The following is a 72089-nucleotide window of genomic DNA, read 5'->3' on the forward strand; positions in this document are numbered from 1 at the left end:
TTGCTATAATTTTTACTATTCTACATTCATCACTTTTTAATTATTTGCTACAACGTTTACTATTTTCTTCTCAAACTAAAGTAGCTTACACCTTCAACACATTTTACTATAACCCAAACAAAAATAATATACTCCTCGACACAAACTATTGTAATTCAATTATAATAATCCAAACTATAATCACGAGCTCCTCGAACAAAACGTCAACCAAATATAAAATCTAAAATTTTGCTATATTTTGTAAATATTTTCAGAATTTTTGTCCTTAATGATAATTTTCTAACAAAAATTATAAACTATGATATACAATTAAAAATTTAAGGTTAAAAAATTAAATTTTTAAACTTATCAATGTTTTCCGTCTCCCCTCCCATCTCTCTCTTTCTCCAAGAAGAGCATCCAAAGACCCAAATGTCAAATATTCAATCCTTAACTTGGATGGATATTCCCAATGGGACCAACATTTACGACAAGATGTTGGCAACTTTTTGGTGAAGAAGACGGTATGGTGCATTTTAATAAATGGATTGCTTGAGACTCTGTTTGGTAACTATTTCAATTTTTTGTTTTTTTAAATTATATTTTTAAACTTTTGTTTATTAAAAACAAAAAATCATATATGTTTGATAACTTATTTTATTTTTTGTTTTTTTATTTTTATAAAACATAATGTATTTTTTTTAAAGCTTCTTTTTTTTCATTTTTAATTTTTTTTAGTAATCTTGAAAACAAGTTTCTTGTTTAAAGAACAAAAAAGTGAAATAGTTAGGAACACACTTGTTTTTTAAATTTGAATTTTTAAAAACAAAAAATAAAAATCCAATAGGTTACCAAGGATGACCTCAAAAGTTGGGTAGAAGCAAAATTTTGGTTTGTCCCATTTGTGAACTCTCAAAGAGGTATTTTTCTTTTCCAAAGGAAAATCCAAGGGAGGGGTTTAAGTAAAGTTGGAAACACCATTTTATGAATGAAAAAGTAGTTTTTTTTAGAGCGATGCTGCTTGAGATGATCGTCATTCATTGCTATAGTCTGTTATGAGCTTAATTAATTAAACAGAGTTTCTAGGGAAATCAGAAAGAATGAATGGGAAAAGGGTGAAAAACTTGTACTTGTTGTTTTCTTTGCTCTAAAAATTTGGGGATATGAATGAGCTTCAAATATGTAAAAGAGGAAGAAGAGTGCGTGAGGGAGAAATGGAAATAGAGATGGAGGAGGAGGAGAGAAAAAGTAATTGAGAAGTAGACAAAGAAAAGGATTTCTTTTGACCTTGAATTTTACATTCTGTATCATGTTTTATTTTTTCAACTCAATTGTTTTAGTTTGGAAGGACTATTTTTACCTTTATTACTCAAGATACGATTAGACATTTCAAAGTATAGGACTTAAATGATATTTTAACATATCTCTACTTCCTCACACACATTTCTTTCGCTTTCCTCTCTCGGAATAAAAGAAAATAGGGTTGAGCCAAAGTTGGTGCTAGAGAAGAAAAGGAAAGGAAATAGGAAAAGAGAAAGTATCACCATTAAAAAAAAGCTGTGGTTGCGCAGAAGGTTAGTGACATTGATCCACAAAAAGTCCAACAAACTCTTCCAAATGAAAATTTGTACAGCTAAAAGAGTCCATTAGCATTGTCATTTTAGAAGGAAAAGAAAAGGACATTTTTCATTTTGAATAATGTAAAATAGGTGAGCTTATCCCGGGTGATTTGAACAACCCCCTAATCAACCTTTCCATTCCCCTCCAAGGAAGGAATAATTTACCAACTTCCCTTTCCCGCGGGTTTTTCTACTTCGAGTACTGATCATCTGAACCTCCATCTAAGATCCAACCATTTTAGCATAAGCGATACTTGTACAACAAAGTCAAGGGTAAAACCCAACATAATCTTCAACCATCTCTTTATTCCTCTATTCATGGCCGTCAAAACCTCCATCCAATGCACTGAAAGAAATGGAGATTTCAACGATCGTGAATGACGCTCATACTCGACCCGCCAAGTTCACCTCTACTTTCTTCGGCGGAGATGTGTCTTACAGGTCATTCTCTCTCTCTCTCTCTCTCTCTCTCTCTCTCTCTCTCTCTCTCTGAAGACTGATTGCTTTTTAATCTTTCCAAATAATTTGGTTTCTGATAATACCATTCCCTGTTTCTTTTGTAGGGTTAGGGTTAGTGTTAGGAATTTGGAATTATGTTATTCTCTGAAGGTTAACACATTCTCTGTGGATGTCAATATCCAATTCATGTTTGAATAAGTGGCTCCCCTCGCTTACCAAATATTTTAATTTCAGAATTTCAATTATAGGATCTAGATGGGGGAGTTGTTTGATGGCCATTCAAATTACGAACAATTACAAATGACTAACACAACACAAAGCATGTCTTCCTGAAGTTTATTTTACCATAATACGAAATGCTTCCAGTATTTTATCTGTTCACGGGTTGCTTTCACGCATCCCAATCGAGGTCGATGAGTAGTTCTGTGTTAGTAACTTAGGCCCATTTTACCAGCTCAAGCTTGGACTATCTGCTTTCGTGTCCTACCCTGTAAAACTAGTAGGCCTAAATTGTTACTTTTCTTTTTCTTCTTTATATATCTGAATCACGACATTGTTGTTGGATCATTGAATCACGACATTGTTGTTGGATCATTGAATCACGACATCGTTTGTTCAATGTTTAGGCACCATCAAATACGTGGTACCATTTGATTCCAATAAAATGCATTTGACCCTGTTTCTAGTTTTAACAAATAAATAAAATTAGTCCTTAATGTGTCATTTGTTATATGCCAACATAGAGAGAAGAGAGCAATTTTCTAGTGAACATAAGTTTTGTTGGTCAATTAACGGCCTTTTTCAGAAACCCTACCTTTTAAAATCTGTGGTGTTAAAAGATTACTATATGAATGGTATATTCATCGTGTTAGAAGATTATTGTACGAAGGCAATACTCATGGGCTTTGCTTAAGAAGTTTCGTCCGTTCTCGCCAAGAAATCCTGTGGGTTTAGGGAGTGTTTGTCTGGACTCTGGAGGAAGAATTGGAATGTCGGATTGTTTTTGCCTTGTTATTCTTTTCCTCTCAAAATTCAAATATAAGGTAGGGGCTGTTTGTGACCGCATCGGGTTGCGGTTTGTAAGTTAATGTAATCTTAACATGAAATACATGTTTGGATGGAGCATTTTGTTTTCAATTCTTCCTCGACTCCTTACACATCTTAATATCCCTTAGAAGTTAGAACAGATCCCTTAGAAGTTAGAACTATAAATTTCCAGTAATTCTGATTACTAACTAGCACCCCAAATAACCCCTAAAGATAAATTTAGTCACAAAAAGTGGAACCAAAAGCCGCAAAAGCAACGTACAACTCCTGCTGTGAACATAATTAGCAAAAACTTCATATTGCTATCTTTATGCTCCATTCTCTTTTGATTTTGATTCTTAGACGATAATATTTTCACATTACATTTTAGTATGAGATATTTTCTCTATCTTTGCCCCTTAGTACGGTAAGTAGTGGATACATTTGGGTTTTATGGTAGATTACTAGAAAACTTCAGAAGTAAGATAGTATTTTAATAGTTTGTGCTGAAAAGAAAATTACCCATGATGATCCTTAAACTCTTGTTTTCGTGAGTTCTCATTATAACAAGTTTGAGTATTTCTGAGTTATGATCTTACTGCAATTTGGTGTTATATTAGGATAGCTGTCTCCTACTATCTGACATTGTCGACTTTGAACAATTGGACTTAAGCTTATGTAGTTCGATTATTAGGCTAATCTATTTCCACTTGAAACAAAAAACACTTCTACAGTTTGTTGAAATCTCTTGGACTTAATCGTAGAGGAAAATTTTATCGAGTCTAGAGAAGCATACCAAACTCAAGATACAGCATACCTCCCGGTGGATATTCCCAAGCTTCGTAAGTCTTAACATATTATGTGATGTTCAACCGCCAAGCTTTGAAGAAGGGAACCCAACAAGGACAAGTTTCAGAAATAACCCCTTCATCTTCACCAATCACCAATCAGGCAAAATCCTCACCTCACTAATACGATGAGAGTAAACATAATGAATCATTAGAATCTGTACAGGACAGATTCCATAATTCTCCATCATTTCTGTTCTGGAAACTATTCACAGTGAAGGAATCGATACAATTATTGAACAGAACATAACTTGTGATTTTAATAGAAAACTTAAGAAATAAAAGCAAGGAAGAGAGTTGCAGGAACGGATGGGAGAAAGAATGAGTGTCGGTTTCTCAAAGATGCATGTGGGCAGACACTTTGAAATGTTTAATCACTCATTATTTCTTTCCACCATATTTCTCTGTCCAGTTTGATACGTGTCCTAAGTTACGTCTTTTACACACCCACATGAAAGAGGCTCCATGCCTTTTATTTTGTTCTCTCAGCCCACCAGAAATTTCTGAGGATTTTCTTTTCCTATTTTTCTTTTCTGCTGGGTCGGAGGGGTAAAACTCGTCCCATCATTCATCACATCTTAACAGAAGGGGAAATTTTAGAAGAACCTAAGATCATCCCCAATGGTCGTTTTATATAAATAAAGGGGTTTCTCTAAGTACTATATTGTATTCATTTCCAAGTAAATTTGCCTAATCTTTCTAGATTACTTCTTTCTTTGCGAATTTTTAAGATATCTGAAATTTTTCCAACGACCGCTCAGATACGAAATGATATTGAGATGAGAAAGTTATACTTATTTCAAGTTTTCACCTTTACAATTAATCTGCGTGTCCAATTTTAACTAAAACGGGATGAGTCGTGAGTGACATATAAATGGCATTGGAAAAAATAACAGTAACCCACTATTTAAAATTGGTAAAATTGTCGAGTACGGCTTTAGAATATTTCACTTTACGCTTCTTTAAAAAAATAATAATAAATAACGACTTTAATACTTCGATTTTTTTTCCTTTCCTCCTCCTCTCTTTCTCGCTCTTTTTGAAATATAAAAATATGTTAAAAAGAGAAACGAGAAGCGATCACATCAATGAAATGTCTTATACTATTTTATTGGTTATGAAAACAAACTCTCCTCATCTCTTAAAATGATTTGATAGTGTCTAATCAGGAGTTTTTCTAACCTTCGTTTTGATTTCATCCAAAATATTTTATAAAATTGTAGATAGTTGCTATCTCTTATATAACATTCATCTTATTTAACTCGAGTGAGACTCAATAATTCTTTCTTTCCTTGAATGAAAACCACCCAAATCTTCACATAAATAGTCATACATCTGTATTTATTCTTTAATCACTTTTAACTATGCCAACTTCTGTACATCAGAGTCTATTGCCAATCCAATTAATCCTACCGCAAATCATAATGACTATATCATAAAAGTATGTCAACACATCAAGAGTAAGGAGTATGACTAAAATACCACTTTGTAAAGATAATGAACCCTCCAACGTATATTTACGCAATTGTATTATATTGGTCAATTTAGACAAAGGTTCTGTAGCATTAATTTTGATTTTACTCAAAAAACTTATATTATTGTAGTTATTATCACTTATATGCAATGAACCTTTTCTATGTTTTCCTATTTAACCAACATATTAATAGTGGATCTCATATAATTAGAAATTTTTTGTTCATTTACCATCATTTTAATGTATAAATTGTATCTTCTCTCTTTTAGCTCACTCTCGCTCTCTGGTTCTTCTTTCTTCTTTCCTCTTTTCTTCTTTCTTCTTTATTTTATTTCTCCTCCTCTGTTGAATGCATCAGCCCTTTATTATTTGTTTCAAATGGCCTTTATTATTTGTTTCAAATGGAAGGGGATAGAACTTATTATGTGAAAACTGGATCAAAGGTGCTTTTGTATTAACATTTATGGATTCGGGGAGGATAGATTTTCAACAACTTATTTTTCCAGGATATTCAATTCTGGAAAATTGTTTGTGAAAGATAAAATGAACAATAAACTAGAATCTAAACATCAACAAGTGCAGCAACCATTATTGGAACTTGGAACACAATATAGGAAATGGAGCTATAGAGAGAAAGAGATAACTACAAGAGGGGAGAGAAAGTCAAGATACATGTGAGCTCAGTTGTTGGAAGGGAACAGGGTGTATATGAGAGAGGAGAGGAGAAAAAGAAGGTGAGAAATGAGAGGAAAAGTACAGACAAAGACCAACCAAAGTTAAGTGTATAAAGGCTATTATTCATAGAAAATCCTCTTTTGGCTTCGAAGAATTCCACTGTTTGTAGATTGTGTGACCCAAAATATGATGCTTATCTAAAGTTAGTTTGACTTGGAATGAGTGACATGTGAAAGCAAGCTCTTTCTCTTGTAACCAAAGCTTCTCCACTTTGTATCTTGCACCAATTTCTCTTCACTTGGTATATAGTATTCTGGTGGAACAAAGGTGCAGAGGGGTCCTCATTTTCCCTTCCTCCATAAACTATATTTCAGGTCATATATTACTTTTTAGTTTTTTCTTTTCCAAATCTACCTCCCAAGAAAGAGACAGATATGGTTAGATACAGGTATCCATCAAAAAATATTGAGTTGTGTGGGTGGAAGATGTAATATGTAACCAACCCTCAGCCTCAATATGCATTTTCCCAGGATAACATTGTCTTATTGTTCATATAGTTTCGTAACTATTTTTCCTCACCAACTTGGAACATGGCACAACCGATATATACATATTTAGGAATCAAGAAGGTTAAATTTTCAAATCCCACTTGTTGAACACAAAAAAAAAATTAAAATTAAAAACTAAAAATCACTTCTTTTTCCCATATTGGTGGCCTAATTTGGTCAATTTTTAAGATTAATATCTTCAGGGATGATACGTATGTCTTCTTTAACATGACACTCACATCTTAACTTTAAAGAACAGCCCACTTTATCAATAAATAATCATATTCATCACTACTTGATGTCTTTATTTGAACAGTTCCGTTGAGTTTGATAACATACATTTTTTTTTTTTAATTTAACTTTGTTTTTTCATCCTATTTTTTTTCTTTTTTTCCACCAAACAAAATCATCAAACGAGTCTTAAACTATATATATTTTGAGCTTGAGCTGTTTTAGATAGCTGGTTTTGCAACAATAATAAGAAAAATGCATGCATAATTTGGGTCATACATTGCTGAAAATGTTTAATCAGTGGCGTTGGTATTGGTTTTTGGTTGATGAAATTGGGTGAAGATTCATGTCTTGTCATTTTCGTCCGCTCCACCATGAGCTTTTCTTTCGTGGACCTCAATTTGTGGTCCTTTTTCAAATCAATGGTCCTCTTGCTTGAGAGGGCAGTTGTGACAAATTGCCTTTGTCAAGGACACTGCTAAAAGATGTAGGCTCTGCCTTATTCTAATCTTCCCACATGCACTCAGACTTTAGCTCATGGGAAGAGAATATCTAGGCTGGTGAGTTGTTTTCAATATATCATTTTCTGTTTTTTGAAGGAAAAAAAAAAAGAAAGAAAGAACCGAAACATGTCTTCATTTAGTTTGTCGTCATAGGTAGTCTATTTTTTGGCATAAGTATCATTGCTCTCTTAATTTATATTCAATACAATAAACAAGTCATTCGATTAGTTCTACATATAATTCCAAAGATATAATTTTTTTTTAATACAATTATCATGGTTTGAAAGATTTGTATATGCATGTAAGGGGACTGTTTTATGGTTCAGAATTTGAAGCACTAAGACAACTATAGGCCAAATTAGAGCAGTATAGCTAAGGGCCCCTCTTGCTCCATTGTTTCCCACTATGTGCACACGAATGGGAAAATTTCTTCTTCAATTGTTTTATTTAATTGCAGTGTTTGATACTCAAGTATTCTACATAAGAGAAAAAAGAAGAGATTATATTTCAAGCACATTACAGAGGTTCATTTACACTCGTAAATTCTTTAACCTGCAGGAGCTCAAATCAGAAAAACAAAAAAAATGAGTAGTTGATTTGACTCAAATCTTTATACAAATCACATTTAAATTTCCAGTCCACGCATAGATATTCTCTCTTTTGTCTATTCAGTGTTTCTTGACCTTGTCAGAGTTCTTATCCAGCCTTTCCTTGTCTTAACTCCTTCCACGTGGCAGACTGTTCCTTTGTTGGACCTTGTCCTTCTGATGAGCTGGAAGAGGTGTCCAATCCGCTTCCGCCACCTAAGCGAGGCACGGGTCTTGCTGTGTTCTATCACAGTCTTGGTCTCCTTGGAGTCTTTGGTCAAGTGGTGATTCCATGACAGGATGCAATTTTCCAGGGAAACCTCTGAGACCTTGTTCTCTTCCCATGACCCAACTCCATTTTTCCCAAAGTTGATTGAGATGAACGAGTCTACATAATTTTTGAGGGGGCCCCATAAAAAATTAAATTTTTAAAAATAAATTCAAAGACTGATCTCTCAAATAAATATGCAATTAACTAATAGTAAAAGAAAGAGAGAAAAAAAAATGAAAGATACTCGTCAGTGTTGTCCAGATGTGAACTTCTGTTTTGTTTTCCTTGCCCTTCCCCACCACTTTGTTTCAGAGTTTTTATCCCAAAATTCTGTCTAGTTTCTGCCTAATCTTCGTGATTACAGAGCCTGTCTACTCTGATTCTCTATAATAATTTCGAACAATTCAAACTTGAACTTTTCCCAACTGTTCCTAAACAGTCTCCTCCACCGTTTACTTACTCTGTTTCTTTTTTATTCTTGTACTTTCTGTGTTTCTGACACTGCCCCCTTCTGCCAAACCACTCATTTACCATTCCACCGTTTTTTCTTCTCTCTTGTTTTGGTTGCATTTCACTCATTTCGAATTGAACTGTCCTCCTATGAATAGCTCATATTCCATAGTCATGGAATAGAGAAACAGATGCACACTCACTCACAAACCCATTGATAATTTCTTCTTTTCTAGCAGTTTTTTATATCACACAGCTGAAAATGGCTAAGAACACTAATCTTCTTCATGATTATGAGATTTGAAACTAGGAAAAAATATATATAGTTTTTCATGCTACTGATTTATATATCACACGGCTGAAAAAGGATTATAATGCATATTGAAGGTGAATAGGAAGTACCTTCTTGACTGGTGGAGGCTTCATCGTCGGAGTTTTCCGGCTTCCAATGCCGGAATTCGAGACGACTGATGAAAGAGCTAAAAGCAAAGATCTTGGAGAGGTTGATGGGAGTTTTCCGGCAGGTTCGGGGTGAAGAGTGGTGGTAGCGGCCTCGTCTTGGCGCCAACATAAGAAGCTTCTCGTTTAAGCACAAAGCACAGACGCCCACCACTTTTTCTTTGGGATGGAAGTAACAGGAGTTCGGATCTCTGTACACATTCATGCTTGATTGGAAGGCAAGATAGTTGAGAGTAAAATATAAGGCTAAGGGGAGAGAAAATGAGGGGTTGGAAGTGCGTTTGGTGTTGGTCATTTATAGTATAGTAAAAGAAAGATTTGTAGCAAAGTAGGTCTTGGACTTGGCCCCTTAGCTAGTAAATTTTGACCCAACCCCACCAAGGGCTTGATAAAGATTGAAAAAAGAAAAATGGGAAGAAAAAAGAGAAAAAAAGACATTTTGGCCCACAAAGGTTGATTTCTTTTAGATAGGCCATGTTGCGAACATTTAACTTCAACTCCTCTACTTTCATGTCAATAGAAAGGATTAGATTTTTCTTCCACTGGAAACTTCTTTGTTTCTGGCTTTTCTTTTAAGCTCCCCCAAGTAATAATATGTCTTTGTTAGTTTAGGGTATTCAAAACAGTCCAAATCAAGCCCAAAAGCTTTACCAAAAGCTGGTACAAAGTCAAATTAGTTGTCGTGTGTCAAAATTATTAGGAGGCACTTTGACTGGTAGTTTTAAGAAATTTAGATTAAGATTGGATTTTTTTTGTCTATTTTTATGGTACGAAAGAGTCGATTATTACTAAGACTTAGTTTTCAATAATATGTATTTTCTTTATGGATTTGATTTGGTACAAGAACCAAGTTCTAGTATGTTAGATTATAGATTTGTAATTTGAGATAAACAATTTTTGATATAAACTAGACCTTATTTCTTTAACTTCGAGTACACAAGTCTAAGCTCATGAATCGGATGTCTTCGAGTACCACAAAGGTTTAGTTTTTGTTTGTAGTCAAACTTGCATTTGAGTTTGACATGTAAATTTGTTTTTTTTTTTCAAATAATATGAATTTCTCATTTTTAATTTACGTGGAACATTAGTCGAGTTCTCAACAAGTTCAAAACAAAATTATTAAGTCATTTCTCTAATATAGTTATATGTTTACATATTATTATTTCACTAAAATCTTATTCTCCACACACTTGCTTACTTGGTAAAGTCTAATTGCAAGTCACTACCTCATTATGCCATTGAAACAAACTACTTATTTGCTTTGGCTCCCTAGCTAGAGTTCTAATGATATTGCTAGGTTTGAGGCATGACTCTTAACCATTTCTTAAGGGTAATAGATACTCTAGATTGTTACAATAGTACAATATTGTCTACTTAAGTATTAATTATCTAATTTTGTTTTGGTTTCATCAAAAAAGTTTGGATACTAACGTAGCCAATTTAAGTATTTCATCACATTCTTAAAATATAGGTTATAAAAGAAAAAAAACTTGGATGTAGTTTGGGATACCCATTTATTGTGTAGCCCAAATAACACCTACTAAAAAATTTTTACAAAAATGACCTAATGACCTAATCTGATTATATCATTTCACAAATGTATTAAATTCTCAGTTGTTTACATTAATAAAAAATTTTAGTGATATTAAAACTAACATACTTGAACTATTAATTGTGTAATATTTTTTATTTAATTTATTTGATTGCATTTATTATTGAAATTAATAACAAAATCAAATAAGTGCACGGGCATAATAATTTTATGATATATCATATATACCAAATAATATATGAGATGTATATTTTTATTTTTTCACTATATTTATCAACACAAAAAATAAATCATGGTATATTTTCGAAAAACTATAGAATTTGCTAAACCCTAAACCCTAAAATAAAAATAGAAAAAACGTACATACATTTGTATAAAATTCAAGCAACATATAAACATAGAAATGAAGAAAATGAAGAAAAAAAATTCTTTAAAAAAAATCATATAACAATGACAATAAAAATGAAAATAAATGAAAGTTATATGGAAAAGAAAAAATAAATCAAATATTTACATAAAATAAAAACAAATATATATTATCTCACATTAAATAAATCGAATCTCAAACAATTAAAAAATATATATGTATTAACTCACATTAAATGCTCCAAATTAAAATAAATAAAAAATAAACAAAATCAAATTAATTCAACCAAGAAATTAGTTTTATTTTTTTTATATTTGTGTCATTACGAGTTTTTTTTTTCTTTAATAATATTAATCATAATGATGAATAGGGTTAATTATTCGGATCTTACTATTGTGTGAATTTAAAGCGAATGCCTCTTTTATGTAAAAGAAATATAACTTCTTATTTAATTTGACCAATATATTTAGATCACTACATGAGTTAAAATGCTTAAAAATTATCAAGTAGTTATTTAAAGAAAAATGATTTTTTTCTACTGTGTATAAAAAATGAACCGCATATGTTATCCCTAACTATTGTCCTAAGCTATGTATATCCATTTCTTTTCGTACTTCTCAAAAAGCGACTATGCCTACGTATGCACTAACTTCTTCTTGCATACATATGAACCAAACATAAACTACATCAACTTAATTGGGGTATGCATAATTGGTTACTTTTGTTGTAATATAAAACAAGCAGCTTCTAATCCTTATAAAAACCATGGTTGAAGCACCTACACCATACTCCAAAGTAGCTGATTAAAGCAATATGGGCATTGGAATCCCGATTATAAAAAAGGTGAAGAAAAAGAATTGTAGTGGCTGATCACAAGTCACAAGTGGTGTGCTGATCCACTCAACTGGGTGTATGTTGGAAGCATTCGTGGGATGAAACGATCGTAATAAGATAAAGAATAATAATGCAAACAAGTGAATAATGTGAAGGAGGAGAATGCAAATGTGGGCTGGCTATTTATATATATATATATATATATATATATATATATATATATATATATATAAAGAAGGTAGAGAAATTTGCCAAATAAAAGGCTTAAAAAAGTAAAAGGAAACAGAGAAAGTAATGGCCACATCCACATGGGAAGAGAGAGATAGAGAGAGAGAAAAAGAAAGAGTGTGTTTCAAAGTAAGGTTGGGTTGGGTGGGTACTTGTCATCATCATCAACCAGAATCGTAATGTTTATGTATCTCTCTCTTATAGTTATTGTATGGTTTGATTTCTTCTTTTCTTCCAAGCTCCAGTCCATTTCCTACTATTACTCCTTTGGACACTGCTTTTTCTCATCTCTTCTTTTCTACTATTGTGTGAAAAACTGATTAAACATTTTTTGTACCTTAAAAAGAGATCTGTTTATGGAAAAGTTCGACATGTCTTATAAACTTAAAAGGGTCCAAACTATGTTTGTTGAACTCCCCAAATAATAGTCACATGCACCCACAATTATCCCAACCTACACTTTGAAAGTTGAGTTTGTTCCTCCATGGGTTTTGATTCGACTTATATATATATATATAAACAGAATCAAACTTGAAACCTTTAAGCTTCTCAATTACCTAAACCTTACCTCTCACAATTCGCCTTTTTTTTTTTACCAATTTGTTGGGATTTTGTCAAAAAAAAAAATTTTATGAGATTATCTTTTATTAATGAATTATTTAATTCCAAAAAGATAAAAGATCTTATTTTATTTTAGAAATCTTATATTATTATCCTTTTTAGATTATTCTTGAGGAAGTCTATATATACACTACAGAACTTATGGGTTCTTGTATGATTGACGAACGAAGAAAGCTTTTGAAGCTGTTAGTCGAATCTGTATTGTAGTAACTATGAGCGGAGGAAGGTAGTGCGATTATATATCTACGGTCTCAACGGGTTGATCTGTGATAATTTAATGAGATTTAATGATGAGTAATATGAAAGACAAAGTCGTGATCAAAGAGGTCACCTTAAACTCACGGGGAGTATGAAGACATCGCCAAGAAGATTCACTCATATGTTCAGGGGGAGCCTGAATTCTTAAGCTAATAAGCATGTTAAAATAGTCATATATTTGAGTAAAGATCATTTGTTGTATTGATGTATATTGACTAGTGTGAATCGTAATAATATTACTAATCAGGGTTGTGCGCAGCTCCCCAAACGTAGGCGACATTTGCCGAACTGAGTTACCAAAGTTCTCTATGTTATTTTCTTCTGTTGTCCCTCTAGCTATTACAACAACTAAATACTTTAGAATTAACTAAAGGTTTATTTAATTATCTCACACTATTTTTCAATTGGTATCTAAGCGGGTTGATGTTGGTTCATTGAGTCTTTAATGGCAATGATCAGGGAATGTGGGTCAACAATGGAGATAATCAAGGAAGGTCCTTCCACAACTCGTCTTTTATTTTTAGATGGCATAAATTATGGCTCCAACAGCAGATATCAAAACAACTTTAGAAGAAAGCATTTTGATAAACCTAATGTCAAAATAGATCGATCTTTAAAGTGTAGAGAATGTGAAGGGTATGGTCATTATCAAGTTGAATGCCCTAATTTCATGAGAAGACAAAAGAAAAGTTTTAGTGTTACATTATCTAATGGTGATACAGACGAAAGTGATGAAGAAGGTGAATGTACTAAAGCATTTATTAGTATTTTATCTAAAGATGAAGTTGAAGATTCTGAAGAAGAAAGTGAAGACAAATTTTCCTTTGAACAATTGAAGATTAAATGGAAAGAAGATTCAGAAGTTAGAGTAATGCAGAAAGAAAAAATACCAAATCTTATGGAAGAAAATGAACGACTGTTATCAGTTATATCTTCCTTAAAACAAAAATTGAGGGAGATCCAAACAGAGTATGATCGGACTATGAAGTCAGTCAAAATGTTAAATTCAGAAACTGAAAATCTAGATCAAATACTGAATTCAGGACAGTCTAGTTCCAACTGCTATGATCTTGGCTTCAACTCATCAGTCAAGCGCACTAGTCAAGCAAATGAGATAAAATTTGTTTCTGCTACTGTGAGCATCAAGTCTGATCAACCAGTTGAAACAAAAGTCGTTAGCTCTTCCACAAAAACAAATAACTGAGTGTGTCATTACTGTGGTAAAAAAGGTCATATTCGTCATTTTTCTTATGCTTTACAAAGGTATAAATCCAATATCAGGAAGCTACTTATCACTCACAGAAGCACAAACTAAACTCATTTACACCAAGAGGCATGAGAAGTTATAAGGAATGGAGAGTCAAGAATCGGGTAAATGTAACATTGTCTTTACAACTGTTCAATCTTCAACTGATGCTTGATATTTTGATAATGGTTGTCACAGTCACATGACTGAAAATAGATCCTTCTTATTTGAACTAAAAGAGTGTACATCTGGACATGTTACATTTGGAGATGGTGCAAAAGGAAGAATCCTTGCAAAAGGAAATATTGAAAAATATAATCTACCATGACTAAATGGTGTACGATATGTTGAAGGACTCAAGGCAAATCTAATTAATGTCAGTCAACTATATGACCAAGGCTATACTGTTAATTTTAGCAAGGATGAACGCATTGGGACTGATATTAATAAAAATATTCTTATGAGTGGCACCAAACAGATTGATAACTGCTATCACTAGGTGTTTAATAATAATCATTCATTTATCTAAAAAAGATCAGACGCATTGTTGATGAAGTGAATGTATCAGAAGAACATCACTGATGTTTGAGTATCATGTATTTATGGGAATCACTGTGGTGGCAAGCTCTCAGTTTTCGCATCTATCTAATGATACATTGGCTTCTGTCTTATCTCGAGGAACATTGTCAGCTTGGCCGGTGAATTAGATTTTTGTCGTATCCCTTAGTGTTAAATATGTCTTACTCTATAAGATTGGCATTACAAACTGGTTTCCTTTTCGTTGCATGCTTCTACTGCAACTGATTAGTCTGAAGAGTAGTGTGCAAAAAGTTATTTTTTATGGGCCACCTGAAGGAGAAGCTAAAGTTTGCTTTTTTTTTTTTTTTTTTTTTTTTGTGGAGCTTATATGATTATCATTAATGTTGATTGAAGGGTTTTGTGCAGTTTTTGTTTTTGATGGACTATAGAGTTTGTGGTAAATGTGCTTATTCTGTTTTGGGTCAAAAGAGCAGTATATTTTGTCTGTGTGATGTGCCCTATGTTTTGATGCTTCTAGTGATGACGTTTCTGGTGATGTATGTTTTGACTTATGCAATGGCTTCAAGTTTGACTATTGTCAGTTTGATAGCGTTTATTGAGTTCTTGTTGGTATATGCTTTTGGAAGCCTTTACGTCTCAAGATGGTTTTATCTATTCTTTGGCTTCTTATTGATGATATTTTATTATGGGGCATTTGGTTGAAAATAAAAAGAATTCTTCTCTTTTTTGGGAGTACTTTGTTGAAACTTTTGTCGAAAAGAATTAATGAGATTCTTTTTATTATTTAAAGATTATTTAAAAAAGAGGTTAAAAGAATAATTGTTTTTAAAGAATAATTGTTTTAAAATATAAAAGATCTTCCTCATAAATAGGAATATTTTATCTATATCTTTTAAAGAAGATCTCAAAGATTTGATAGAATGGTTATGTATTGAAGCTCTATGTTTGGTACAGTGTGAGCATTATTGAACATTCAATTTGAAAGCATTACAAACTAGTCTCTTTATATATAATCAACTTTTGAGACATGTGCAAACATTTGGTGTTAAGATTCCTATCCTTCTACCTCGTTTCTTCTCAAGTCCTCTTGTTCATCTAAATGTTGATATCCTAACCCTAAATGATGCTTCTGGTCCTGACCCAAAGACATTGTCATTAAGCTACAAGCTATTTCAAGGAAGTCATGTTCCTGATATAGAACATTATATGAGACCCCCGTATGTTTGACATTGATGATGTAGATGAGAATGCTGAAAGGTTCTTTGTTCATCATTACTTAGCCTCTAGAATAATTAATACGCTTATAGCTGAGTCTCGAGCTCTTTCTACATCTATAAATCTGCTGTCTTATACAAAATTGGTGGTTGATTTGCTTGTTCGTCACTTGAAGAAACTTATTCCCTCCTCTAGTATTGGTGCTCCAAATTAGTCGTAGTATTTTTTTTCTGTTCAAAGAGGGAAAAGTTATGAAGATAGGGGGCAGGAGTAGTTGTAGCAGGTCGATATCCTGAAATTGTTTATGTTGTTGTTTCTGTTGAAGCTGTGCAGTTTAGATGTTGTTTTGAAGTCTGTTTTTGTTGAAGTTTTGAAGGTGTTTTGAAGTTTTTTTTTAAGGTTATATAATCGTATGATGTGTTTTGCTGTTGTAGTACTAGCTACAAGGTAGAAAAATGAAATGATGATTTTGTGATGATCTGTTGATGATTGTGTTGATCTGCTATGTTGTTATGTGGTTGAATATGGATATTTGCTGACTGTTGCATTATGAGAAGTCTCTAAGAAGCATTGACTTAAACTTGAAAAGAAAACTCCTCTTTTGTCAAAAAGAGGGAGTTTGTTGGGATTTTGTCAAAAAAAATTTATGAGATTATTTTTTATTAATGAGTTATTTAATTCCAAAAAGATAAAATATCTTCCTTTATTTTAGGAATCTTATATTATTATCTTTTTTATATTATTCTTGAGGAAGTTTTTATATACACTACGGAACTTGTGAGTTCTAGTAACTCACAAACGAAGAAAGCTTTTGGAGTTGTTAGTCGAATCTGTATTGCAGTAACTATGAGCTGAAGAAGGTAGTGCGATTATCTGTCTATGGTCTTAACGTGTTGATATGTAATGATTTAATGATGAGTAATGTGAAAGACGAAGCCGTGATCAAAGAGATCACCTTAAACTCAAGAGGAGTATGAAGACATCGTTAAGAAGATTCACTCATATGTTCAGGGAGAGCTTGGAGTCTTAAGCTAATAAATATGTAAAATGGTCGTATATTTGAGCAGAGGTCACTTGCTATATTGATGTATATAGACTAGTGCGAATCATAATAATATTACTCATCAGAGCTGTGCACAGCTTTCCAAACATAGGCGTCATTTGCCGAACTAGGTTACCAAAGTTCTCTGTGTTATTTTCTTCTACTGTCCCTCTAGCTATTATAATAGTTAAATACTTTAAAATTAACTAAAGGTTTATTTGATTATCTCACACTATTTTCACAATTTATGCCCTTAAACTAACTTTGAGTATCATATCAACTATTTTTTGTAATACAGTGATCGTTTATGGATTGATGATCTGCTAAGTTCATGGACAATTGGTCTCAGGTTGATAAAGCAGATAGGGTGGTGCCCCTTTTGAAACCCAAGTTGATCGAGTTCCTTAGTTTAACGGACTAACAAAAAAGAAAATTCGACCCCAAGGATGGCTACAAGTAGAGTCAAGGCTATTGAAATCTTCTCAACAAATAACACTTACTCATTATAAGGTCTTGAAATTACAATTTAAGGATCGGAACCTATTATGTTTTTAGCTCGACATCACTTCAATTTATATACTAACTTAAAGAATTATAGTAGGTTGAACAAAACACCACAATAATGGTTAGACTTTCTTTTACAGAACTACTTGAATAAGATGCCCCACTCAACCTTTGGGATTCAACTTACTTATTCCAACTTGATCTCGACATGAACAGTAATCATACGATGCAAACAATTAATGTCAATTAGAATAAAATATCAATTTACTCCAAATTTAGATAATATCTTCTCTCTTTTTCTTCGTACTTTCCCGCTCACTAAAATGTATACTTTTATCATAAAAAGAAAAGGAATATCTACCCATGTAGCTTAAATATATAGACCAAATTATATAAGAAGCTTTAATATATCATTTACATAAAAGAGACAATATGCTTCCATTTAACATAAAAGTCAGGCTCAAATGACCATAATACTCTCATTAATTTCTAGTTCCTTTTTATATTTTGTTTTAAAAAGTAAGAAATTCGTAATAACACAAACATAAAAAACAAATGAAAATAGTTTTCTTATTGAGTTAATTTTGAATTCGACTTTGGCTATTTAATATTCATTTTAGTTTAAAGCATTTAACATGAGATAATACATAAACATTTTTTAATTGTATGAGATGTGATTTATTTAATGTGAAATAGTACATATTTATTTTTTTTAGTCGTATATATTTGGTTTATTTTTTCCCATATAAATTTCATTTATTTTCATTTTTTATTTTCATTCTTATATATATATTTTTTTTTTGATGAATTTTTGTCCTTTTTTTCATGTTGTACAAATGTATGTATGTTTTTACCATTTTTATTTTTTTATTCAACAAATTCTATAGTTTTTTTTCTATAAATATATCATGATTTATTTTTTGTGTTGATAAACATATTGAAAAATGAAAATATAAATTCATATATTATTTGGTATATAAGATTATATATTGTAAAGTTCTTATATATATTCGTGCACTTATCTGGTTTAGTTATTAATTTCAAATATATGCAATATTTATAACAAATATAGATTTTTAGTAAGTTACATAGTATATACATCATATTAAGATATATATTTTATATACTTTTTCATATATATATGTGTATATTTAATTATTTTACATATGATATCTTTCGTATGTTAACGTATATTGAATGTGTAGTTCCATATTGGATTCTATAAATAATATAAAAAGTATAATGTGTTAATTTAGAAACAAAAACTTTAAATATTATCTTATATTTAATGTATATTGTCCCATGAATTCGTTCTACATATTGTACATATGCAGTTTTTCGTATAATAATGTATATTGAATGTGTAGTTTTTAGATTTACTTCAATGAATAGTGGGAAGAATATGATTTGTTAATTTAGAAACAAAACTTTGAATATAAGAATAATATTGTTATGTGAATGTAATATATTTGTTCTACATACTGCACATATGCAGTCTTTTGTATAGTAAAGTATATTGAATGCATAGTTTCAATTGAACTTCAATGAATATTATGAAAAATATAAATGTTAGATTTAGAAAACCGAACTTTTAATTTAAGAATAATATTGACCTATAACAAAAAATTAACGAATATATTAATAAAAAATAATTGATGGTAAAACAACATACCTATGTAACTGCTGAGTATGAAAACAGGAGAACAAATCGAAGAAAATACTATGGGATAGTTGCGAATGTAGCAATTATATTCAAAATAATTAAGTATATAGCAACATTTTAAAAAAATTGCAAATATAGTAAAATCTGTCAAAATCTATTAATGATAGGAGTCTATCACTGATAGACCATGTAGTAAATAATGGTCTATCGCTGATAAACCATAAGGGTATATCAAAGATAGAAGTCTATCACCGATAGACTTTACTATATTTGCAATTTTTTTAAAATATTGCTACATACTTAATAATTATTCTAAAAATTGCTACATTTTATAATTACCCATAATCTCACCAACAAAATAAATATTAAATCCAAGGATATATACCGTAAGCTTACCGATGGAAGAATCCGAAGAAAAAAAATGAGGGACGAAAGAAAATGGATAGGGAGCGGGAAAAAAGCAAGTTATTATTAAAATGAATTAAAATTAACTATATATTCCATATTTAGTTAGTATATATATTAAATGAAATCAAAATAAATAAAATATTAAATAATTAGTATTTCAAAAAGGCATGTTTTCGAAAAAGCAACGGTCGGCTCTTTAATTATAATTAAATATAATGAAATCGGTAATAATGAATTTGTAAAAAATTAATCATAGGATCAAATTCGTTCAAAAAAAACGAGCAAAATCTTATTAAAGATCCTAAAATAATGAATCTATATTTGGTTATACCTGAAAATGTTTCAAAAAAAAAACGTAGCCGAACCGAAACCAAGCCTATGTGGATCCAATAAGGGTCCAAGATCTATCTGCTCAACTGCAATGGACGGATGATAGTGAGGCCCAGCTCTGAATTGCACCAAATTCACCCATAAATGATCCTTGACTCTATGGCCTCAAAATCTCCATGTCAAAATGTTTAAGACATAAGGGGATTTTGGGAGAGAGTTAGTTAATTACAATTCTAAATTATCTCATTTTAGTTTGATTATAACCTTATGAGGTATTGACCATTTATTAGATCATGAAATAGTAAACAAAATAATAAATAATAAAAAAATGTAAAATAATAAAAACGTAGCAATTTTGGGGATTTCGAAGAAAAAGTTTGAGTTGAAATGTGAAATGTAACAAGTGGTTAAAAAGAAAGTTTGAGTTAAAAATTATTAAGAGAAATGAGTTTTATTTTACAAACTAGATCCAAAATCTTCCATCATCCAAACATGTATTTCATGTCAGTTAAGTATCTCCAAGACATTAGCAGTCGAGCATTGTTGTTTATCCTCTTACATCAGTAAGAAATCCATTTTTGTACAACATAAAACACATTTTCTTTAGTTTGTATAAGGTTAGATTATTTACCCCTTGTGTTTGAGTTAGAGATTAAAAATTTATTCAAATAAATTTGAGGTTTCATGGAAATAAATTTGAAGGTTAGAATGAAATGAAACTCAGTATGGAGACTGAAATCATATTATAAAATTTTTATAATTAAGACTTGGTTGTATGAAACAAATGTTGTTGAAGTAAACGAAGCTGCAAGGCACCTAACCTAACATTAATTGAAGATTTGAATAACATATAATATATTAACCATCAATAAATTTAGGAAACGTAAACTATTCTCATTTTCTACTCCATTTTACCCTGCCCAAGAACTAGTGTTTCCGGAACTGGAAAAAATAAATCAATTACCTTCCACCACCATTTAATCAGGATCCAATCAAAACATGCACACACGAATGGGTGTCAATGAGAGACGGTTCACACAAATGAAAAACTCTTATTCTGGATCCTCATAGATTGTTAGGCTAGAAAGTTCCAATTTCATATGGTTACGACATAGGATGATGATAAACTTGTTAGTAGTTGGTTTTACAGATTGCAGTAGTCTAAAAGGTTATAGTAATTAGATTACATTATAACTTACTTCCAAAGAGGGTCAGCCTCTAACTCTCTATAAACTTAAGCAAGGAGCCAGAAATTTTTCTGCCATCTAGTGTTGATTACATACCCACCCATGTCTCTACTCTGCTTCCTTACACCAATGGTCAAACACTCTGCATTGTTTATGCACTGTTCCACCAAATCGCCCGCCCCACCACTCCCACAAAAGCTGCAGAACACCACATTTTAAGTTCAAAAATGAGTTGGATTTTTCATAACTAAAGTGGGAATTTGTCTGTATATTAGATTAGATTAGATTAGATTAGACCCACCAGCTGAATAAGGATGGCCTTCTCTGTCCCACAACCAGCACCGACACCTCTAGCTTCTTGACTTGGTTCATCACTGTAGCTAGCTTCGGCCCCTCAATTACCAGCACTTCCACCTCGACCTGAAAAATGTCATATAGAACCTTAAAACACATTATGCAGTTAATCACTTGGTTAAATTGGAACTGGGATCTGCCTCATTGAATGAGATCTGTTAAATCATACATCATACAAAACCTTAAGCTGATGGCTAAGCTGATGAGAAATTAATGAAATCCAAAAAGCTTAAGCTAATGAATAATGGTAAATTTCATTATATCAATACTTTGATATGATCTGAGCAGTAAGATAGGGAAGAATTGAATTGAATAATTTTATACTAACCTCAGGTCTAGAAGCCTTACAGAGAGAACCAAGAGAGCTAGCACAAAAAGAGGAAGAAGAATCTGCAGCAGAAGAAGAAGAGTCGGTAGAGGAGTTTGTAATGACATGAAGAAGAGTAAGAACATCCCCCTTGTTAGCCAGATGAGTGAGAGCCCACATAGTTGCATGGCTAGATTGTGAAGTATGATCCACCACAACCATCACCCTCTTCCTTCTTGACATCCCACCATTATCAATCCCATACATGCTGTTGACACCACCGCCCTCCATCTTCTGATTCCAAAAACTCCCTTCACTCACGCGCTCTTCACCTTCACTTGTCCTAAACTCCCCACCCCACCTCCGGGAAGTTGATCTAGAAGATCCCTCCCCCCTTCTACTACTTATCTGCCTCAGAAACGATTCCGTACTAGGCATTTTATCGAACAACTCGTCTGGAACAGAAGGAGACAGATAAATTTAAGTGGGTTAGATGTGTTTAATGAGCGTAATTAGCAGGGGGATTGATGGATGGGATAGGATGGGACTTGGGCGGGCGCTTGGTTGAATGCCATAATTTGGATTGGAAGTGTTTATATATATAAAATAAAAGAGAGGTTAAAGTGTCACGGGAAGAGATGGGAGGGGAAAGGGCGTGGCTTTATTGAAGAGCACACACATGGAAGTGAAACATAATCACTGCTGTTTCAGTATGATGATGAAAGGTAAAGGATTCCCTCTATCTATCTATCTCTCTCTCTTGTGGGATTTTTCTTTTGGATCTTTTCTCCACAATGTGGCCAACCTAAAGTGGGTAAAGTACGGTCAGATCAATATCAATATCAATATCAATAGTATTTCTCTGACAATACTTGTATCAATTGGGTTTATCATATGCTCTCCTCTCCTCTCTCCACCTTAACTTCTTTGTAGGGTTTCATAATTTTAAATTTTGGAAACATAATACGTTTATATTATACTATTTTGCTTTCTAGACTACCCATTCATAACTTTATTACTTCAATGGTTGGTTTTTAGTTTGGAAGACAACCATAAAACGGTCTATCAATGACAAAAAAAAAATATGACAATAAATTAATTACTCTAGTGATAATTGCAAAAATCATCTAAAAATGATATTGATTGTAATTATACTTACAAACATTCAAAGATAAAACTTTGAGTACTTAAACTTTTGTTTAGTTTTCTCTGTACTTCAATTAGAAACAAGAGAGGACATAATTAAACAATAGAAAAGTGAAAGAATAGGTCTACATCAAACAATTCATTTCAATATGCCAAAACGAAAAGGAGATGCAACCTCCAAACAATTAATAGCAAACATTGTCAATATCAAAGATTTCCTTTTCTTTTTTGTTTTTTCCTTCTCCTTTTTGATGTGTGAGACATCAATTTTCCTCCCCTTAAAGAAAAACAATGTGTATTACTAATAATGAGAGAAATTATAGATTTGATTGGAATCCTTGAACATTGTAACAGATTATTTTTGCTTATTTTGCGGATAGAATCTGATGATTGTTATTATTTTAATGTAAATAATAATCTAATTTTGATTTGAGATTCTTTCCTAATATTTATTATAAAGCAAATGGAAATAAGAAAATGGTAATGTGGGACCCAATAATGATTTTGAAGGATAAAATATGGGGGGAAAATAGTAATAAGTATTATGGGGTTGAATTGGGGAACATGAGAGACAGAGGGTATTGAATGAAGGACATCGGGGGGGACTCCATGCTTTATTATTACACTATTCAAATTACCATTTACTACACAATCAAATTCCATCAAAACTAACTCTACACCTCTGGTTTAGGATTGGCAAAAATGAGCAGCTTCTCCCCCACCCTCTCTCCGTATATCATTTTTTAATATATATACATATATATACAAAGATGGTAAAAAAAACAATTAATTGACCAAAATATTTATGAAAATTTTTGTAAATATAACAAAAACACTAAATTACGATCCGTATAACAACCCCTATAAAGCTAGTCATTTTTTAAAATATTCCAAATTTGTCATTTCATCTTTCTTTTCTTCTTCGCGATTCTTCTTCCTCCTACTATTTCTTTCATCGTCTTCTTCCAGCGATTTCGTTTTTTTTCTTTTTTATTTTTTTTCTGTAATTTCTTTCCATCGTCTTTTTTATTTTTCAATTCTTTATTTACGTCGTTTAATTTTTCCATCGTTTTTCTCTTCTTTTTTTTTTTTTGCTTTTCCATCGTTTAATTCTTTATTTGCAATTTCGTTTTTTTCTCTTCTTCTTTTTTTTTTCGTTTTTCCATCGTATTTCTATTTTTCCTCTTCTTCTTTTTTTTTTCTCTATGATTTCTTTCCATCGCCTTTATTATTTTTTCTTTTTTTACGTCATGTACAAAAAAATAGTAAAATCTAATCGATCGTGTATAAAAAATCTTGAAAAAAAATCATTTAGATTGGAGTAGCCAAATGTAAACTATCATGCAAAAAAGTAAACAATCGTGTAAAAAAAATAAAAGATCGTGTATAAAGAATCTTGAAAAAAAATCATTTAGATTGGAGTAGCCAAATGTGAACGATCGTGTAGAAAAAATAAAAGATTGTGTATAAAGAATCTTGAAAAAAAATAATTTAGATTGGAGTAGCCAAATGTAAACGATTGTTTAAAAAAAAGTAAACAATCGTGTAAAGAAATCTAAACAATCCTGTACCAAAATAATTTAAAAAATCGTGTACCAAATTTTGAAAAAGAAAATCATTTAGATTGATTAAATCTAACGATCGTGTAACCAAATTTAAACGTAACAAAATTAAATGATCGTGTAACAAAATAAAACGATGGAATTGAAAAGATAAATTCTATTCATATCTAAACGATTGTGTATAAATTGTAGTCAAATCTAAACGATCGTATATAAATTGTAGTCATATCTAAACGATGGCGTATCAAACAATAACTAAATCTAAACGTCGCAAATATATTAGGCACGAGTTGTTGACGGCGTGGTAAACGGAGCATTTTTAGTATTTTACACAGTAGGCCTTTACGCTTTTTTCGTTTTTGGAATTATTCTATAGAGTGTAAATATTTTGCCGCTTTTTTATATTTTTTTAGAAGACCCCAATATTTATCCTAAAATGAGTTAATGTATATTTATTTTGGTTAATTTTTCATAAATGCAACAAAAACACAAAAATATTTACAGGGTGTATAACAAAAAACAAAAGCTCATGAAATTGGTGCAATATTTTTATAATTTCCATATTTGCTTTTGAATATTACGGACGATTCCACACTTCCATTTCTTTTTCTTCTTTACAATTTATTCATCTTCTCTTTTTTAGATTTCTTCATTACCTCTTTCAGATTTTCTTTCTTCTATTTTTAAACGATTTATTCTTTTATTTACATCTCATATTTCATATTTACCGTTTTCAACAAGATTATTTGAAGCTACTTTATTTTTCTCATATTCAAGAATATCAAGATTGTCTAAATATCATTCTGACATGATTTAAACGATTTTTACCATCCTCAATAAAATAGTTTATCATGGTCAACACGATCGTTTAAATTTGAAGCCATTTTCTCATCATTTAAAAAAAACTATACGGTTGTGTTAATATGATCTAAACAATCGCTTACTATAGTCAATACGATCGTTTAAAATTGAAACATTTTTCTAATCGTTAAAAAAACCTACACGATCGTGTATCATGACCTAAATGATTGTATCTCATTTATTTAGACTGTAGTACACGATCGTTTAACAGAAGATTACTCACGTGTATGTGGTCGATTATTCGCGTGTTGACTGTAACATTTTTTGTATTTCCCATTATAGACCTGTATATATTTTTCAGTTTTTAGAATTTTTTTATACAGTGTAGATATTTTACCAGTTTGTTATATTTTTAAAAAACTTTATTTATTTACATTTATATGTTTCTCTTTTTGAAAAAGTACATTTATATGTTTTTTTTTGTGAGAAATTATCAAATAACCGGTTACTACTTTTTCTTTAAAATTTCATTCCATAATATGTTAAAAGAAAGCTTCGAGTTTCTATTAAATTCATGATGATGAGAAGTAGTAACATATCTTTTAATTAGGTCAATTTACATAAATATAATAAAATTAAAAAATATTTACGGTTCGCGTAAAAAAAACAAAAGTTTATAAAATTGGTAAAATATTTTTTTTAATTTTCAGATTTTTCCTTGCATCACTTCTCTTGTTTCTTCTTCATTCTTTGTGATTTCCTCTCTTCTAGATTTTTTTCATTTCCTTTTCTAGATTTTCTTTCTTTTATTGTTAACCAATTTATTTTTCTGGTTAAATTTCCTATTTCTTCTTCATCATTTTCGGCAAGATTATTTGAAGTTATTTCATGATTTTTTTAATATTCTTCTTCATCTTTTTCATATTCGAGAATATCAAGATCGTTTAAATATCATTTAGAATTATCAACACAATCATTTATCATGGTTAACACTATCGTTTAAATTCGAAACATTTTTCCAATCGTTTAAAACAAACTACATGATCGTGTTGACATTATCTAAATGATCACTTACCGTAGTTAACACAATCGTGTAGCATGATCGGCACGATCGTGCAACATGATCAGCATGATCGTTTACCATGGTCAATACGATTGTTATATTTGAAGTTTTTAACGATAATTTACATTGGATTACATGATCGTTTACCATGATCAACACGATCGTGTAAAGTATATTGTTTCACTGCACGATTGTCTATCCTTGTAAAATATTTTAAATGATCAGTAGTTATGGTAAACGATAGTGTGATCACTCTTGTACTACTAAAGTATATTATTTTAAAAACAACTACACAATCGTAGATCATTCGTTTAAACTGTAGTACACGATTGTTTAGAAGAAGATTACCTTGACGTGTTGACTAGGGTATTTTTGGAATTTTATACTGTAGGCTTGTGAATTTTTTTCATTTTCAAAATCGTTCTATACAGTATAAATATTTTACCGCTTTATTCTATTTTTTAAAAAAGCCTCATTTTAATTATCCATTTAAATAAATATTATTGCAATAAAACTAACTTCTCATCTAAAATATTTACAAAAAGGGTGAGGGATGGAGATGACAATTCCCCACAATGACGGGGATGGGAAATGTTTGCCCTTATCTCGTTGTCAATCCTACCTCTCGCACTCTCCCACACTTTACTGTTTTTTTTCCAAATTGAAATCTTGAAGAAAATTTAGTAGGATAAAAAATATATACGTAATTGGCATATTGGTACCTGAACTAAAAAATAAAATGAGTACAACTGATGAATAAAAGAAGCTCTACGAAATTAGAGATAAATATTCTCAAAATGGATAGTTACCCCAAAAAAGGAAGAAAAGATAAAGGAAGAAAGGATAATCGGGAGGAAGAAGAAAAAAACACTTCAAAGAATCCCATAAGTTCCCAAACTTGAGGCTTTAACAAATTTGTATGCGGATAAAATTGCATCTAAGTTGAAAAAGTGAATAAAATGTTAATAGATCAAAATGATTGATAAAATCTTGAAGGCATGTGACTTTTTTACTTATTAGACGTAACATCAACTTACCATAATACCATTTGACCTCTGATTAAAAATTTAACAATCTAAATTTTTAAAAATGATTATCTTACTTTTCAATTTAATCATCCACGTATAGAAGTCGCATCATCATTAAGTTGTTGAAGAGTTAAAAGATATGCTACCATCAAAGGCCAAAATGTTTACTTTTAAAAGTTCAAAGATTAAACACGTATTTAAAAGTTTTGGAATCAAAATAGAACAAGATATAAAGTCAAGGACATAGATAAAATTTAAACCAATTTTTTTATCTCTTTGTTTAATTTTGAAATGTATATATTTCAACAAACAATTTAAAATTTCACTCACACGTGTTAAAATTTAATATATATAGTATGTGAATTATTCCTTATGGATTAATACATAGATATAGTTCCTTGGTTTAACGGTAAAAAGTGTGAGGTTGGTTCCTCTTTTATCATAATCAATTGTTGTGTTAATAAAAATGCATTACCTATAGTTTAAACATAATAGAATGAATGTATTAGTCCATTTACAACCTATACAAAAAATAATAAAAATGAGAAAATTTTACAGCAATTTATTGGAGCATTTAAGGTTGTAAATATCAAAAGTAGAAGGAAATATATTACCCTTTCCAAAAAAAATAAAAATAAAAAAATCGAAAGGGGTATAAAGGATTAAAATAAAGTTTATGAATAGAATGATAAGTAGATTAGAAATGATTGGATAAAAGTATTGACATTTAAATATATATTAAGGTATAACCAAGGACTTTTTAGGGATACTAAATTGAAATCTATCATTTTAAGTTTATGATAATAGTATTAAAAAAGATAATAAAATGAGAATAAAGTAAAGGCACACACACACACACACACATATATATATATATATATATTTGCGTATAATAAGAAGAACATAGGACTATATTGTTAATTATAGGGAAAAAAATTGAGTGGAAAGTGGGGTGGATTAAATTAATTATTAGAAAAGAAAAGGTGGGGGGGAGGGGGGAGGGGGAGGGGGAGATGGGAAAAAGTGGGGCCATCTCGGTGATTTGGGAGATTGGTGGATCAGAAATCAGAGGTAAAGTGGTACTTCCTCTTCTCATAATTGCACCCGGGTTACCCGCTCCCTTAATTCCACCTCATCAACTCTTTTTCTTTTCTTTTTTTTTTCTTTTTCTTTTTTCTTTTCTTTTTTTAAATTTTCATTTGTATATTACTGATTTAGGGTTGTGAACAACTAGCACAAAAATGGAAAAAAATACAATACTAAAATAATATAATATAATAGATAAATAAATAAAAAAAATAGAATATTAAAAAATCTTAAAATCTTAAAACTTCTCCGCTTTCTCCATTTAATTTGAAAAATCCTCCAATATAGGTGTCACTTACAAATGCACAAAATGCTACTACTTATTGGCAAGTTGGCAAGTAGGATGTGACATTACTTGACCACTGAAATTCATGTTTACTTGACACATTACATGAGTGTTGGACGTGGCTATAACTACTAAGCACATTAGTGGCATATATTATTAATAGTATTTATAATATTTATTTTATTTTATAATATACGAAACTAACAAAACTAAAAAATATGCACAGTCTGTATAACAAAATACAAAGTCCTAAAGCCAGTAAAATATTTTCATAATTTCCAAATTTTCCCTTGAATATTACAGACGATTTGTCACTTCTCTTTCTTCTTCTTCTTTGCAAGTTATTCATCATTTCTTTTAGATTTTTTCATCTCCTCTTCCAGATTTTCTTTCTTATATTTTTAAATGATTTATTCTTCTATTTAAATCTCTTATTTCATCTTCACCATTTTCGGCACAATTCTTTGAAGTTACTTCATCTTCCTTATATTCAAGAATATCAAAATCATTTAAATATCATTTTGACATGATGTAAACTTGTGCGGCATGCAAGTTGTGTCATTCTATCTTGCATTCAAGGAGTTAATAGGTAAGAACTTCACTCCTTAACGTTAAAGGCTACAACTCTGATCGAAGAAAGGTCGTCTGATGCTTGAAGGTTGGTGAGGCCAAAGACAATGAGTGTGAAAGGACTGAGCCAAGGAAAGGAAGCCCTGAAGGTTGTCCCTGAAATAATTGTTGCGCAATCCAGGAGAAGGATGAAAATGAGGTTCTTACACTTTTAAGTACCTTGTCGTAAGGAGCAACATTTCAGTGGATGAAGACATGTTGATTAGAACTTAGGTATATTTATGTGCCTTGCAAGAAAAGGATTGTAATTGTTAAGTGTGAACTTTGTGTAAAATGTTAAGTTAAGAAAGAAAGAAGTTATGTTTATTTCGTTGTATTATTATTTGTATTTTATCACTTAGTAAGTGATTGTGTTATGGTAAGAGTACTAGGCGATAAAGTAAAGTCTAAAGGTTACATTTTTTTTCGCTACAATAAGTAAGTCTCCATGGTTCGAGGCGAAGGCTTCACAATAAAACGAGTTGAAGTGAGTTGTTTCACTTACTAGACGTTCATAGTGTCATCTCGCAGTGAGGTACATGGTAAGTGTCTAGGTGGCACGCCCTATCTGGAAGAAGGAAGTAGAGTTGGGGCAGGGTGTGAAAATGATAAATTCCCTTTTAAATCAAGAAATAGTGGGAGCTTGAGCTCTAATAGCCTAACTAGTGGAAGCTCAAGTTCTAGTAGTCGATCTTTAGTTAAAACTCAAACTTTAAATGAAAATATAGATCCTGAGCGTAAAAGAAGCAAGAGTATTTGAACAATTAAATATTTTGGAGAAGACTTTGAAACCTACAATGTAGGAGAATATCTTAAAGATCTAACAGAAGCCCTATCCTCTATATATGTTGTTGGATTTTATGTCCTAAAACTCGTAATGTAATTCATTGGTCGTTATTAATAAAGTGATTTTTCAATAAAAGTGTTATTGATTATCAGGTTTTTCTTAATAGCTTAAATCTAATAAACTAACATCCTAAGTTGTTTGATGAGTTTTGAACTGTATGTAGAGACATACAAGGATCAATGTTCAAATTACAGTTTTAAGGGTTTATAGTGTAGAAATAAGGTTGGGTACCTTATTCTAGTAACACTACGACTCACTTTGTATTTGATATAAACGCAATGATTCAACTGTTTGAGTGAGGGTATCATATGCAATGAGTTTGTATAAGACCAACCACGAAATAGTAACCATTAGATGTAACTTTTGTTAATTGTTTAGGTTTATGTTCCACTAGGATGACCTAGGTAACTTAGTCTTAACCTTGCATGTATTATAAACTCTTATTCGTGAGGAATTGTCTTGTGAGGCCCTGATCCAAAAGGAAGTCCTGTCGAAGAAGAGCTTCACCAAGAAAGGTAAGCTTGACCGAGTGTAAAAGAGAGGCATCCCATGAGGAGGGATGCGATTGAAAAAGAGACAATGCGAAAAGAAGCATGCAAGCCCAAGTGCTATCGCGTTAAAGAGAGCGACGCAATGAGACTTAGTTGGAGAAGAAGAAGCACACGACAAAAGCTAAAGGTTAGTGCAAAGGGTGTAGTGACGTAGGGAGAAACGCCTACACCTAAGTGTGGTCTCAATAAGGTAGACGTACTGTTGAAAAGATGGGCGTCGAATAGATGATTGGAAAACTCACTAAGGCATTTGGCGAGAAGAAAGAGCAAGTTGTGTGTGATTTCTTCTTTAAAAGTGTTTTATATGTTAAAATGCGTTCTTTAAAGTTTTATTGAATTGAAATGATGTTTTATGAATGTTTTAAGAGATTTCAATTGAAAGGTTTATACTATGTTTAAAGTATGTTTTATGCGACTCAAATGAATGTGAAGTTGTGTTCAAACTATTAGTCTTCTTCCTATTAATGAGCTAACTGTTATGTGCACATAAGGAGTAAGGGTAGCCATGTAAAAAAGGACTATATGGTGGAATGAATTCAGCCAATGCATAAAAGATGTGTATTGTGTTAGCCGGCCTGAGTAACAAGGAATGAATTAGGATATTCTCAGATGTTGTTGATGAAAAGGACATCACAGTAGTCTAAATGAGAGAATGAGTCTTAGTAGAGAGAATGATTCAGGTTCTTGGCGAAAGTAATATTTTCGGACTAATGTGTGTTTATGTGAAATGATGTGTTTATGCGATTTGATATAAAAGATGAGTTTATGATATACATTCCAAAAAGGTTTTCTTAAAACTTCTTCACTAAGTCTTTATTTTATGTTTTAAGTTTTCACTTTCCAGGTGATCAAGTGTTAAGGCCAGAGTAAGAAAAGGTCTTACTAGGCGAGGAGGTGTCATAAGGCGTTTAGATTAAGCTTTGCTTTGTTGTTCTTTGTATTTTGTAAAGTGTTGTATTACACATAGTTTAAAGGTTAATAAAGAAATGATTTATTCTTTTATGTTGTGTTAAGTTACTTTACATCACCCTATGTATAAATTTCAATTTAAGTATAAAGTAATCAGGCGATTAAGTAAAGCTTAAGAACCTCAAGCTGAGCATTTTGGCATTTAACGCGACAGAAATGCACAATAATATCGCGTCTCGAATTGCTCGCGGGGTGTGGTGTGACATGCCAAGTCTAGGTGAGGGGATAATCCTAGGGACTTGAGGTGAGAAATGAATTGTGAGATGCTGGTGAAAATCTTAGGAAACTCGCGAGACGCTGGTTAGGTTGTATCCCAGATCCAGGTAAGGGGAGAATATATCCCAAGTTCCGATGATGAGAAATGATGGCGTGATAATGTGAATTGTGTGAAATCCTTGTGATGGTTGTAATCGTGTTTGATGCAAGGAAAGCCTGTGATTGTGAAGTGATGAGATTATATATATCTGTTATATATATATGCTTACGTTTTGGCATTGATATTACTTATATCCAAATTATTGTATTCCTAAAAAAAGTGTTTCTTAAACTCATCACTCACTAAGTCTTTGACTTACGTTTTAATTTTTCTCCTTCCTTGAATTTTTAGACGTTGAAGTCAAGTAAGGAATGAAAGTCAAGCGTGGAAGCCAAGTAAGTGAGAAGAAAGAGGATGGTTTTGTACACTTGTGCGACGTGTGAGCCGTGTCATCCTATCTCGTGTTTAAGGAGCTGATTGATAAGTGCATCACTCCTTATTATGAAGGGTTCCAACCTTAAATAGTAAAAGGGTCATTTGACACGTCACAGCTGTGGGGCCGAAGATGATGAATGTTAAAGGACTAAGCCAGGGAAAGGAAGCTCTAAAGAATGTTATCGAGTTAGGTTATTGATGACTCAAGGAAAAATGGATGAAATTGGAGTTTTTATACTCATAAGCACCTGCCCATAAAGTGTAGTGTTAGGCGGTAGATGAGGAAAGGTGGACCAGAAGTTAGTTTTAGTTTTATGTCCCATGAGATAAAGTAATGTAATTTGTAATGCATAACCTCATAAAGATGTTACTTTAATAAAGAGAATAAGTTATGTATTCTGCTATTTTATTAAATCTTCTGAGATTGTCATCTAAGAGTTAAAGTTGAGTTGTATTATGTAACCGTACTAGGCGATGAAGCAAAGTTTACAAGTTATAAATTTTTGCTGAAATAAGAAAGTCCAAGTTCGAGGTAAAGACTTCGTGAAAGGACAAGTTGAGTAAGATGTTTCGCTTACTAGCCATTCAACGTGTCACCTCGTGGAGAGGCACGCGATGAGTGTCTAGGCAGCACACCCCCATCTGAATGCAAGAAGCGGTATTTGGGGTGAGGCGTGACATGTCCTTTGATTTATACAGGTGAGAGTAGTCAGATTGGTGCCTTAATATACTTATCATTTTGGAGACAAAACCGAGTGAGAAGCTGGGAACACAATCACATAAGATGAAATTCATTCATTCCTAACTTTAAGGTAAGTAGACGAGTATTTTCTTAAATGGTATTTTCAAAACTTGAGCAAAGGGTTTTACCCTCTATATGACATGAAAGGGATTCCTGTTTATTGGTTGGACCATAAACATGTTGTTCATTAGAGGAGGACTGTTGTTTAAGGACTAGAAGTAACTCAGGGGTAAAATGGTAATTTAACATAACTAGTGTTATAGACACTTGCGAAAGACTAACTTACTGTTATTAGTCTATATTCATGGACACAAAAAAATACCTATAGTGAGAACAACTCAATTAGTCTTTGGTGGAGTGTACACATAATTAACGAATATTAATTAATGTGGCTAATGAGTTTAGCCAATTAACCTCTTATCATTGTAGCTTCTTATCTGTAGGTCCATTAGATCCCATTTATTGCTCATAAAGGGTAATGATGTTAATATATATTGATTGTAATTTTAAAAGTTCAAATTTACTTTCAGAATTAATATAGTGTATAGTGATACATTATAATATAAAGTTTATATTTTAATTAAACTTTGTTATATAAATTTAATTTTGGATATGGTTCAAAATTAATTTATAAGAGAATAAAATATTTGAGTGAGTTCAAATATTAATTTAATGTGAATTATATTTATATTAAAACTATATGTTAAAATTTAATGCGTATATAATTCAAATTTGGATTAAATTAAATATAAGATATTTACTTTAGCAATTAACTAATTGGAGAATTAGTTAATAGACTTCTATTGCTAATAGACTCTTATGGTTTATCAGTGATATACGAATATTGACAATATGGTCTATCAATGATAAACATCTATCATTGATAGACTTTGACATATTTTGCTATATATGAAATTTTTTTAAAATGTCGCAATATACTTAACTTTTTAATCTAATTGCTATATTTGCAACTATCTCATTTAATTAATTAAATATTAATTCTACCTTAATTTAAATTAAATTAGTTTGGAGATCTCAGGCATTGACATTTACGTTCTAACTCGATCATTGAGACATTATAGACATTATAGCTATAAGAAAATGGAGATATCCCAAAGCACAAAACAACATCGAGATAGACTATGTCGGGAACCAGCACCTTCGTGATGTTGCAATGTCTATGTCGACAGTGGTCATTTGTCCCGACGTTGTGTTCAAGACGTCGGGACAACGTACCCCTTCCTCGACATCGTGTACATACACATTGGGGAAATATAAAAGTTAAATAATAATTTCCATTTTCCCCAACACCACAAAATTATTCGTCGAGGAATACCTAGATATGTCTGATATGGACGTCGTGGCGTCAGAGAAAATTAAAATTATTATTTAATTTTAAGATTTTCTCGACATATACGTGCACAACGTTGGGAATGTTCATGCTATGGTCGATGATGACGTTGACCACGTCGAGAAAGAGGTAACATTTAAATAATTATTTCAAGATTTTTCGACGCCATAAGCGAAACATTAGGCTTAGTGGGGCTCATTCTGGATGTTTTCACTTATGGTATCGAGATAAGTGGGAATCTTGCAACGTCTTCGTGCTGCGCCAGGAGATCCCCTATAAATAGGAGTTTGGTGTTCATAGAACACAGAACTCAAACAAAAGAGAGAGAGTTAGAGAACGAGAGAGAGAGAGATCTGCCGCTGCCTTTCCGTTGTCGTCTGCCTGATGGCAAGCATACAAGCGTAGTAGAATTAATATCAAAATTTACTCTAAATACAACTAAACTATTTAATGATTAACATTCTTAAAAAACCCTAATTAAAACAAATTGGATTAGAAAAGTCATACTTTTGAAGTTTTTTCCGATTCTTCGATAATCTCCTCACGAACTCAAATCTGGGACCATCACTAGAGTTGACCCACTGTTCTCTAGACTTAGAATCGGGTTGTAGGTCTCGTTAAGTGAAGGAAAAAAAAAAAGAGAGGGGGATGAAATTAAATTGGAGTAGGGAACTAACAATTTGGTTATGTGAGAGAGGTGAGAAAATTTGTGGAAAAAAATGAATAATTTCTTAGGATTATTTAAAAAAATCAAAATGAATTTTTAAACCAATTTTATAAAACCATTACATGCAAAATGCATGAAAGAACTTTACCAAATATCAACAGCTCATTTTCCACTTAATTTTAAGAACTTTACCAAATATCAACAGCTCATTTTCCACTTAATTTTAATGGGCTAAGTGTTTACATCTTATGCAACCTCTTGTCCCACTAAGTGTTAGTGGAATTATCCAACAATATGTTAGATTTTTTCACTAACTTTAGTCCAAGTGCAATATGGTCATTTGACCAATAAAGTCAAAGTCAAAAATTTTAACTTTTTACAACTTTGACTTTTTCAAATCAAAAGTCAATCATTTTGACTTTTTACCATTTAGTTCGTCTTGATAAATTCTAACCTCCTGAGCATAAATTCACATTTATTTTTTTCGAAATTCAAATCATATTTGAAAATAAATCCGGTCAACATTTTGATTTTTTACAACTTTGACCATTTCCTTCAATTTCGAGCTTCCGAATACGAATTCACGTTCATATTTTTAATATTTAAATCACATTTAAACATAAAACTCTTTAACAAACTTATAACCGATGGGTATATCACATATATTCGTTAGTTTCTTTCTCTTTACCTAATTTAAACAATTCGAATTATTCCAATATATTGTTCTAAGTTAATTCCATATGAGCTAGCAGGAGAACCTAATGAACCTATAGATCATGAGCTCCAACGATCCAAGACTAACTGGCTAAATTAAGCTAATAAACATTCATTTACTAAGGGGTCATTCCATTAAAGTCTCATAGTTGCACTCCTGTCACTAATATATATATTTGTGTCAATTTGATATAACCATGATCAGTAAGTTAATTCTTCATATGTTGTTCGTAATCTCAGTTGAGTCAAAATACCATTTTACCCCTGAGATTACGTCTTGTTTCTTAAGTTCCACTGATCCACTATTGAATAGTTGGTTTAAGGTTCAATCTATAAACCGAATTCCTCTTGGACCAATAAGAGGGTGGGATCCCTTGTTCAAGACTTGGATTCAATCTTTAAGGGAACAATCTATCTACTAACTTTAAAGTAAGTAGGAGTAAATTCCGTCTTGCACCCTATATCACTATAAAACTGGAGGTTTGTCGATGCAAAAAAGGACGTCGAGACAAGCCCCATCATAAGAAGGGTCTTTTCACGATGCCTTAAAGAAAGTGTCGACAGTATGGATCTATGGCGATGTCATACAAAAAATGTCGATAGAGGGTTTAGCTTCCACGACACAATCACGTACGTGTCGTCGTTGCCCTAATTACTACCAACGTTGCATGCAAGGCGTCGACAGAGTGGAATATTTAAAAAATTTTGGCAACAATATCACGTCGTTATGCAAACCGACGTTGTAAGAGTCACCGCTCTATCGACGTGCATGGTTGACGTCTTAAGATGTGTGACGTTTAAACTACTTCTGACAAGGTTATCACGACGTTGGATTGCATGGCATCGTGAGAGCTCAAACATCTGTCGACGTGGGCAGTTGGCATACGAGATGTGTGACGTTTTGACTGATTTTGATAGGGTTCTCACGACGCTAGATTGCATGGTGTCCTGAGAGGTCGAATGTCTACCGACATGTGGAATCAACGTCGTGAGATATGTTATATTTTAACTGATTTTAACAGTGTTCTTACGATGCTGGATTGCATTACTTCGTGAGAGATCGAACGTCTGTCGACATGTGTAGTTTCCGTTGTAAGATGTGTGACGTTTTGACAGAATTATCCCAGCGCCATAATTGATCGCGTGACGAGTTTTGGATCCTATGCCGACGTCATAAGTGAAACGTCGGGAGTTCCTTTATATACCCAAACTTGCCTTCTGTAATTCACAAAACCGAGAGAGAAAAGAAATTTTCGATCGGAGATCCTTTTCGGATGAGAGAGAAAGGAAGGGAAGGTTGAGAGATCTGTCGTGGTCGCGAGCTTTCTTTGAAGGGAAGGGAGTCGCCGTTGAGAGAGAAGCCGATAGTCACCATCGCCCACTCCAGTTTTTGAATGTATACCCTTGTATTGTCTGTAAATGCCTTGTTCTGTTTAGTGCATATTTTGATGGTTGTTCGATTTAGTTGAATGTATATTGTATGCACTTTTTATATCAAAATTGTTGTGTATTTTAGAATTATGTGCAATGGAGGAAGTCAAACAGAGGAAGGGAAGTTGAACATTATTTTAGCTAGTATAATCTTGGAGACATGGACATGATGTGTAAAGAGGGTAGTTTGACATTATTATGAGTCCGTCCAGAGAAATACAAGCTTGCTTTAAATAGAAGGAACCCTTACACTGGTCATTCAGAAAATTGATTTGAAACAGAGGAGTAGAAAATGACAAGATCGAGAACCGAATAGGTAAGCCATAGAAAGTTTCTCCCTTGCGTATTATCTAATATGCAAGTGGAAAATTTTCCATGGTAGTTTTGTTATCGATCTTTTCCATTTACCATTTTTCTCTTCCTAATAAATTTTCTGGAACCACCAGAGTAATGGTTGCTTTTGTTTGAAGCAACCTCGTGTTTCTCTTGACGCACCTCGTAATAATGTTCAACTTTTCTCTTTGCATATTCTGCCTATGTTTCTATGATCATACTAGCTACAGTAATGTTGAGGCAATATGCAGAAGTGAAGAAACTGGCGTCGGTGCTTAGAACTATGTTTAAGTTTTTGTTTTTATTTTGTATTATTCATGTAATTTCTAAATTTATGAACATGTACTTTTGTAATATTTGAATTAATAATAAATTCAATTTGGTATTTTAATAGTTCTTTTTTAGTTTTACGTTAATTGTAATTCAATTTAGAATTTTAATACTTTTTTATTTATTTTACATTAATTAATAAAATTTAGAATTTTAATAGTTTTTTAAATTAATTTTACGTTAATTAATAAAAAATTAAATTAGATAACACTTTCGAAGCCTCATATTAAACGATGACGACATACGTGCGACATCGGCAGTAAGGTATTTGCGACGCCGTTTACAAGCGTTGGTAGTTCACCACTGTCAATGTGTTGACCATGTTGGCAATGGGTGCGCCAACAGTAACCCTTTGCCGACATCGTTCTATTTATGCATCGAAAGAGCCTTTCACGACCTGTTTCTTACGACGATCTTGTCGATATTCGTTTCTACATCGACATAGCCTTTACCGATGCTTTCCTGGCTTCTATTGACGCATCTCTTCTTCGGCATATTCCCTTCTTCTTGTAGTGTGTCCGTAGCCATCCACCTGGCCTTACCCTTGAAATGGGAGACTTATTGGGCCAGCGCCGTTAAACTACCCTCACCTATGCAGATCTAAAGATAATTCCATGTGAATGGAAGTTTATATAGTTAGCTTAGAATTAAGATTAAGTTACTTGGTCATCATAATCGAAATACTTAGTTTTATATGCTAATGGTGTTATAACTTAAAAGTAACTATTTCATGGTTCCAGTATTATGTGAACTCTTTACATAAGATGCCTCCACTTCCATGTCTCTATATGAACGATTCAAGATCATACTGTTGTACTTAACTACAAATCGGGTCGCATCCATAGTGTTCCCGGAATAAGGCGTCCAACATTATTCATACACTATAGACCGTTTGAGCTACAAACTTGAATTCAATCCACATTTATGTCTCTACATAAAGTTCAAGTCTACACTAGATAGTCTCGGGACCTTACTTTATTGGATTCAAGATTATAATATTCTATTTTCACTAATAAGTCCTCAATAACAACTTTATTGAATAGAATATAATTTAAAATACAAACTATGAGTTTTAGGATAAATTTCAACACCGTCGTTCCTCGTCCCCTTGCCATCGCTGTCGAGTAGTTCCACCACCCACCGCCCTCCCCTCGACGTCGTATTCAGCCGCCACTGCCGCTCTACATTTCGGTAAATGATTTGTTCTTTTTTGTTTTATTTTTTTTGTTTCTAAGTTGAATTTGTTTGCGTGGATAGGCTTAAAATTGTTACAACATATATTTAAATGTATTGAAATCATTTATTGAAATTATTGGAAGTTTAGGAATTAAGTTGTATGTATAAAATGTATATTTAAATTTTTTATAGGTTTAAGGTTGACATTATTGAAATTTATGTTTATAAGTATTGAAATTGGTTGAAGTTTAGGAATGAAATTGGTTGAAGTTTAGGAATGAAATTGTTTGTATAAATTTTTAGATGGGTTGAAATTATGATTAATAGAGAGAGGGGACCCAATCGAAATTAGATTGAAATATATTGAAATTGTTGAATTGTTGAAATTGAAAAGTTTTAAATTATTGAAATAGTTTAAATATTTGAAATTGTTTGGGGGGGGGGGGGTGTTGAGTCATTTTCATTGATTTCTTGTGGCTACTCTGCAGTTATATGGTAGCCTTTAGTTTTTTAATTTGTTACTATGCATTGTTTGTTGGAATTAAGTGTTAGTTAAATTATGGTAGCCTTTAGTAGTTCATAATTTGTTCAAAGTGTTAGGTATCTTGTAAAGCTTGTTAATTGGAAGTGTTTGGTAGCTTGAAAAGATTAGAGTAATATGTGATTAGGTTGTTCTAGCTATCTTGTAGTTATAGTAGCCTTTTTAACTTAAACTTAGTTGTAATGAAACTTGGGATATTGGGTACTTCTAAGGTGTAGCTTATTCATGGAGTAAGTTTGAGCATTTGAGAGGAGGAATATAAGACTAATGAAACCTATTTATGTTATAGGTCTTTAACGATGGATAATGGTTCGATTAAACTTATGAATAAGTTCTCGGTTGAGTATAGAGAGAGTGTCCCAATTTTTAGAGGTTGCAAAGTATCACGTTAATGAGTACGGACGGACAAGGTGACCATGTAAGAGATGTATGAACTCAAATTGGGACTCATTAAAGGGTGTGGAGCGACATCTATTAACAATTGGAATATCTCCCTTCTATATAAAATGAGTGTATCATGGAGAGCCAGTGAACTTAAATAGAGGGTATAAAAAATTTTGATGAAGAAAATAGCAATGAACCTTTTCATGAAGGAACTAGTAGTAACCCTTTTCCTGAAGACAATGAAGTGTTGGTATGACTCATGATTTACAAACTCTGATTGAACACGAAGAAGAAACGGAGGAAGGATTGGAGAATGACATGTTGTTTAATAGGGGTAGAAAAAGAGACAACGAACATATTTCAGGAGTTATTAAATGAAGCACATAGTGAGCTATACCTTGATTGTTCAAAATTTTCATCCCTAAACTTCTTGGTTAAGTTGATGCATGTCAAGGTTCTTAACAGTTGGAGTAACAAACCCTTCGACATGTTGTTGGAGCTGTTAAAAGCAAAGTTTCCAATGCGCAGTACTACTATCCCTAGTTCATTCTATGAAGCTAAACGAAAATTGCGTGACTTGGGCCTAAGATACAAGATCACGGGTGTAAGTACAACTGTGTATTGTATTGGAAGGAGTTTAGGGATTTGCAACATTGTCCAACTTATTGTGAGTCTTGGTACAAGGTTAGTTTTAACAAAGTAAAAAAAAATTCGCCCAAGGTATTACGCCACTTTCTATTGATATCGATATTACAGCGATTGTTCGTATTGCAAGAGGGCTTATCTGAAATAAGATGAAATAACGATAAACAAGCTTAAATAGATGATGTGTTGCGACAAATAGCTAATGTAGAGGGATGTGAGCATTCAGATTGTGAATTTCTTGAGTTTGCTTAGGATTCACGAAATGTTCGTTTGGGATTACCTTCTGATAGGTTTAATTTGTTTGTGAATCTGAGTACCTTGTACGATATGTGGTTTGTGGTATTAATTCCTTACAATTTGCCACCTTGGAAATGTTGGAATTTATGTCCTAAAACTCGTAATTTGTAGTTAAAATTATATTCTATTCAATAAAGTTGTTATTAAGGATTTATTAGTGAAAATAGAATACTATAATCTTGAATCCAATAAAGTAAGGTCCCGAGACTATCTAATGTAGACTTGAACTTTATATAGGGACATAAATGTTGATCAAGTTTGAGTTTATAGCCCAAACGGTATATATTGTATGAATAAGGTTAAGCGCCTTATTCTGAGGACAGTATGGATATGACTTGTTTTGTAGTTAAGTACAAACGATGTGATTCTGAATTGTCCATGTAGAGACATGGAAATGGAGGCATCCTATGTAAAGAGTTCACATAAGACTGGAACCATGAAATAGTCACTTTTAAGTTATAACACTGTTGAGTATATAAAACTGACTATTTCGATTATGATGACATAGCTAACTAAATCTTAATCCTGAGCTAACAATGAACATATATTCAAACAGTATTATTCTTAGATCTGCATAGGTGAGGGCAACTCAACGATGCTGGCCCAATAAGCCTCTCATTTCAAGGATAAGGCCAAATGGATGGCTAGGGTCGTAGGGTGCAAGACGGAATTCACTCGTACCTACTTTAGGGTTAGTAGATAGGTTGTTCTCTTAAGGATGGAATCCAAGTCTTGAACAAGGGATCCCACCCTCTTATTGACCTGAGAGGAATTCGATTTACAGGTTGGACCTTAAACCAATTGTTCAATAGTGGATCAATGAGACTTAAGGAACAAGATGTAATCTCAGGGGTAAAACGGTATTTTAACCCAGTCGAGATTACGAACAACCTGTGAAGGATTAACTTACTGATCTATAATGAGGGAAGTGCAACTATGGGACTTTAGTGGAACGACTAATCAGTTAATGAACATTGATTAGCTCGGTCTAAATGGGTTTGGTTAGCTAATCTCAGATCGTTGGAGCCCATGATATATAGGTCCATTAGGTTCCCCTGCTAGCTCATATGGAATTAACTTAGAACAATATGATGGAATAATTCGAATTAGGTAAAGAGAGAGAAACCGACGAACATATGTGATATAGATGTCGGTTATTAATTTGAGATAAAGCTTTATGTTTAAATATGATTTCAATATTAAAGATATGCATATGGATTCATATTCGGAAGCTCGAAATTGATGAAAATGATAAAAGTTGTAAATAGTCAAAGTGTTGACGTTTGACTTTGAAAAGTTAAACTTTGACTGGCTTTATATTCAAATGTGATTTGAATTTTAGAAAAAGGAATGCAGATTTTTTCTTGGGAGGTTAGAATTAGTCAAGATGAACAAAATTGTAAAAAGTCAAAATGTTGATTTTTGACTTAATTGGTCAAATGATCATATTGCCCTTAGACTAAAGTTAGTGGAAAAATCCAACATTTTGTTGGATAATCCCACTAACACTTAGGGTGATAAGTGTTTACATAAGATGTAAACATATAACCCATTAAGTTTAAGTGGAGAATGAGGTGTTGATTTTTTGTGTAATATTTTCATGCATTTTACATGTAAAACTTATATAATTTTATATTTTCATCCAATAAAATAAGTTTTGAAAATTCTTTTGAGACTTTTGATAATTTTGAAAAATTATTGAAATTTTCTCACCTCTCTCACTTAACCAAGTTGGTGGTTTCTTCTTCTATTTTCCATCCCTCTCTTTTATTTTATCTTTACTTAACAGGTCCTACAACCCGGTTCTAAGTCCAAAGAATAGCAGATCAACACTAGTGGTCGTGCCACTTCGTGTTCATGAGGAGATATCGAGGATCAGGAGGCTTCAAAGTTATCTATTTCTCTTAGCCCTAATTTGTTTTAATTAGGGCTTATTAAGCATGTTAATTTCTAAATTAGTTTAGATGCATCTAAAGTATTTATCGATTCGTTCTTCATCTGTGCATGTCTTGTTTTTCCATTGAAAAATACATGAAAGAGTCCAACTTCTTCATGTCATTGCTCATACCCAGTCCAAGATCTCCTGGTAGGGAAATTGATGTTTACCTTCAACCGTTGATTGAGGAATTGAAAGAGTTGTGAAGTTTTGCTATGCGTATGTTTGATTCTCTTACCAGTAAGTTCTTTCAGTTGTATGCAGCCTTGTTGTGGACAATTAATGACTTTTTGGCTTATGGTAACTTATCCGGTGGAGTACGAAAGGGTATCAAACATGTCTTATATGCATGAGAGATATATCATCCTTTGGGATAAGAAGGAAAATATCTTTCATGGGACATTGGCGTTATCTTCCAAAGAACCATGGTTGACGTAGAAGTAAGCTACATGATGGAAGTGTAGAATGTAGGTGTAAAACTTGTAGTTAAGACTCCTAATTAAGATAAGAAGTAAAATTTTAGGGCCCGTTTGGTAACGTTTCTATTCTCTGTTTCTTGTTTCTTGTTCTCTGTTTCCTGTTTCTTCTTTTTTTAGAACAAGAAACAATAATACGTTTGATAACTGTTTCTATTATTTGTTTCTTGAAAAAAAAATAGAAACAAAAAAAGTGTTCGATAACTGTTTCTTGTTTATTGATTTTCTTCTAGATTTATTTTTTATTTTTCACATCTACTTCAATTAAACATTAAACAAAAATATAGGTCTATCCATCAAACATAACAAATAAAATTATCAAAAGTTTATTCATTTAATACGAAGAAGTATCAATGCATGAATAAAAATAATAACATAAACATAAAATTATATTTATCCTTCAAATGTTACCAAATTTGATTGGCAATATCATCTCTTACTCAGGCAATTTCTCTTTTTAATCCATCAATTTCTACAATCTCATTGTTATTTCGTGACATCTAGAATTTAATATTAATTTTAAAGTAAGTTATTATGTCTTCAATATTCAGAATTGAAAGAAACAAAACAAAATTTAACCTTTAACTCTTAACCTATGATGCTTTAGAGAAAAACTCACAACGAAAATCCAGATTTGCACAAAGAGAAAGATGAAAACTATGGATCCGACGAAGAGGAACAATCAGGCAAAAACTATGGATCCGACGAAGAGAAAGAGTTCGGGTTGTCGAGAAAGACGGTGAGAGGTGAAGAGGAAGACAGTGTGCAAAGAAAAACGATGAGTAAAAGAGGAAGAGGATGATTATTTGGAGAAGACGATGGAGATAAAAGGAAAAGGAAACCAATAAAAATAATTGAAAAAAGAAAAATGAACCAATAAAAATAATTGAGAAAAAGGAAAATAAAAGAAATAAAAATAATTGAGAAAAATGAAAAGGAAACCAATAAAAATAATTGAGAAAAAGAAAAAAGCCAATAAAAATAATTGAGAAAAATGAAAGGAAAAAAAATAATTGAGAAAAAGGAAAAGGAAACAAATAGAAATAAATTGAGAAAAAGGAAACCAATAAAAGCAATTGAGAAACGGAACAGAAGAAACTACTTTTTTTTGTTTCCAATAATTCTTTATAAAATGAGAAACATTTCTACTTTTTTTGAGAACGAGAAACAAGGAACGTTATCAAACACTTCTGTTTCTTAAAAAATGAAAACAGAAACAAGAAACAGGAAACAAGAACGTTACCAAACGGGCCCTTAGTGTCTTGAAATAGGTGTTTTTTGTGGACTATGCAAGAAGAGGTTGGTTAGTTCACGAGAAAGGTTATGCGAGAAGACTTTTGATAGGTTAGGCGATTAGAGTTTTTCGCAAAATAGAACTTGGCAAGAAGAAACAAGGAAACTTCTCAGAAATTTCCTAAATTTATTTAATGGGCTACATGTAATGTTTAACTTAAGCATGATTAAGTTACACCTTAAGTTTACACGTGTACTACTAAGAATTAGGAGCTGGCAATTTATTATGGATTTAAGGACGACTAAGCTATTTTAAGACTAGTATAAATAAAGGATGAGATTAGAATGTTGAGTGTTGTTATTCTAAAAGTTTAAAGAGGAAAAGGCAAAAGGTCGAAGTTCTGTTGCTAGACTACCGAGAAGAGGAAGAAGAAAGCCATTTCGGTTTAGTACATAAAGTGTTGTGAGTGTTTTCTTCAAAGTATTTAAATGACTTCAAGTCTTCTTTATTAAAGTGTTTACTGATTTGAGTGACGACTTCAATACAAATGTTTCTAAAGAGATTTCTAAATATAGTATATTCAATGTTTAAAGCATGTTTTGTGTTTCAATGATTATGAAATGGTGTTTAAACAATTAGTCTATTTTCTATAAACGAGCTAATTATTATGTGCACATAAGGAGTAAAGACGGAGTGGTTGACCAACATAGAAAAGAACTGCATTGTGTTTAATGGCCTGAGCAACAAAAACGAATCATGATATTTTCAGATATCGATGATGAAAAGGCCATCACAGTAGTCTAAACGCGAGATGATGACTTCTTGCGTAAAGAATGATTTGAGATTCTTTCCAAAAGGAATGACTTTACTAATGTGTGATATGTGAAATGTATATTGATGTGATATGCAAAGATATGTTTATATAAGAGATGAATTTATGTGATTTGATATGTTTGGCGAAATGATGTTTACAAAAGGATATTTCGCGAAAAGGATTTCATAAAACCTCACAGAGTCTCTTAGACTTACGTTTTAAAGTTTAATCTTCCAAGAATCAGGCGTTAACGCCAAGTAGAGGAAAGGTGAAAGGGCTTGCTAGGCGAGAAGAGGTTGCCAAGGCATTTAGATTAAACTTAAATGTTGCACTTATCTATTATATAAAGAGTTGTAAAACAATTGTTTCAAGTTAATAAAAGTATTAGTTTGTCTTATTCCTCTTTGTTAAGTTGTTTTATTGCCTAAATTATGGTTGTAGTTAAGAAAGAAAAGAGTAGGCGGTTAAACAAAGCTTAAGGACCTATAGATGAGTGTTTTAGAATTTAACACGTCAAGATATTCAAAGTCACATCGTGTTTCACATGGCAAGTTGGGTTGCTTGCAGGGCGGGGTGTGACAATAGGCCTTCTCCAACTGTACTTAATGGGCATGCTATTTTGGAGCAACTAGATTTACTGGAGTTTTTAGTAATGAGTAAACATTCCTCACTAAAAGATAAGAAGAGAAATAGAGCTTAAATTGGACTAAGAGAAGTTTCTTCTTCGAACTTCTTTACTAGGCAAATCTACTAATATATTATAAATAGGATGTAATACATATTGAAATTTTTTTTATAACAACTTGCTAAATACATTGTTGAATATTGAAGAAAAAATGAAAGATACCATGAATACTCAATTGGACCTACAAGATTTGAAAATAAGAAATGATTTACACCTAATAGAAGTTGGTACCAGATTGGTAAAGCTCCATGCAAGTTACACGTTGACTAGTAGGGAGTAAGTTGTGGTTTGAAAGTATCTAAAATCAGTTAATTTTTCTAATGGATTCATTTCTAATATTTCACAATGTATGAATGACAAAGATGGAAAAATATCAGGTTTTAAGACCCACGACTGTCACATTTTGCTACATCGACTTCTCTCTATTGGTGTTCAAGCATATATACCTAAAAATGCGTACATTGCAGTTACTGAATTATGTTGTTTTTTCTTGACTTGTGTGCAAGAACAATATGAATAAGTGATTTAGACTGATTGCAAGCAGATATCATAATCATACTGTGTAAATTGAAAATAATAACCTCACCTGCATTCTTCGACGTAATAGTACATTATGTAGTTCACCTACCATATGAAGCAAAGGTCACTGGTCTGGTTAATTATAGTTGAATGTATCTCATAGAGTGAAGTCCACGCATGCTGAAACAATTTGTCCGAAACAAAGCACGTCCTGTAGGGTTTATTGTAGAAGCATAAGTGATCAATGAATCAAGAACTTTTTGTTCGAGATATTTAAGTGAGATTAAAACTCGATTTACTCCAGATGAATGAAATGATGATAACATTCCAGATGACGAGGTACTTAGTGAGTTTGAAGTATTCGTGTAGAAGGTACGACCATTAAACCTATCAAGTTCACAAGCTGAATCACAGAAAGAGAAACGTCTTGCACATTGGTACATCCTGAAGAATGGAAATGAAATAGCGGAATACCGCAAGTACGCATTTTCAACTTTATACTTCACTAGCTATTTTAAGTTTTTGTTAAGTTATTGTCGTCACAAAGACTCACAACTATGTACTTTAGGGAACACTTGAGGTTGATACGTCGTCAAGCTCAAAGTGCTGCTGACTTATTTAAAAGACATCAATAGGCATTTCCTGATTGGTTCAGAGCTCAGGTATATAGAGTGTATGAATTTGAGAATTGGTATATGCTTATTTTAGAATTCATATTCATTTACATCAATTTTAGTTTACAGAAATGCGTGAGAGAGAAATCCTTTTAGATGATTTCTTCTCATTTATGATGAGACCTTTACTTGACGTTCCGTCCTACAGAGAATGCATTCTTGGCGGGGTACAATTTTACACGATAGAACGTGATTTTCAATGCACTATACAAAATAGTAGAGTCATGGTGATTGGTGAAAATAGTGGCAGTGAAGATGTCAACAACAATTTCTACGATGTATGAGATGAAGCTTTTTTTATTTAATATTCGATGGGATGACGTGTTTGGCTATTCAAGTGTAGATGGTTTGACAAGAACAAGAACAAAAACCACAGGACACACATGGAATTAGGGTACAAATCAATTAATAAATCCTGTTTTTTGTTCCTTGAGGAACAGTCATTCTTGCAATTCAGGCACATAAAGTCTTTTACCTCAAGGGCCCAAAAAATGGTGCAAATTAGAAAGTTGTTCAAGTGGTCCAAAATAAACATATATGAGACGTGTCCAAAGTGGAGGATGTTGAGAATGAGCAATTGAATATACTGAAAATTGTTGTTTGACATTGTATGGATGAACACATTGAGGATGACACCTTATACAGACCTTACGTTGATCCTACAATGGGTGAAAGACCAATTGTGTGTCATGTCATTGACGATTTTATAAACGATGATGATGAACAATTATCCATTTAAAGCAAATCAAGCGATGTTGAATAATAATGATGAATCATGTATTCACATATTTCATTTTTTATATATTCAATTTCAAGTACTCTCATTTGTTTAATTAATTTTAGTTTACCTTTTCCACAAGTACTATGTCATTCCCCAGCAGTTTTGATGAGATTGATACATTTTTTTTATTTCGACGTTGACACGTTCAATAACGAGGGAGGGACGTCCTCGGTGGCTGACATGTCAGGTTAGTCCCATTACTTAAACAATTAATTGCATAAACATTGTTTGTTTCTAATAGTCTTCTATTTTTGTAGATGCCTCTCAACCTATTACTCGCACTACTAGGAGATGGGAGCACTCCAGGAACTTAGAGTTAGATAAAAAAGTATAGCATAATGGGAAAGATCCCAATATCAATCGCTCTAGAAGCAAATAACCTGATCTCGTCACATGCTGTTTGCTTTAGCAACACCGTCGGTGTGGTAACGCGAGATACATTTCTAGTCCGCTTCCTTAAGTAGGCTGATGTTACTTCAGAGTACATCGAGGTTGTAAAGGGCAGTTTATAGGTAAGTTTTTAAATTATTGTACATATATAGAAACCTAATCCTTGTGTACTTTTCTTTTGTAGCAATGGTTTGTGCTTGATTTCGTAGAACAAGCACTTACTTGATTTGTTGAGCATCATCAAATGCTTAGCACATGGAAAGAGTTCAGGGGAGACAATCACAGACATTTTAAGAAGTTCATTGATCTTGAAAAAGCACGTGCCAACTGAAGGGATGAAAGCCCTACGCGGCGAAATATTAATAGAGACCTTAACTCAATTTAATTGGGAACCTAAAAATACCAATACATTGGTAAAAAATATACATAAACTAATTTCTATTATGGTCAAGCATGCTAAAAATTACATTACATAGAAGAGAAACAATACTTACGATCGTGGACGACTTTGGATCTACAAACCACCAAATTTGGAGACACTACCACTTGTAAACCTTCCTATTCTCTAGGTTATTTGGTTTGTGGGGACCAATTGAAAGGAGAGAAATTCAAAGAGAGAATTGTATCGTACGCAAAAATCACATAATTGTTTTGTGAATGCGTACCAGTATCTCCCTCTTCTTGACTGAAGAAGAGGAAAGTTGAAAGAAAAATGGGAACGTGGAAAAACCACCCACGTTCCCTACTAATTTAATAAATTAATATTAATATTAAATTAATTAATTAAATAAATATATTATATTATATTAAATTACTATTTCATTTAAATCATATTTAAATGAATATCTCTCGCATAACATATAGTTTTAATTTAATTAATTTAATTTAATCAAATTAAACTAAACTATTAATTAATTCTCCAATCAATTAATTTCTAAATTAAATATCTTATATTTAATTTAATTCAAATTTGAATCATATTCAAATATGAATTTCTCTAGTAACCTATAATTTTAATGTGTGTCATATACATATTAAATTTTAACATATAGTTTTAATATGAATCTAATTCGAATTAAATTGATATTTGAACTCATTCAAATATTTTAGGGATTAATATTTGAACTCATTCAAATATTTTATTCTCTCATAAATTAATTTTGAATCATATCCTAAATTTAATTTATATAATAAAGTTTAATTAAAATATAAACTTTATATTATAATGTATTACCATACATTATATTAATTTCCAAAGTAAATTTGAACATTTCAAATTACAACCAATACAAATAAATCTCGTTACCTTTTACTAGCTAGAAAGGGGACTTAATGGACCTACAGATCAGAAGCTACAACGATATCAAATTAATTGGCTAAAATCATTAACCACATTAATCAATATTCATTAACTATGTGTACACTCCACTAAAGACTCACAGCTAAACTCTTCTCACTGTAGATATATTTCTGTGTCCATAAATATAGAAAAATACTAGTAAGTTAGTCATTCACAAGTGTTCGTAATACCAGTTGGGTCAAATTATTGTTTTACCCTTAGTTACTTCTAGTTCTTAAATAGAAATCCCTCACGTGTTATAGAGAGAGTAGGACCCTTTGTTCAAGTCTTGAAGACACCACTTAAAGAAACACTTATCAACTTACCCTAAAATTGGGAAGGAGTGAATTTCATATTGTGTGATTATGTTTCTAGCTCCCTACTCGGTCTTATCCCCAAAATGATAAGCATATTGAGTCAAAAATCTTGCCACTTTCACCCGTACAAATCAAAGGACAATCCCTCGCCAACAGGAGTTCATAATACATTCACGACAAAGTACCTAGGTCATCCTATTGAATTAGAAACACAACTAGTTAATGAAGTTACATCTAGTGGTTACTATTTCGTAGTCTGGTCTTATGCAAACTCATTGCATAGGTTACCCTCACTCGCATGTCACCTACATGAACACGTTGGATCATTGCGTTTGTATCAAATACAAAGTGAGACGTATCCATAGTACTATCAGGATAAGGTGGTACCCAGGCTTATCCCTATACTATAAACCCTTTAAGCTTATCATAAACATTGATCCTTGAATGTCTCTACATACTGTTCAAGACTCATCAAACAACTTAAGATATTAGTTTATTGGATTTGGGTTATTAAGACAAAACTAATAATATAATCAATAACACTTATTTAAATTATAATAATAACACTTTATCAATAACGGTTAATGGATTATGTTTACTATCTACGAGTTTTAGGATATAAAACCCAACACCAATCCTCCCCCCTGATTGAAGAATTATGTGGAAGATTGACACTTCCACTGCGATCACCACGTTACTCGACAGTTTCAAGTGATTTACATTTTTTAATGTTCTTTGGCGTTATTTCATTTTTTGTTGTTTATAACATTTCGATTGTTTGCATGTAGCAGCAATCAAGGATAAGCAGAGTAGCTAAAACGAAGCATATTTATAACTATAGCAGCGGATCCAAGTCGTTTCTACAATAACAGTACGAGCTGCTAAAAAACGGGGTTAACCAGTTGACCGTGTGAAGTTGTTTAGAGAAATACATGCTCTGAGTGGCCAGTTCGTTTAGCAAGTGGCCGCGGATGCATATGTAAGTTTGTCCTAATTTTATCTTATTTTGTACTTTCATTTACAAGTTTGACTTAATTAAAAATTTTCTTGTAGAATCAAATTTTGGAACTTCAATCTCAGTCCACCTTAGAGGGTTCTTAACCACTTTTTGGGGATGAGATATGCGAGACAATTTTGGGTAGACGATCGGACTACTCAAAAGGTCTTGGTTTGAAGAACAACAGAGAACGTTAGAGTTGCATGAGCGACAAATGGAAGAAAGTACCCGACAAATGAAAGAAAATGTCTCACAAATGGAAGAAATGAGGAAGATGATTGAGAAACTGAGTTGGACACAGAGAGGACCTTGATTCCCTTGCGGTATGTATTTTTCAACTTTTAAGTTCTTTAATCTCTTATCGGTGATTTGTATCTAAACTTACTTTCATGTCATTGTAGGTTGGGAGCCTTAGGAAAACTGGCGTGCGCGTCAATTAGGATAATTACTTTTTATTTTTTATTTTTCATGTTATTTCTGAACCTACAGATGTATACTTTTTGAATATTGGATTTAATTTTAATAAATACGATTTAGTATTTTAATAATTTTTAATAATTTTATGTTAGTTTTTTTCCATAATTTGATTGAATTTAAATCAAATTAGAACCCAATAGATTACAAAAAAATAATTAATAATAATAATTAAAAAATATATTATAAAACATTTTCCCTGACGTTGTTGGTGCATTAGGCATGATTGCCTATCCTGACACAACGTCTGGCATTTTGTACTATCGACATAGAGAAAGACGTCGACAATATTCTATTGTCGACGCATTGACCAGACGTCGGAAGTACCATTTTCCCAATGTATTGGTTTAGTCGAATGTGCGTCAGGAGAAAGTCACTGTCGACGTTCTCTCGTTTGCACGTTGGTGTTGCCTCCCCCGACGAATTACTGGCGGCTTTATACCTGACTTCGCTTATTGCTTCGGGCGGGCCTGTCCCAATGCGTTTTGTTGTTTATTTTGACGGCTCTATACGTCAGGAGATCCCCTAATTCTTGTAGTGTATTATAACCATTGATGCATTACAAAACTCACCTCTATGTGTAGTTTCTACCCCTCTCATTTCAATCATTTAAAAATACTTATCTTAGAAATTTCTCTTAAAAGTTTCCTCTATGTTTCTGTTTTTCGAGCAAAGTCAATTAGAGTGTATGTTGTTTTTCTGATTGGTTCTGGTGCAACTCCAATTGAGTTTTTTTGTTTTTGCTGTTTTATCTTCAAGATGACGTGACAATACCTAATTATTTGCACTTCAAGTAAAGCTGCAAAACGTCTTAAACCAAGCATGATCCGCTACTCAATCTTTCATTAAAGAAGTTTATGTTTTGTCGTTAGGCGTGCAGTCCAATTGTTTAGCATCTAGACATCCAAGGTGTCCACAAATGTGGCGTTCACAAGTCTAGTCGTCCACACTAGGCGACCAAGTTCCAAGCTTCATCTAATTTAGATGTCCAATTGTAAGTACTTGCTCCAACACCTCATTCTACCCACATCTCAACCTTTCCATCATTGCGATTACATTACAATCTTCCAAAGAATGTCTAAACTTTAATCAATCTTCCAAAGAATGTCTAAACTTTTAAAACATTTGTAGATATAAGTATATCTGTGAGAAGCTTAAGAAATTAGATGTGTTTTTTCTTTTTACAATTTAGACAACGTTAAAATAGAAAATAAAACAAGGAAAAAAAAGAGGCAAGTAGGAGAAGGAGATATAGCAGTAGGTATTTAGGGGAGGGGGGAGTTGGGAAATGGGAAGTGCAATAATTATAAATCAATATCGTCACGTTAACTGAGCCGTACTGTATCTGTATGTGGGCATGGGGAATTGGTCCACTAAACCAAACTCCTTTTTTTTCTTTTTCTTTTTTTTTTTCTATATCTATATTTTTGTATAAAGAAATCATTTGTTTTTAATTTATAAAAATTTATGTTTTAAAAATTTGAAATTTAGGGTGAAAAGTAAAATGAGAATAGAGACAAATTAGCGTTCCGCAGCATCTTTTTTCTGTTCCTATCAGCTGGGCTCTGCTCTGTTCTGCTCTGTTCTGCTCTGCACTCTCCACTCAATAAATATTCTCCCGTAGTTCTGTTCAAAATTATTATATTTCTTTCTTAACTTTACATCTCAAAGTTTGGTTTTACTGGGCCTATATACAAGGCCTTGTAATATCCTTCCCCCCAACAATTATATAGCAATCGTGTATCTTTTTAAGAAATATAGCAAATCCTCCCCTGCAATCTTCTACAATACCCAAACACCCCTCAACCCAATATTTAAGCTCTGTTTAGAAGACTGAATACAATTCAATTCATGGTAACCAATAGCATGGTTGAACATTGATGAAATGGCGAACCACAATTTTTAAAATTTCTTTTTCCATGTTCTAAGATTCAACTTTCAGAACTCTTTTGGAATCTAATTCTTATTTTATTTATTTACTATTTTTTTTTGTTTCCACCGAACTGTTCCAATTTTTCCTCTTTGGTTTTAGGCTAACAAAGTTTAAATTATACGGAAGTTTATGATTTTAGCATTTAGACGTCGACGGCTGCTTTGATGGTTGAGGTTGAAATGAGAAATTAGACGCATATTTGTTTTAATTTGTTCCTTTATGCTGATCATCTGCTGGTTATAATTTAAATTAAATCTCTTTCAAAATCAACCCTTTAATTTAGACATATATATACAATTGATCAGTATGATCTACATTTTCTATGAAGAAAATTATATAAATAATGTTGTAAACACAAAGTTAATTACCAAAATAGGTTGGTTGATTCCATATTTTTATTGTTTCTCTCACATATATATTCCATATTTTCTCTCGACCATTCCCTTCTTTTTCTTACTTTCTTAATTAAATTATTTTATTTAAATTTATAAATATTTTTTTTATCGTTTTAACTTTTAATTTTTCTTAATTAAATTCTACAGCATTGATTTATTTTAATTTAGTCTTTTTAATTTAATTTTTTCGATTAAATTGAAGGGATCTTTTAAAAATATAAAAAAAAAAAAGACAAAATATTTACACTTTATTCTGAAAACGGAAAAAGCTCGGAGGCCCACCGTGTAAAATACTAAAAGTATCCCATCAACAATGAACCTAATATATTTGCGATCGTTTAGATTTGATTATTGTTTGATACACGATCGTTTAGATAGGACTACAATTTCTACGCGACTATTTAGATACGGTTACAATTTATCTTTTCAATTCAATTGTTTAATTTTGTTACATGATCGTTTAATTTGGTTACATTTAAATTTTGTTATACGATCATTTAGATTTAGACATCCAAATCTAAATGATTTTTTTTTTTAAATTTGGTACACGATTTTTTTAATTCTTTTGGTACATGATCGTTTAGATTTCTTTACACGATCATTTACTTTTCTTACACGATCGTTTACTTTTTTTACACAATCGTTTACATTTGGCTACTCCAATCCAAATGATTTTTTTTTCAAGATTCTTTATACACGATCTTTTATTTTTTTGCACAATCGTTTAGTTTTTTTAAACGATCGTTTACGTTGGTTACTCCAATCTAAATGATTTTTTTTCAAAATTCTTTATACACAATTTTTTTTTTAACTATCATTTACTTTTTTTTACACAATCGTTTATATTTGGCTACTCCAATCTAAATAAGTTTTTTCAAGATTCTTTATACACGGTTTTTTATTTTTTTTACATGGTCGTTTACTTTTTTTACATGATCGTTTACATTTGGCTACTTCAATCTAAATGGTTTTTTTTTTCAAGATTCTTTATACACGATCTTTTATTTTTTTTACACGATTGTTTACTTTTTTTACACGATAGTTTACATTTGGCTACTCCAATCTAAATGATTTTTTTCAAGATTATTTATACACGATCTTGTAGATTTTGCTATTTTCTATACACAGTCGTTTAGATTTGATTAGTCAAATGTAAAAGACGTAAAAAAAGGAAAAGAAGAAAGACAATGAAAGAAATTGCAGCGAAAAAAAAAAGGAAAAGTAGAAAGAAAATGAAAAGAAATCGCAGAAAAAAATGGAGGAAAAGAAGAAAAACAATGGAAAAATTAAATGACGTAAATAAAGAATTGAAAAATAAGAAAGATGATGGAAAGAAATCGCAGAAATAAAAAAAAAAATGAAATGGTAGGGGAAGACGAAATCACAAGGGAAAGACGAAATAACAGGAGGAAGACGAATCGCGAGGAAGAGAAAAAAAGATGGAATGACAAATCTGGAATATTTAAAAAATGGCTAACTTTATAGGCTTTGTTACGCGTGCCGTAAATAGTTTGATGTTTTGTTATATTTACGAAAATTTTCCTAAATTGAAATGTAATATAGTTTTCTTAAATCTAGTTTAATTTTTTAATTTAATTAGAATGCGATTTAATTTTCTTCTGTGTAGTCTAATTTTTTTAATTAAATTCTGTAATTTAAATTTGTAAATATTTTCTTTATTTTTAATTATTTTAACTTTTGATTTATCTTAATTAAATTCTGATTTATATCACAATAGTGTTGATTATTCTTTTTTTTTTTTTTGGATATTTTTACTTTCTTAATTAAATTCTTTTCTTTCGTCTAATTTTTTTTTAATATAATCCTTCTAGTTTAACATTTTTTAATTAAATTAAAATGTGATATAGTTTTCTTAAATTTTGTTTAATTCTTTAATTTAATTAGAATGTGATTTAATTTTCTTCCTTGTAGTTTAATTTTTTTAATTTAATTAAATTGTGACTTAGTTAAAATGTGAGGAAGGAGTTTTAACTAAAGGTATGTTATTTGTATTTTTAAATTGATGAAATTTTGTTCAATTTTTAAAAAAATTTCAATTTATGTTTATGTTATTAATTTTCTAATTTATGGATATTTATCGTTGTAATTCATTAATTTTGTATTAATTGAAGGCCATAAATTTGTAGTAAGTGCTTTCGATTGGAAAATAATTAAATATGAAACAAAATGTCTAATACAATAATTTAACAATTTTCACTCAAAGAAAAAAAAATCAATGTGTTATACAACCTAGACGTCGACGACTTCTAGCTGGTTATCGTCGTCGACTCTAAACTCTTTGTTGTTGTGTTTTCTCCTGATTCTTTTGTTGCTATTGCTCATCTGATTGCTCAGGTACCGCTATAGGCACTTCGTAGTTCAAATATTCATAATGTTTTCCACAACCACGCCCGTGACCATGCATGTATGAAGACGCTGATAACTTCCTAAATCATAGTATTGTTGCCCAAAGTTTGATGATGATGGACCTGCCTCTGAATTGTAATATCTTGTTCTAAAGATTGATGATTGACCGACTCCTAAATCATAATATATCGTTCCAAATGCTGGCTTCATCATTACTGGACTAACGTAATCATGCTCGTTTTGTGTCCGTGTCATAGGAGACACTTCTTCCATGTGTTAGTCAACTTCTTCCAATTGATCGGGCTCTTGCACTAGAGCACGTCTCCTCTAAACTGGAGCAGGTACAATAGGGACATCGTACATATAGTGAATGTTCTCTATGTACTGCTCGTTATCGTTACATATATTTAGGACTTGTTGTTGATCATCTGCAACATTCCGAAGTCCAATATTGTTCAATGTCTGTAAAATATTAAAATGAATTAGAAAGCATTGAAAATAAATTTGCACTAAAAATAATTATACAATATTTAAATGTATACCAGATGACCCACAACAGCTCCCGGTTGAGTGATATAGAGTCTGGTAATGTTTTTGTATCAATGGATGTATTCTTAAGTTACATTCATATCAAATTGCTCAATAGGAGGTCACATAGCAGTAAACCTTCTATCATTTACCCATTGCATCATTAAATGAGCAACTCTATTTGACCAATCAGCAGTTCTCAGGTCAATGTTGTGCAATAGTGGTTTAGTATTACAGTCATGTGGAACAACTTGTTGAATACCAAACTATCTAAGTACTCTATCAGGATGATGCCACTCACCAATGTAGAAACATATGAGAGGACTAATCGTCCGTCATATGTCGTGACCGTTTGTATAAAAATGTGGCAAGCTATCTATGACAACTTTGTATGGTTCTTAGATAATCTGAAACATAACGTATAAAACAAATAATATTAAAAAAATATATGGAACTTAAAATTCTAGTTCAGCACGACGTACCTGACTAGGTTGAAGAAGATCAAACATCTACCTATACTAAGAGACTACATGTATAGCCGATCTGGTCACACAAAATTGATCTCTCAATCTGTATTGTTCAACTAATATTATAGATTTTAAATGAATTACATATAAAAAGTTACTATTAATCTAAATTAAATTGAAACAGCTTACCTTGAACCATAAGCTCGACTGTGTAATTTATGAGCATTGACATGTAGGAGTTATGGAGCCACTATTGGGAATCATTCCTAAGCCCATATTTGTAACAGTATTAGTGGTTCAACAATTTCATGAATACCTTGTTTGGATGCCTTGCATAACTGTCTATACAGCCATGCCAAACAGGCTCTACCCCAAGAGTATCGCCTCGTGTGGTGTAGATTAGTTAAGAATGGTAGGAATATTAGGTGCACATAACGAGTTGATTTATCTGCGAACATACTCCCACCCATCAACTGTAAAATATATGCTCGTGCATAATGTGTGATAATTTCCTCGTCGGCATCGTCAGCCAATCCAGGAAACTCTGCCTCCAACCATGTTAAACTCAATCTCGAACCTCTAATTTGTTTAGGAGGTGAGGTTACACCGAGTAACTCTTAACAAACATGCAACCAATCATCATGCCTTTGACCACTAACAGGTTCATCATCAACAGGAAATCCCACTAAAACTTCCACATCCTACAACGTAACTGTGCATTCTCCAACCAGCATGTGAAATTTATGCGTCTCTGGTCTCTATCTCTCAACAAGTGCACTGATAAGATGCCAGTCTAACTAGATGAACCCCAATCTGACAATCCTATAGAATCCTGAAGCACGTAGCAGTGGAAGTATGTTGCGGTGTAGTGGGATAGTACGATAGACAACTGCTCACGTCGTCTATAATTTATCTCGAGCGTATTACGATCATTCCATACAGTTTTTGATCAATGAATGTTCTGATCATCTAAAACATCTGGATCGATTGGTCTTGAGTTTAATGTCATTATCTACACAAAAATAATTTACTTGTAACATTAAGAATAGAAGAAAGAAAAAGTATAAGTCAATTTTAATTAAATATAAATTATTTACAATCACAGCGACAAGCATTCTAATATTTGAACATTTACAACAAAAAAATCTTGAGTACACAAAAATCTCTAACTCTCAGGTGTTTGTCTCCTTAACAAAGTACACCTCCGTCGGTTATGACCAAGTTGACCACAAAATGAGCATCGTTGTTGAGCACTTTGTTCTGTCCAATCCATCTCATTGTGATAACATGAACTCTTTAGTCTACCTAGTTTCTAAAAACCGATGGATCTAGATGTAAGACAGACATACTTGAAACTGAGGAGCATAACATGCAGCGTAAGTTGATATTTTATAATAGTCCTCAATAAAGTCTTCATAGTTCATGTTAAATTGTCAACAAATCGCCATAAAATGTTAGCATGGAATACCAAAAGCTTGCTACTTGTTACACGAATAGTTCCGCGCTGATGCACTTAGCCTTAATATTTGGATATTTCCTCCTTTAGAATTTAAGCCGTGACGTCCAGTTTTTACATGAAATATGCCTTCAGATCGATCATATGATTGTACTTCATGGTTATTGGATATTGCAGCCCATTTTAATATTTTTTCAAGTGCGTACCTGAAAAATTGACGCAATTCGTATAACATGCACACTATAAAATCTATTAACAACTATAAAGTTGAAAAATCCATACCCGATGTATTTATCTCGACGTTTCAACGCAACTCTCATTTCCTCTCTTCTTTTTTCAAAGTAATTCACACATTTAAAGAATGTAATTTGAGCTAGAGCATTTATCGGCAACATTCGAGCTCCTTTGAGGACTCCGTTCATGCACTCCGATAGATTCATCGTCATCCACCCGTACCGAAATCCTCCGTCATGTGCTTGAGTCCACTTCTCTATAGGAGTGTCATAAAAAAAACTCATGCAGTTGCTGTTTATTCTCATTAGATCCTAAATTGCTTTATCAAACTTTCGGATTTGGAATTGACACCTGACACGGTAAGCGTAATTCTTCAATGGTGTGAATTTATACCTATTGTAGAAATTACTGACAACATGGCGTAAATAGAATCTATGATGACAATTCGATCCTATCCATCCATTCTCTAGATTGTTCACCACCAATATAATGCCAGCATGTCGATTGGAAAACAAGCATACCTCATCGTGGATCACAATTTGTTTTAGATGTTGTAAAAACCATCCTCGTGAATCTACAGACTCCTCTTCCACAACGAAAAATGCTAATGGTAGAAGATGACCATTTGAATCAATAGATGTAGCAATTAATAACTTTCCTCGATACTTTCCATACAGGTGAGTGTTGCCAATTTGAATAAGTGGTCCACATCTACTAAAGGGTTCTATACAGGGACCAAATGCCCAAAATATCAATGATAGTATGACATGACCTTCGATAGATGTGGCCTGTACCCTCTATTCAACAAGTGTTCCAAGATTCATATGCTTCACCATGTACAACCACCTAAGTAATAATTTGTATGACTCATCCCAATTGCCAAACACTTTGGCTACTACTTTTCTTTTGCCATTCCAAGCCCTACGGTAAGAAACATGGTAGCCAAACTTTTCCTTGATCATAGATTGTAGTGACATAACACTTATTGACAGTTTTTCTTTGACATATTTAGAAAACTCGTGCAAGCATTGAAGATTTCAACTGCACATGACTTTGACTAAGTTTTGAGTAAAAGCAAGTATGTTGGTCAGATAACTTTGTGGTCTCAAATAAACCATGAGATTTTTTCATTATTGCACGAAGTCTCCATTTGCAACCTTCATTCGACTTCTTACATTGGATGACCCACTTTGTCGGTGTAGACTCTACTACTTCATATGGTGCGTGACTCTTAATAGCAAAGCACTTAACCATATTGTAACGCCTCAAAATTGAGGAATTTAATTTTATTATCTTAAGTGTAATTCTGAGATTTTGGGTGTTATTTAAATGTTGAAGTATTTTACTTTATGGAGATTTGATTCTATTGGATTTTGAAAAATATCAAATTATTGTTAGTTGGAATTTAGGTTTGTTTTGGTTATTTATAGTTAGGTATAATTTGGCTTAAGGAATTAATAATTGTATTATGAAATAATATAGTTATTATGAAAAGATAGTTTGATAAGATAAAGATGATTGTTTGGTTGAGGAGAGAGATTATGTGATTTATTTGGGAAATGATAAAAAGAAGATAAAAAGGGGAGATTTGATGGGATTTAAATGAGGAAAGAGAAAAGATTTATTTTATTTGGAAAAAGGAAAATGAATAATAATAATGTTATTATTATAAATTAGAACCTCGTGGGATGTGCCTCATTAATTTCATCTTCTTCATCACACCCACAAAACTCTAATCCGCCGCCGCCGCCGTCGCTCTGCCACGTCGCTGCCGCCAGGAGTGGATCGCGTCGTTCGTCGAAGTCCGTGAAGCCAAGCTGCGCTCCCTTCTCCGCAACCCGAGCCGACCCTCATCGTGGCAGTCGTCTGCCCGAGCGTTCCGTCAGTCGTCGTTGCAAGTCCAGCCGTGTCGTCCAGCCGCTCGTACAGATATGCCGTCGCATGTCAGGCGTCGTCCGTCGAAGTCCGTGAAGCCAAGCTGCGCCCCCTTCTCTGCAACCCGAGCCGTATGCGCACCGAACCCGAACAGTTGTACCCGTGCCCGCATCCATTAGCCGAGCCGTCCGCGTGCGCAAGCCTTAGTCGATCAGCGCGCCCGCGCTAGTTGCCGCGTGGAGTTCAAGTCGCGTCTGCGCCCGCTACCGCGTGAAGCCTACGCCGCGCGCCCATGCCGAGCCGTACGCCCGCGCCAACAACCCCAGTCGAGCTGCCTTCTGCCTTCTAGCCGAGCCCCAAGCCATTTTAGCCACCTAATCATCTTTTTTATCTCTTTCCGCCTGTTCTTTTTGGTAAGTTTTGGTTGGATTTTGGTACACCCAACTAAGATAAATTTTTGGACCTAAATAATTTAATTTAATCCAAATTAAATTATTTCTCTTAAAGGACAGTTTGGACCAAGTGATTTTGGAGTGTGGGATTTCCCCAATTAAATGCTCATTCGTTGTAATCTCGACCTCAAGTAAGTTATTTCGACTGAATTTTTTGGTCCTTGGTCGTTTGATGGTTAAGTTATGTAAATTGGTGTTTTCTAACTATTTAGGATGTCGTTGCTTGGAGAGCGTGATTTTTACTGTTAGAATTCGTAAAGCACATCTCCAGGTAAGAGATTCTACTACTAGACCCTCGAGTTTAATTTAAAGACACCGCATGTATGAATGGCTATGTATTGATGATAGCTAGCTACAGAACTTGAGGTTACAGATAGAGACTGATATTGTAATTTTGACTCGGGATGACTATGTGTTAGAACTGATAATGCATTGATGTTATCACCTGCGTTTTAATGATACAGTATTGTGATTGAGGGTGATATGACATGATATGATAGAATATGTATGTTTTCGCATATTATGATGTGGCTTGATGAGGTGTTATGTGCATGCTATGGTTAGGGTGTGCGTTAGCTTTACCTATTAGAGTCTTACCCACATGGGTGTCCTTCGGGATCACCAATCTTTTGACGACTGTGTAGTCCAACGGGATCACCAGTCTGACATTGACATTGACACAGACATGATTTGAGAGATCCGACGAGATCGCTCACACTTATGACTGTGTAGTCTGACGGGATCACCAGTCTGGCATTGACATTGACATAAACATGATGTGAGTGATTCGACGGGATCACTCACAGCCCGATTGTCTTAGATGTTCCCTTGGGTTCACCAAAGATCAGCTTGTTCCTACGGGATCACAGATTGCACGTGTTCGGGAACGTGCCAGTTTAGGGGTACCACTCTTCAGGACTCTAATAGGAAGTTAGCAGGCATTTAGCGGGACTAGTAGTGGGTCCCTTACTGAGTATTTTATACTCACTCTTTCCATTTCTATTTTTCAGGCAGAGGTAGAGCTAAGAGCAAAGGCAAGCTGGCGAATGACCAGAAGTGACCGTGACGAGCCATTGGGATACGTTGCTTCCACCTTATGTCATAGTTCGGATTTTAGTGTTTGCATTTTATTTTATTCTTTATTTGTTATTTTATTTCTTTAATATTAGATAGGGCCCGAGTTAGGATTTTATTTTTATACTTATTTCTAATTAAATTTGTTTATGTTTTTAAATGAAAAATTCGAGGTTTTGTTTTATTTTTTATCTTAATTTTACAAATTTTATTTATCTTTTAAACTAGTAATGACTTCGACTTAGTATAAGGAGTTAGGTCGTTACACGTATGTTGCAGAATTTCTTTGTTTTCACAAATCATTCCCTTGTACAATTCCGTGTTCGATCACCATTGGAACTATAATTGGATCACGTTCCTGAATGCTATCTTCTGCATTCATGTCCAACTAAGTGAATGTATTAGATGGAACTTCATATTCATGACCATCGAAGTCCATCTCTTCAAATTTGTCATCAGTTTCTATTATAAACTCTTTGTATTCGTTGTTAGCTACAATTTCTTCTTCATGGCACACTGGTTGTGCATCTGACTCTAGGTCCACATCAACATATTTTGGATCTACATTTAAGTTTATGGCCAAATCTACCCTACTCACAGTAACATATAGATGCACCATGTTTAGAAATGGCAGTGCAATTGAAAACATGGTGTTTATTGCTTGTTCGTTTGAAATAGGGAATGACATAGACCTTACTAATCCGGATGCGGTTAAATTAGGGTGTCTATATATTATCTCTATCTGGCTTAAACTCATATTTACACTAAGTGATAATTTGACCATTTGGAGGAATGGTTTGAAAACAATTCCACTATTCGAATTTATACTAAAATTTGCACATGGAGGTTGATCATAATCAACCCCATCAACACCGTCAATCATATGTCACTACAAGAAATTTGACCTTTAATGTCGGTTTAAAACCGACATTAAAGGGCTTTAATGTCACTTGACAACCGACATCTTTGCGAGCGTTATTAAAGGCCTTTAATGTCGGTTGGACTTTAATGTCGGTTTAAAAACGACATTAAAGGCCTCTTTAATGTCGGTTTAAAAACGACATTAAAGGCCTTTAATGTCGGTTTTCAACCGACATCTTTGATAGTGTTATTGAAGCCCTTTAATGTCGGTTTGGCTTTAATGTCGGTTTTAAACCGACATCTTTGATAGTGTTATTGAAGCCCTTTAATGTCGATTGGGCTATGATGTCGTTTTAAAACCGACATAAAAGAGGCCAATAATGTCAGTTTAAAACCGACATCAAAGGCTTGTTTTTGTCCATTTTTAGAAATTTATATTTATTTAATTGTTGTATTATTGTCCATTTTTTATAAACCAACATTGAATCCAACAAGTGAAATTAACTACAAACTTGAAACTACAAGTCACATTACGTAGGAAACCATATTATTCAAGTCTGATTCCACCAACAATGAAAATGCTATTAGCACTTGCACATAAATCCCATTCATATCTTAAAGCAACAATAAATCCCATTCATATCTTAAAGCACATAAATCCCATATTATTCAAGTCTGATTCCACCAACAATGAAAACACGCTTGTAAAATTAACTGCAACCAAACAGAATTATATAAATTCAAAGATCACGACATTTTAAAGGTCTCGAAAATGCTTCTTCTCCCATCCAATATATATTCCTCCAAATCTGCAAAGCCAGTAGCTAACAATCCCGCAAACCCAATCGACAGCATCCAAAAATCCCAAACAGAGTGGAAATGAAAATCCAGAATCTCGTAGAAAACTTAATACAATTCCTTAAAGCCTGCGAATTCAAATGCTAAACTTCAAAAAAACTAAGAAAATTCCTCAAAAAAACTAAGAAAATTCCTCAAACTTCAAAAATCCCAAAAAAACTTAATACAATTCCTCAAACTGTTGAGAATATGTGGTCCGATTGCCTTAAGAGTGAACTAAGAAAAAATAAGAAGTGATAATGTACATCTATAAGATATAAATGGCAACATTTTCGTATAGGCCTATATTTTCTTACTAATACTCAATATTCACACTCAGTAATCTTTTTTCCTTCTACCGCTTACACCACCTAAAAGGCCATTGCCATATTGACAAAGATTTATATCCAAAGATCCTAGACGATATTAATAAGTGAGTGTATGTAATTAATAATAGTGTGCCTTGAAAAATGAACGGTATAAGAGACTTTACCAACGTACTAAATGTGGTAACTCCAACTCTACAAGCACTTCACGAACAAGTTTGCAAAAAGGAGAACCCTGTGAGATGAGAGAAACATAGAGATTTAAAATATTGTTCAAGGGAAGAGAACCATAAAAATATCCACTTCAAGTCATGACACCTCCAATTAAGTAGTCTGCGACCTCTGTGGTGGTGATGTCCAAGACTCCCTATGCGAACAACCATAAAAAATTAAGATAGAAAATAAAGAAACCTGTTAATGATCAAGTTATCTTCAATTGGGGGGATAGGATGGGAAACCTGCTAAAGAACCCCTTCCACAAAAGTAAATTTCTTTGATGCGAACTGCAGAGGCAACATTGAATCCACGAACTGCAGAGGCAACAATTTCTTTGATGCGAGCTTGATAGACTTTTTAATGGTTTTTAATCACAAATAAAATAAACACAAAAGTAAAGGAACATGAACATCAAAAGAGTTATTATATTAGTATAGAATAAGCTATGCCTAACCAAAGAAGTGTAATGTGGCGGTCTAGATAGAGAATAGCACAAACCTCACAATCACAACTTCGTTCATCTGGTCCATTTTGCAGTCAATCAATTTGGACGTAATGGCCTTCACGACCCACAGTTCGACCTCATCATCATTGATCTGAAGCACAAGTAACACACAAGTAACACCCTTGATGAGAGCATATGGAATACGGGCAGATTCATTTGAGCCAAGATCTACCAATGATAATAACCTCATCTTTGCAATGCAATCTTCATGGACGAGACCTACACCAGATCCAGGAATTTGCAGCTTTTCAATAGAAATTATTAAAGTTATTACTAAAGTGGAGAATTTAGCTCTAATTAGAAATTATTAAAGTTATTACTAAAGTGGAGAATTTTACCATAGCTTTTCAATAAAGAAGAATTTGCAGCTTGAAATTCCATGTAAGCATCCAATCTCTGGGTCAAAAAAATCTTCAGAAGCTGATAAACCAATGAATATTTGGCATCCTTCTCCAGTTGCCCTACAGCAGGCATGTCCAACAAATCACACTGCAAACATAAAGAACAGTTTGTAGCTAATAAGTCCATAATATAGGCTAAAGATCAAATAGAAGAATTAGGCCTATCAATTTTAAGTTGAAAACAAGGAACATGTCCTATCGATATTTATAGACTAACATGTCCTATCGAAAACAAGGAACTTCATTATCAATTTGAAAAAAAATGAAAACATTCACAACACAACCAAAAGAGAATGAAAAACCATGGCGTGTATTGCTACCATGGGTTATATAGTCCCCGCCATAGCTTAACGAATACATTCCAACATCACTGCTAAAAGAACCTAAAATATCAACGAAAGCTCATAAGCATAAAATATCAACGAAAGCTCATAAGCATAGTCCCCGCAATAACAGAAAAGTAAAAGAAATTCTAGCTGAAAATACATACTTAAGAATGTCAGATGCATAAAACCAGTTCCACGTGTATCACTGCTAAACACATTTCTGCAACCAATTAAGCCCTTGATAAATAGCAGATGAAAAAAGTTGATCAGTGTGACGGAATGCAAAGATCATAACCATCAAGAGGATGTGTTTTTCATAAAAAAAGAAAAAAATGAAAACAAACAAATGTAATTTCTAATTTTTTAAAAAATAACAGAGTTACCAACCAAGGATACAATTCAATTTTTTAGGTACATCATATTATTGTTGATAGTTAACCCTTTTCTTCTTTGCAGTATGTGTTAAGCCAAATTATATCAATCCTATTTGAAGATATACATAAATCTTACCTTTATGGTGACTTCTTCAATTGGCTCAAGCTTCGTTGAATGGCTGAAAAGAGGTTCCCACTTCCATCCACCTGATTCAAATCCCTTTATGAGAAGTGAGCCCTCTATTATTTTCCGTAATATTCTAGTCCATAAATCACATCTCCGTATTTTGAAATGCAAACCGAAAACCGGAAATTCAAGGAATGAACCTTCGTCGAATAATCAGCCAAAAGAGGTTCCTTCTATATCATTAATTGGCACAAGTACAAGCAGCAAGAAAACAAAACCCAACAGAAGCACCAAATTTTTTTCCTTTCTCTTTTCCTCTTTATGGAGGGAATTGTTTGAAGAACTCATAAATTGGTTCCATAGAAACTTATGAGAAGCAAGCATTTCAAAACTTGTTCCCTGGACCAATCAATTTAGTAGGATGATCATATCAGCTATGTGGAGTCCATTTAAACTTCACATTCAATGATATTTATTTTCAAATGTGCAATGCAAATAGGATAATAATAGGAAAAAACATTCAAAACATGGATCTCCTAAATCACAAATCAAGGACAATAACTGTGTTCATTTATTACATACCTAAATGAATTTCACATCCAGAAATCATGAGCAATGAGAAGCAAGATGCAATTTGAAAGCATTGCATGCGCAAGAAGTAAAATCAATTAAGTTTAAGATCATTAAATCCTTCTCTTATAATACATACCATAGACAGGACGGAACCTGTTGGAAATGGAAGCTATGAGGAAGAATCTTCAAGGTTCTTTAAATTGAGAACTCATGTATGCATTAAAATTTACAACAACATGACAGTTACAATTGGATGGAATCATTGTTTGCTTGCACAACAGAAAAAGTGCGTTTAAGAGTGAGAAAATAAAAGCTATATCATTAATTGGCACAAGTACAAGCAGCAAGAAAACAAAACCCAACAGAAGCACCAAATTTTTTTCCTTTCTCTTTTCCTCTTTATTGAGTTTGGCATCTGTGCTGCGATAAGAATCTATAAACAGAAAAGTAAAATACAAGAAAACCAAAAGAAAACAACAAATAATCTATTAATGGAACGAGTATTAAATCATCTCTGTTTAAAACTAGAAGCCAGCATTTTTCCCATCTAAACCACTTCAGTTAAGAATCAAGAAGGAAAAACAACAGAAAAATTCACCATGGTTTCAAAATCATTGAACAGGCAAAAACATAACCAGAATGCAGCACAGTGATAAACAATGTATAGAAAGAAAATATACAAGAACTACTAAATCGAACAAAAGCCAAGGGAAATTTTGAACACCCAATTGAAGAATCAACAGTAGAGCAACATAAAACAACAGAAAGCAAAGAAATCAGCATACCCAGATGGAAAAAATTGAAGGGTACGAGAGTGATCGACCAAAAAACAGCAGAGGAAGGTGGAACTGGCTGAAAAATGAGGTTTACGCCGCTGAACAACCCAATAATTGCAGAAATGGTTGGCCCCAAAAGGAAATGGAAAGAGAAAGAAGAAGGAATGGGATCGCTGTACCCCTTTTTCTTTCGTTGTGGCGCAAAGCCATTATTATGAGAATTAGGATGATTCAGATGTTCATCTCTCCATACATAAATAAAAATCGAAAGAAAAATGGAGATGAAAGAAGAGAAGATGAAAGATGGAAGAAAAGGTGGAAGAAGAAGACGAGCGGCCGATTGACGCAGCGGAGAAGATCGTAAAGATGGAAGAAGAGGAGACTAAAGATTGATTATTAAGGAAGAGAAGATGCGAGATGAGAGATATAGAGGGAAGGGCGACGAAGGCGGCTGCTAAAACAAAAGCAACGCAAACCCTAAACTAAAAGGAAAATATTAATTTATAAAAATAAAAAAAAATAAAGGTTAGCTTTAATGTCGGTTTTAAACCGACATCAAAGAGGAAGGATTAATGTCGGTTTTAAACCGACATTAAACATCCGTGTTTTTAAAACCGACATTAAACCTCCATATTCATTTTTTCCAACTGACATTAAAGGCCATATTTCTTCTAGTGTGTCCATTTGTAAACAACAGAAACGACACATTTTTGTTTGTCATTTTCTATATATAGAGAAAAAACCAAACAATAAACATAATTAATTATTATAAAAAAAATACTAGAATAAACTCTAAATCAATAAAAAAAAATCTAAAATCACATAAATTACAAAAATTAAAATTAAAATAGATTGAAATAAAGGTTTGCAGAAAAGAGAAGAAAAAACAATATCTATAAATATAAATAATTGATGAAACTTGCAGAAAAGAAAATTTGAAAACACAAACATAAGACAATAGGTAAATATTATTATTTAATACTTAAAAGATAAAGATATGAACTTAGGATAAAAACAGTATAAAAATTAAAAATATAACTATGATATGTTAAAAACAGTTATAATTTGAAAGTTGTCAAATATTTGAAAAATTAGCAAAGTATTTGAATAAAAAATTTTATTTTCTATGAATATAAATAGTTTTTTAGGCTCTTTTAAAAAATATAAAAAAGCGGCAAAATATTTATACTGTATAGAACAATTTCGAAAATGAAAAAAGCGTAGAGGCTCACCGTGTAAAATACCAAAAATGCTCCATCAACAATGCACGTAATATATTTGGTAACGCGATTTGGTACATGATTGTTTAGCTTTGACTATTGTTTTGTATATAATCGTTTAGATTTATTTTTTCAATTCTATCGTTTAATTTTGTTACGCGATCGTTTAATTAATTGGGTTATACGATCGTTTAGATTTGACTACACGATCATTTAGATTGGGCTACACAATGGTTTAGATTTGAGGTTCGAAATCTAAACGATTTTTTTTTTCAAAATTTGGTATACGATCGTTTAGATTTGGTTATACGATCGTTTAAATTTGGCTACACAATCGTTTAAATTTGGCTATTCCAAATGTAAACGATTTTTTTTTTCAAAATTTGGTATAAACGGTTTTTTTCAATATTTTTTATACACAATCTTTTAGTTTTGATTACCCTAATTTAAATGTCTAACCAATTTTTTCAAGATTCTTTGTACATGATCCTTTAGCTTGGTTATTTAATCTAAACAACGTAAAAAAAGAAAAGAAGAAAGACGATATGATGCATGCAGTGAATGAAAAAAAAAGAAAAAAGAAGAAAGATATGCACGCACCTAAAAAAAAGAAAAACAAGAAAGACGATAGAAAGAAATAGATTTGGTTACCCAAATCTAAAAAAAAAAAAAGAATCATGGAAGAAATTGCAACTAAAAAAGAAGAGTACAAAAAGATGATAAAAAAATCGTAGAGAGGAGAAAAAGATGGAAGAACAAACCTAAAATATTTAAAAAATGGCTAACTTTATGGGCTTCGTTACATGGGCTTTAAATATTTTAGTAGTTGGTTGTATTTTGGAAAGTTTCCCATATCCTCTACTTCTACGTGGGGGTCGACTCCTTCCTCTGCCCTAGCCTTGTTCATTGACTTTTCTTAAGGGACAGTCAAATGAACGTCAAAGAACCCATTGCTTAGGTAAAATGCGCAAAAGTCAGTCACCCTAGGCGAGAAGGAAGTTTGGTTCCAATTACTTCTTTTATCTTTCATAACAATAGTAGCGAAAATCATATGAATTCAAGGGCAAAAGAAAGGGAAAAAAAAAACCATCGTAATTTTCTAACTAAATTATATTTTAAAAACAATCACAAAATCTTTTAAAAAACTAAATCTTAAATATACAAAATCTTGTAAACAAAAATTTAACATTTTGTAAATGTTTAATGACCTAAACGAAACAAAAGTCAAAATATAAAAAAAAATAAAAAAATATCAAACATAATATTTAAATCTCTATAGGGTGACTATGATATGACAAATAACAAGCATAATATACATATCACAATAGAAGCATAATATACATATCATAATATATATATCATAATATATCAATCATACTTAATGCTAATAAAATGCTAATAATATAAATTAAACCTAAACATAATATACATATCATAATACAATTGCTTAAGTTAATTAAAAAAACTTACAAATCGATTTTTTGTTATTGTCAATCCAAGACAACGGTACTCCACAAAAACATCATAATAATATGTAAATATGATATATTATTTCTTATATATATATATTAAATGAATTTGGTTATAAGAAAATATACTTGTTAGATATTTTTTTTCTAACAACAACAAAATCTTTTCCAACAACCAAAAAATCAGAGAATATAATACAATAATATAGTCAAAATTTATATAAATAAATTAGAAAAAAAATGAATTTAGTTAACAAATAAATTTCATACCCTCGATTTGTTGGGAGGAGAAGAATGAAATCCCAAAAATATAAATAATGATGAAAATGATGGAGAATGAAGAGGTCATTTGATGGATGAGAGTTTTTGTAAAAGAGGAAAAAGAGCGCCGAGAGAATGAATTGGAGAAGAAGTTCCAGTCAAGGATAAGAATGAAGAGGAGAAGAATTGAAAGGAGAAGAATGGAGAGGTGTTTAAAATGGAGAAGAATTGGTGTTTTGCCCTCTTCATGTGCATGGGTCAATGACCCTTTCTTCAACATCATGCATGCTCATGCATGCCTCTGCTTCCTGCTCCCTCATGTGCCAAACTCAAGACTCGCCCTCTTTGTTTTATTTTTTTAATTTGATAAAATTGGAGGTATTTGAATACTCGACCTCCTCTCTCTCCCAAAAATAACAACAAATCCGTAATAAGTTTTAAAATAGCCGTATTTTGATAATATGTTTGACAAATAGCATTATTTTTGTCAATTACCCTTCTCTATTTCCCTTTCTTGATTATGTTCATGATTGGAATTGGAGTTCTCATTTCACTGAAATCTTCAATAATTTGTCTCTCCATTTGCTTTATTCTCGATGACTGGGTATCACCATTTTGCAAAGTGAGCGCCTCAAAATTCAACATAGTATTCCTATTTCATTGAACAAATCAAATATATACCTTTCTTTAATTTCTTTTGGACTCTTTTGGTTGATGTTATCTTTTACTTCAATTATGATCAAAGATAGTTTCCATTAGGGTTTCAAAATTACCTTTTAAGATATATATGATAAATCTTTGCTTATGAAGAAAGGATTTACAACCAAGGATTTATCCTCTTGTTTTGTTTTGATGGCTTCACCATCTGAAATCTTGAGCGATGGATATTACAATAATAACAGTGATATACCCTAGAGCAATTCGTCACAAGGAGCCAAATAATTCTCTTCTCACCCCATACTTCTTTTTTAGTTATTATTAATCATTTTCGTAATTTTATCATCTAATGTAATGTAATTAATTTGATGGTGTATGATCAATATACGGGTTTGATGTTAAGTTGTAATGACCCAACTTTTCAAACTAAGCTGAAGTCATTACTTTACTATTAAGACACTTCATAAAAACATAAAAAAAATTTATAAATCCTGTTTAAATTCAATAAACATCCAAAAATAAGGAAACCGTCTTTGGGCCATATTTCAAACAATTTCAAAAGCTTAGAACATCGTCTATGAAATCATCAAAAACAAAATAAAACAAATAGATGTCCTAACCATGAGTCTTTTTAAATCCTCAAAACAAAAATAGTAAAGACTTTTAATGGAAGCATTAAAAATAGACGTTCCCATATGGCGTTCATGA

At 32.4% G+C, this 72089-nt stretch overlaps 3 protein-coding genes and 1 long non-coding RNA gene across 4 annotated transcripts; 1 reads left to right on the plus strand and 3 right to left on the minus strand.

Moving 5' to 3' along the window:
• Nucleotides 1-1407: 1407 nt before the first annotated feature.
• Nucleotides 1408-4328, plus strand: LOC103504054 (uncharacterized). Its single transcript, XR_540926.3, has 2 exons — nucleotides 1408-2039; nucleotides 2162-4328. It is a non-coding gene; the product is annotated as an uncharacterized LOC103504054 (long non-coding RNA).
• Nucleotides 4329-7843: 3515 nt separating this feature from the next.
• Nucleotides 7844-9459, minus strand: LOC103504055 (uncharacterized). Its single transcript, XM_008468486.3, has 2 exons — nucleotides 9073-9459; nucleotides 7844-8337 (listed from the first exon to the last, which is right to left on the minus strand). The coding sequence occupies exons 1-2, from the start codon at nucleotides 9422-9424 to the stop codon at nucleotides 8027-8029; spliced, it is 663 nt and encodes a 220-aa protein (XP_008466708.1). The 5' UTR covers nucleotides 9425-9459; the 3' UTR covers nucleotides 7844-8026.
• Nucleotides 9460-20969: 11510 nt separating this feature from the next.
• LOC103504053 (uncharacterized) lies at nucleotides 20970-22602 on the minus strand. Its single transcript, XM_008468485.3, has 3 exons — nucleotides 21807-22602; nucleotides 21426-21544; nucleotides 20970-21322 (listed from the first exon to the last, which is right to left on the minus strand). Exons 1-3 carry the CDS (start codon nucleotides 22221-22223, stop codon nucleotides 21172-21174), a joined length of 687 nt encoding a protein of 228 aa, XP_008466707.1. The 5' UTR covers nucleotides 22224-22602; the 3' UTR covers nucleotides 20970-21171.
• Nucleotides 22603-63924: 41322 nt separating this feature from the next.
• Nucleotides 63925-71044, minus strand: LOC103504333 (uncharacterized). Its single transcript, XM_051082850.1, has 8 exons — nucleotides 70991-71044; nucleotides 67784-68156; nucleotides 66435-66505; nucleotides 65536-65686; nucleotides 65191-65416; nucleotides 64795-64843; nucleotides 64644-64711; nucleotides 63925-64239 (listed from the first exon to the last, which is right to left on the minus strand). The coding sequence occupies exons 1-6, from the start codon at nucleotides 71042-71044 to the stop codon at nucleotides 64801-64803; spliced, it is 918 nt and encodes a 305-aa protein (XP_050938807.1). The 3' UTR covers nucleotides 63925-64239; nucleotides 64644-64711; nucleotides 64795-64800.
• Between the last annotated feature and the right edge of the window lie 1045 nt (nucleotides 71045-72089).

This window comes from Cucumis melo, chromosome 3, assembly GCF_025177605.1.
Source record: "Cucumis melo cultivar AY chromosome 3, USDA_Cmelo_AY_1.0, whole genome shotgun sequence".
Classification (NCBI taxonomy): domain Eukaryota; kingdom Viridiplantae; phylum Streptophyta; class Magnoliopsida; order Cucurbitales; family Cucurbitaceae; genus Cucumis; species Cucumis melo.

What these genes read in the sequence shown, in the direction of transcription:
- LOC103504055 (XM_008468486.3), bottom strand. Translation starts at nt 9,424, where the DNA reads ATGACCAACACCAAACGCACTTCCAACCCCTCATTTTCTCTCCCCTTA. An exon ending in AGCCTCCACCAGTCAAGAAG is followed by an intron (nt 8,338 to 9,072) that starts GTACTTCCTATT and finishes AAAATTATGTAG; the next exon opens with ACTCGTTCATCTCAATCAAC.
- LOC103504053 (XM_008468485.3), bottom strand. Translation starts at nt 22,223, where the DNA reads ATGCCTAGTACGGAATCGTTTCTGAGGCAGATAAGTAGTAGAAGGGGG. An exon ending in GTAAGGCTTCTAGACCTGAG is followed by an intron (nt 21,545 to 21,806) that starts GTTAGTATAAAA and finishes GACATTTTTCAG; the next exon opens with GTCGAGGTGGAAGTGCTGGT. An exon ending in AGGCCATCCTTATTCAGCTG is followed by an intron (nt 21,323 to 21,425) that starts GTGGGTCTAATC and finishes GGTGTTCTGCAG; the next exon opens with CTTTTGTGGGAGTGGTGGGG.
- LOC103504333 (XM_051082850.1), bottom strand. Translation starts at nt 71,044, where the DNA reads ATGAGGGAGCAGGAAGCAGAGGCATGCATGAGCATGCATGATGTTGAA. An exon ending in TTGAAGAAGTCACCATAAAG is followed by an intron (nt 65,687 to 66,434) that starts GTAAGATTTATG and finishes TTATGTTTGCAG; the next exon opens with TGTGATTTGTTGGACATGCC. An exon ending in TTCTTTATTGAAAAGCTATG is followed by an intron (nt 65,417 to 65,535) that starts GTAAAATTCTCC and finishes GATCTGGTGTAG; the next exon opens with GTCTCGTCCATGAAGATTGC.